Raw genomic sequence first — 67,674 nt, 5'->3', positions numbered from 1 at the left:
ATCTATTTTTTTTAAGATTATTTATTTATTTGACAGAGAGAGATCACAAGTTGGCAGAGAGGCAGGCAGAGAGAGAGGAGGAAGCAGGCTCTCCGCTGAGCAGAGAGCCTGATGCGGGGCTAGATCCCAGGACCCTGAGATCATGTCCTGAGCCAAAGGCAGAGGCTTAACCTACTGAGCCACCAGGCGCCCCAAGGAATCTATTTTAAGAAAAAAAGAAGAATATGCACCAGGACACAAACATGGCATGACATGGATTGCTTCACTTTGAAATGTTCTCATTTGATGTTTTCCAAAATTCAGACTGTTTAAATCAAATGATAGTTTCCTGGTTTAAAAAGACAAGGCTTGGGCGCCTGGGTGGCTCAGTGGGTTAAGCCGCTGCCTTCGGCTCAGGTCATGATCTCAGGGTCCTGGGATCGAGTCCCGCATCGGTCTCTCTGCTCAGCAGTGAGCCTGCTTCCCTCTCTCTCTCTCTCTGCCTGCCTGTCTGCTTGTGATCTCTCTCTGTCAAATAAATAAATAAAATCTTAAAAAAAAAAAAAAGACAAGGCTTATAGAAATTAAATGATATGCAGGGTCAGCATCTTGCTACAGAAGACCAATGAGGGCTTTTTGGCTCACATGACAATGCTTCCATCATCTCTAAATATATGAAGTTGGTAAACTCATTAGATTAGAACACCAAGGTATACCAAGGCCAAGGATGTTCCAATCCCATGAGATAATTACATAAATTATAATGAGGGGAAGAAAAATGACTCAGTGTCTGCTTAATCCCCAAAGCTAGGGACAATAGGCCAGAAGTATCTCCCTAGAAAGTTATACAAAGAACTCTTAAACTCAACAATAAGTTCACAAATAACCTGGATAAAAAATGGACCAGAGACCTTAGCAGGCAAGTCACCAAAGAAGATATACAGATGGCAAATAAACATAGGAAAAGCTGTTCCACATCATTTATCATCAAGCAGGTGCAAATTAAAACAACAATGAGATACCACTACGCACTTGTTAGAATGACCAAAATTCAAAATACTGACAACACCAAATGTTGGCAAGGATGTGGAGAAGCAGGAACTCTCATTCATTGTTGATGTGAATGCAGAATGATAAAACCACTTTGGAAGATACTTTGGTGGTTTGTTACAGAATTAAATATGTACTTACCTTATGATCCAGCAATCACAATGCTTGATATTTACCCAAAGGAGTTAAAAACTTATGTCCATACAAAAATACATAGGAGTACCTGGGTGACTCAGTCAATTAACTATCTGATTCTTCTTCTTTTTTTTTAAGATTTTATTTATTTATTTGACAGACAGAGATCACAAGTAGGCAGAGAGTCAGGCAGAGAGAGAGAGGGGGAAGCAGACTTCCTGCTGAGCAGGGAGCCTGATGTGGGGCTTGATCCCAAGACCCTGGGATCATGACCTGAGTTGAAGGCAGAGCCTTTAACCCACTGAGCCACCCAGCTGCCCTAACCATCTGATTCTTGATTTCAGCTCAGGTCATGATCTCAGGGTCATGAGATCAAGGCTGGGTATGGAGCTTGCTTAAGATTCTCTTTCCCCTCTGCCCCTCCGCCTCCTTCCCCTACTCATGAGTGCATGCATGGATGCTTACTCTTGTTGTTAAAAAGAAAAAAAAAAAAAGCATATGGATGTCTATAGTAGTTTTATTGGTAACTGTTAAAACCTGGAAGCAGGGGCGCCTGGGTGGCTCAGTGGGTTAAGCCTCTGCCTTCGGCTCGGGTCATGATCTCAGGGTCCTGGGATCGAGCCCCACGTCGGGCTCTCTGCTCGGCGGGGAGCCTGCTTCCCCCTCTCTCTCTGCTTGCCTCTCTGTCTGCTTGTGATCTCTCTATATATATCAAATAAATAAAATCTTTAAAAAAAAAAAAAAAAAAAAAAAAAAAAAAAAAAACCTGGAAGCAACCAAGATGTTGGCATCAGTAGGTGAATGGATAAATAAACTGTGGTATGTCTAGACAATAGAATATTATTCAGTGCTAAAAAGAAATGAACTATGAGCAGTGGGTATTATGTGCAACTAATGAATCTTTGAACACTATATCAAAAACTAATGATGTACTATATGTTGGCTAACTGAATATTAAAAAAGAAGAAGAAGAAGGGGCTCCTGGGTGGTTCAGTGGGTTAAGGCCTCTGCGTTTGGCTCAGGTCATGATCCCAGGGTCATGGGATCAAGCCCCACATGGGGCTCTCTTCTCAGCAGGGAGCCTGCTTCCCCCCCCCCCCGCCTGCCTCTCTGCCTACTTGTGATCTCTCTCCGTGTGTCAAATAAATAAATAAAATCTTTGAAAAAAAAAAGAAGAAGAAGAAAAGAAATTTGGAGAAAAGTGAGTCAGAAAAATCTTATGACCAAAAAAGATATCATATAACAGTGTATTACTACTTATTATATATAAAATTATGATACAAAAATGGTATTTGTTATTTCTATTGCACTTTTAAAAAGATTTTATTTATCTATTTATTTGACAAAGATACTGAGAGAGCAAAAGCAGGCAGAGCAGCAGAGGGAGAGGGAGAAGCAGGCTCCCCACTGAGCAGGGAGCCCAATGTGGGGCTTGATCCCAGGACCCTGGGATCATGACCCAAGCCAAAGGCAGTCGCTTAACCAACTGAGCCACCAGGCACCCCTTTGATTGCATTTTAAAACTAATAAATTAATCTTGAAAAAAACAAAACCAAAAAAGAAACTATCAAGCCATGAAAAGACAGGGAAGAAACTTAAATACATATTACAAAGTAAAAGAAGCCATTCTGAAAAGGCTATAAAAAAATATGATTCCAAGTATATGACACTCTGGAAAATGTTAAACTATTAAGACAGTAAAAAAGATGAGTAGTAGAAAGATGCCAGGGGTTAGGGAGAGATGAATATATAGAGCACAGAGGACTTTTAGGGCAGGGAAACTACTCTATATAACCATAATGGTGGGTATATATTGCTATACATTTGTCAAAACCCATAGAAGGTACCACACAGTGAGTGAACTGTGGCATCAACTATAGACTTTGGGTGATAACGTAGGTTTGTCAGTGGTAACAAAATGTACCACTCTAGTGGGGGATGTGACTATGGGGGAGGCTCTGTATGTGTGGGAGCAGGGAATGTATGGGAGATCTTTGTATTTTTCATTCAATTGTGCTGTTAACTTGAAATTGCTCTAAAAATAGTCTATTAAAATATATATTTCTAGAAATTCTGTGGGTCAAAGAAAGAAGACTTCCAGTTAATGATTTGTTGTGTAAAGATCTTGGAAGTCATCACTGCATCCTAAAAATAAGCAAAAAGCTGAACTGAAAATCACTAACTCTTCTTAGATCCATCAGAGAATTCAGGTGATGGCAAAACACTACCTCCAAAACTGGAAAGACAGGTGGATACAGAGAATCACGGCTTACTACAGCAGAAACCCATGAACAGAAAGCTCCTCAGGAACCAGCACTAGGGTAGGAAAACCTACACTGTAAATGATGAATTGCTGGAGGCTGAGAGTTAAAAACTCTATAGGGACCTAGGTTTAGGGGGTCACCCAGGCTTTTGTGGGTTTTGCTTTCTGGAGCTCAACCAAGTTCTCACACTGAAGATTAGAGAATAATTCCCTGATACTTCAGCAGGAGGAGAAGGAAAGAAACCATTTTGAAATATATCAGACCATTCTGATCTTCTTAATAAGACCTGTCATCAAGAGAAACCATTTAACCAAAGCCTAAACCTTTGGGGTTTTATCAGGGTCTAACCAATCTGGAGGAAGGGAAATACTAACTCCAACATTATAGATTCAATGGAATTCCAATTAAAATCCCAGCTATTTTGTGGATTTTGATAAACCTATTCTCAAGTTTATAAGAAGAGGCAAAAGGCCCAGAATAACTAAGACAGTATTGAATAAGCCAAACAAAATTGAACACTACCCTGTCAGGAGCTCAGCAGAGTTGGGAGAGAGCTGAACTACCAGGTGTTGGAACAGCCAATCAAACCAACAAGGAGCCAAAATGAAAGTAACAGTGAAGACTTTAATCACTTACTGTGATAGTATAAACAAAAGGCTAAAATCGAAGATGCCAACTCCCCCCTGCTTCATTTCCCCCACGAAATGGCATACAAATTGAGGGTCAGGTGGATCAGCAGAGATATGGGCATTGTCTCCTGTTGAGGAACCCTGAACAAAAGATTCTGGCTGCTTTATGAACCCTAGGGGGAGGGAGGCGAGGAAGGGCTAACAGTAGAAAATTACTGGGTAGTGAGTCTAAGTAAGGATAAATGTGATTAAGGTTTCCCATTTGTCCTGCCCCATAAGGAGATATTGGCAGAGTCAGCTGAAGATGACCTCTGCCCAAGACCTCAGATAAAGAGACCTAGGAATGAAGTTATAGGGGCTGGGAATATAAATATGCGAAGAACACGAACAGCCAGAGGACATCAGTCCTTCACAGAAACTCCCTTTAGAGACTGTAATACTTGACTGTATACCAAGTCTGATATGAGGGGATGGATGGCTTTTTCCCACAAGGCCTGTCAGGTAAGACCTTTGTAATTGCCTATGGTCAGGCCTGAAAAATTACACTTACATCATGTGATCCAACAAATCTGATAGTGCTGGAGATTTATCCATGGAAGATATATAGAGTTTGGGACAAGCTCCAATAGAAGAGTCATGGTGTAGATCCTTATATTCTATAACAAAGCTATGCACTTCACCATAAAAAACTACTCTGAAAAATATGTCCTAGTATGCCACTGGGTCTTACCAAATACCAAACATCTGACCATGGTACATTAAAGGACTATGCAGCCTGACCAGAGGATTATCAAAGCAACTAAGTCATAAAGCTGGGCAGAAGCATCAATGTCCCATTGTGTGTAGGAAGTGTTATATTCAGGCTCAAGCAAAGCCCAAGGGACTCAAGTAAACTATAAGAATAGGTGGTCTAGCCTTGGATGTTACTTACTCTGCTTTACCGATGACCTCATGGGGAGTTCCTTATGACCAACTAACACAGGCCGCATTCACATGTAGGCTGCTGGTACAATATATTGGAACTGGCTGTAAAAGTATAGCTGCCAGCCACATTACAGCACCATTCAGGAATGGCCCTCCATGACACTGGTGAGAGGATATCTCATTACACAAAGTTGTGAGACCTGTGTTTGATTTTTCACTTCATGTGATAGGAGAGGTAGCCTGAGCTATAGTTATATATTGAACATCTGAGCTGAGCCAAAATTCTTGTTTGGTTGGGGCCTTAAAAGGGCAGTAAAAGAGAAAGAAGTGCCTGGGTGACTCAATTGGTTGAGTGTCTGACTCTTGATTTCAGCTCAGGTCATGACCTTGGGTCATAAGTTGGAGCCCCGTGTCGGGCTCCACGCTCGGCAGGGAGTCTGCTTTTCTCCCTCTCCTTCTGCCCCCTCCCGTGTTTGTGCTCACTCTCTCTCATGCACACTCCCTCTCTAAAACAAATCTTTAAAAAGAGGGGGGAACCTTAAATGAGGGTGGAAAATGGGTGACATGGAGGTCTGGGTAGATAATATGTGTATGGACGCTGTAGGAGTGGGCACAACACATGCAGTTTTGTTGTGTCTCACATTAATGCTCAAAAAAGAACATGTACCACAGAGGAGAGTCTGGAAAATCAAGTACACAGAAAACCCAGTCCTATGGATTTTAGCCAGTTTCTCTGTGCACCACTCCAGTACTTGACATTGAACGCATGAAGGAAGTGATCATAGGAGCAAATATGAAAGCCAAGCAGACCCAACAACATGGGATTTCTCTCACCAAAGATGATCTTACTTACTGCCTTTGATGATTGCCCAACCAGCCAGAAGCAGAGACTGATGCTGAGTTCTAGATAATGGTACCAGCCAACCACCTGTTGGCAGATTGATTACACTCGACCCTTTGCCCCTTATTGGGGCCATCATATTGATTTACTAGAATTAATACAACGTCTGAAAATGTTCCGCCTTCCCTGACTGCAGTGTCTTCATAACACCATCCTAAGGTTATAGAATCCTTTGTTTTGAAATGGTATTCCTATGATATTGCCTTAGAAAATAGACCCACTCAATGTCAAAAGAAATGTGAAAATGGCCTCATGAACTTAAGAATCACTAATTTTACCAAGTACCTTATCAGCCAGGAGCAGCCATCCAGAACAAAATAAAACAAACAGCAAAACAGTGGAAATTTCAGCTTAGGTGTCAGCTAGAGGACAGTATCTTGTGAAATTGGAGCCCTTTCCTTCAGGATGCAGTATATACACTGATTCTCTGGCTAGTTTTTGTGCTGTGTCTCCCAGAACTAGAAAATTGAGGTATAAGAACCAAGATGTAGAAGTGGCTATTGCCTCTCTCATCATCATTATCAGTGACTCACTAATGGAATTTGTCTTTCCTATTCCTGAAACTGTTGACTCTGTTAGGTCAGAAGTCTTAATTCCAGGGATGGGAAAGATACAGGGTTCCACCCAATAGGAACTTGTGACTAATATTTTGGAGTCACTTTGGGTTCCTCATGCTATTGGACAAACAGGTAAAAAAAGAGAGTTGATGTACTTGCTGGGTAATGAATTCTGATAGCCAGGTGAAGCTGGAGTTGCTACAGCCTAATGAACGCAAGGAGGATTAGGTTCGGTGGAACATCTCTAACCACTTCCATGCCCAGTGTTAACTGTCAATTGGAAATTACAATCAACATAACCCAATAGAATCAAAACAACCCAACATGCAATCCACATGGGCCTCAGTAGCCCCAGGACCCAGGCCTACCCAATCAGTCTCATGGTTATTCTGGCTGTTATCATCACTTTAAATCTCAGATGAGGCAGCATGCCACAAAACCTAGAATCAGACTTTCCTAGCAACTGCTTTCCTACTTTCTCTAACTCACTTCTCTTTTCCTACACTGTCACTATTCTGGGATCTTACCTCCCAAAGAAAACATTAACAATTAAACTTTGCCTCCATCTCTCTTTGCTAGGGAATTCCAACAAAGAAAATCTTCTCTCTCAATTTCTATTCATTAGCTTACTTGATCATTCTAGGCTGTCCAATAAAAATTAGACTTCCAGAGCTATTCAATAGAAATATAATGCATGACTCATAAGTAATTTGACAATATCTAGTAACCACATTTTTAAAAAAGTAAAGAGGAGCACCTGGTTGGCTCAGTCAGGAGAGCATGTGACTCCTGATCTCAGGGCCATGACTTCCAGGCCCACATGGGGCATGGAGATTCCTTAAAAAAAAAAAAAAGGGTGGGGCACCTGGGTGGCTCAGTGGGTTGGGACCTCTGCCTTCAGCTCAGGTCATGATCTCGGGGTCCTGGGATTGAGCCCCGCATCAGGCTCTCTGCTAAGCGGGGAGCCTGCTTCCCCCTCTCTCTCTGCCTGCCTCTCTGCCTACTTGCGATCTCTCTGTCAAATAAATAAAATCTTTAAAAAAAAAAAAGTAAAAGGAAACAGGTGAAATAAATTTTAATACATTTTATCTAAGCCAATATATAAAAAATACTATCATTTTGACATATTCAATGTAATTATTGAGATATTTTACATTCTTTAATACAAGTTTCAAAATCTATTGTAAATTTTATACTTATAGCATATCTCAATTTGAATGGAACTTTGGATCTGTATTCAATATCATACATTTTACAGTGAAAAAGATTCACATACCCAATTTGTTCTGAAATATCAGGGCACAATTCCCCATGGATCTCATATTTTTGAACATATTGTGAGCAGAGGCCGTGGATACTTTTGTTCTGCACTATCTTGTAAAGGATATTTGTATTTCAAACAGCCTTGGAAGAAGAACACCCACCCATGTCTTAGTTTAGGTAGTCAGGCAGAGAGCAAACTCTCCCTTCCAATGCCTTTTTGTTCTATTTAGGTCCTCAGCAGATTAGAGGATGCTGAGTCACAACTGGGAGGACAATCTGATTTACTTAGCCTACCAATTCAAATGCTAATCTCTTCTGGAAGCATCTTCACAGACACACCCAGAAATGTATAACCACTTATCTGGGCATCTTGTGTCCTAGTCAAGTTAACACAAAAAATCAGCCATCACAATGTACAGTTCAGTGAGTTTGACAAATGTATATACTTGTGTAATCACTAACCCCATTAAGATATAGGACATTTAATCCTAGAGAGTTTCCTTGTGCTTCTTTCTAATCAAATTATCCCCATCCCAGGTAACCGCGTTTCTGATTTCTATCACCATAGTTTAATTTTGTCTCTTCTTGAATGTCCTGCAAATGGACTTGCGCACTATGTTTTTTTACCTCTCTTTTTCAGTATAATGTTCTTCACATTTATCCATGTCATTCATCCTTATTCTTGAAAGATCTTTTTCTTGGTATAGTATTCCAGGGTGATAGTTATTTTTCCTCAGTGCATTGAAGATAATATTCTACTATCTTCTGTTTCCAGGATTTATTAAGAAATCTTTCATTTTTGTTCTTGAGTTGATGTACTTATTGTTTCTTTGCAGGTAACCTACTTTATTTGCAGAAGAAGTGGCAGCTCTGTGTGGACCTCTGGACTACAACTGGGAGGCACACAGACTGTGTTGAGGCTTGTAGAAGTGGGTTCTGGTGTAAGACACTCCAGGACACAGGAAGCTGTATATAGGTCATACAGGAACATTGATTTCCATGTCAAGGGGGCTGCAAAAAGATAATCACCTGGCCAAGGCAGCAAAGTCTCATATAAATTGTGTTGTAGGCCTGTGGACATTTACTGAATGTCTTTAGACCCATATCGGGCAAACACCAGTCCACACCATGAACTGCTAGAGAACTTTTTCATTTTCCTACAATATTCCCCATTACCCTCTACTGAGAATGCTTAACATTATGCTCATAAGAAATGCTTAAAGGGGGCGCCTGGGTGGCTCAGTGGGTTAAAGCCTCTGCCTTCAGCTCAGGTCATGATCTCAGGGTCCTGGGATCGAATCCCGCATCGGGTTCTCTGCTCAGCGGGGAGCCTCCTTCCGTCTCTCTCTCTGCCTGCCTCTCTGCCTACTTGTGATCTTACTCTGTCAAATAAATAAATAAAATCTTTAAAAAAAAAAAATGCTTAAAGGACTTCAGGTGTTTCTCATAGAGGATACAGGGACACCTCAGAGATACTGTCGATTTGGTTCCAGACCACCACAATAAAATTAGTATTGCAATAAAGTGAATCAAATCAATTTTTTGGTTTCTCAGTGCATGTAAAAGTTATGTTTACACTATGCTGTATTCTATTAAGTTACGTCCAACAAGGCCATGCATGCGACACTGTTACGTCCAAAAAGGCCATGCATGTACCTAAATTTAAAAATACTAACCATTCGGTACCTGCGTGGTTCAGTGGGTTAAGCCTCTGCCTTCAGCTCAGGTCATGATCTCAGGGTCCTGGGATTAAGCCCTGCATGGGGCTCTCTGCTCAGCAGGGAGCCTGCTTCTCCCTCTCTCTCTCTTTCTGCCTGCCTCTCTGCCTATTTGTGATCTATGTCTGTAAAATAAATAAAATAATAATAATTATATATTATACATAATATATAATATAAGATATATATAATATAAAAATAATAAATAATAAAATCTTTAAAAAAATTTTTAAATACTAACCATTATCTGAACTTTTAGCAAGTCATTATCACTGATTGCAGATCACCATAATATAATAATGAAAAAAATTGAAATATTGTAAGAATTACCAAACTGCCCATACACAAAGATAAACTCACAGTGGATAAAACACCTCAATGTGAGTCAGGAATCTATCAAAATCCTAGAGGAGAACATAGGCAGTAACCTCTTTGACTGGGCCAGAGCAACTTCTTTCAAGACATATCTCCAAAGGCAAAGCAAACAAAAGCGAAAATGAACTTTGGGGACTTCATCAAGATCAAACCTTCTGGGCGCCTGGGTGGCTCAGTGGGTTAAAGCCTCTGCCTTCAGCTCAGGTCATGATCCCAGGATCCTGGGATCGAGCCCCGCATCGGGCTCTCCGCTCGGCGGGAAGCCTGGTTCCTCCTCTCTCTGCCTGTTTCTCTGTCTACTTGTGATCTCTGTCTGTCAAATAAATAAATAAAATCTTAAAAAAAAAAAAAAAAGATCAAACCTTCTGCACACCAAAGGAAACAGCCAACAATACAAAGAGGCAACCCAAGGAATGGGAGAAGATATTAGCAAATGACACTACAGACAAAGGGCTGATATCCAGGATCTATAAAGAACTCCTCAAACTCAACACACACAAAACAGATAATCATGTCAAAAAATGGGCAGAAGATATGAACTGACACTTCTCCAAAGAAGACATAAAAATGGCTAACAGACACATGGAAAAATGTTCATCATCACTAGCCATCAGGGAAATTCAAATCAAAACCACATTGAGATACCACCTTACACCAGTCAGAATGGCCAAAATTGACAAGACAGTGAATAAGTATTGGAGAGGATGTGGAGAAAGGGGAACCCTCTTACACTGTTGGTGGGAATGCAAGTTGGTGCAGCCACTTTGGAAAACAGTGTGGAGATCCCTTAAGAAATTAAAAATAGAGCTTCCCTATAACCCTGCAATTGCACTACTGGGTATTTACCCCAAAATACATATGTAGTGAAAAGAAGGGCCACCTGTACCCCAATGTTCATAGCAGCAATGTCCACAATCATCAAACTATGGAAAGAACCAAGATGCCCTTCAATGGACAAATGGATAAAGAAGATATGGTCCATATATACAATGGAGTATTATGCCTCCATCAGAAAGAATGAATACCCAACTTTTGTATCAACATGGACGGGACTGGAGGAGATTACGTGGAGTGAAATAAGTCAAGCAGAGAGAGTCAGTTATCATATGGTTTCACTTACTTGTGGAGCATAAGGAATAACACTGAAGACTTTGGGAGATGGAGAGGAGAAGTGAGTTGGGGGAAATTGGAGGGGGAGACGAACCATGAAAGACTGTGGACTCTGAGAAACAAACTAAACAAACTGAGGGTTTTGGAGGGGAGAAGGGTGGGGGTTGGGTGAGCCTGGTGGTGGGTATTAAGGAGGACACATATTGCATGGAGCACTGGGTGTGGTGCATAAACAATGAATCTTGGAACACTAAAAATAAATAAATAAATAAAAATTTAATTTAATTTAATTAAAAAAAAAAGAGGGGCACCTGGGTGGCTCAGTGGGTTAAAGCCTCTGCCTTCGGCTCAGGTCATGATACCAGGGTTCTGGAATCGAGCCCCGCATCGGGCTCTCTGCTCGGCAGGGAGCCTGCTTCCCCCCCAACCCACCTCTCTCTGCCTGCCTCTCTGCCTGCTTGTGATCTCTGTCTGTCAAATAAATAAATAAAATCTTGAAAAGAAAAAAAGAATTACCAAACTGTGACACAGAGATATAAAGTGAGTAAATGCTGTTGTTAGAAATAGAGCTGATGGGGGCGCCTGGGTGGCTCAGTGGGTTAAGCCTCTGCCTTCGGCTCAGGTCATGATCTCAGGGTCCTGGGATCGAGCCCCACATCGGTCTCTCTGCTCAGCAGGGAGCCTGCTTCCCCCGCTCTCTACTTGCCTCTCTATCTACTTGTGATCTCTCTCTATATATATCAAATAAATTAAATCTTAAAAAAAAAAAAAAAATAGAGCTGATGGACTGGCTCAATGCACAGTTGCCACAATTTCAATTTGTAAAAAATACCATATCTGTGAAGCAATGAAATGAGGTATGCTTGTATGTTGAAAAGTGCAGGGGCGCCTAGGTGGCTCAGTGGGTTAAAGCCTCTGCCTTCAGCTCAGGTCATGATCCCAGAGTCCTGGGATCGAGCCCCACATCGGAACCTCTGCTTCATGGGGAGCCTGCTTCCTCCTCTCTCTCAGCCTGCCTCTCTGCCTACTTGTGATCTCTGTCTGTCAAATAAGTAAATAAAATCTTCAAAATAAAATAAAATACATTTAGGAAAGAAATCACTTAAGTAATTCTTAACCTAGAAAGAAAGAAAACTATCAATAAAGGGGAGCATTCTCTTATTTTTTAAGTTGCATTATTTTATACTGTCTTCCACAGTAGCTGTTCCAGATTGCATTCCCACCATCAGTGCACAGGGTTCCCTTTTCTGCACATCCTTGCCAACAACTGTTCTTTGTTTTTTATTTTAGCCATTCTGACAGGTGTGAGGTGATATCTAGTTGTAGTGTTGCTTTTCATTTTCTTGATGATTAGTGATGTTGAGCATCTTTTCATATGTCTGTTGGAGATATACATATATATATATATCATATATAGTCTGTTAATGTGTTGTCTGTTAATGTGTAACATGTCTGTTAATGTGTTCTGCTCATTTTTATTTTTATTTTTTTAAAAGATTTTATTTATTTGACAGAGATCACAAGTAGACAGAGAGGCAGGCAGAGAGAGAAGAGGAAGCAGACTCCCCACTGAGCAGAGAGCCCAATGTGGGGATTGATCCCAGGACCCTGAGATCATGACCTGAGCCAAAGGCAGAGGCCCAACCCACTGAGCCACCCAGGCGCCCCTGTTATGCTCATTTTTAAATTCAGTTATTTACTTTCTGGTGTTGGGTTGTATCAGCTCTTTATATATTTTGGGTACTAACCCTTTATCAGATATGTAATTTGCAAATGTCTTCTCCCATTCAGTAAGCTGTCTTTTAGTTTTGATTGTTTCCTCCACTATGTAGATGGTTTTTATTTTATTTTATTTTATTAATTTGATAGAGAGCAGGGGGAGGGACAGAGACAGAGGGGAGAGAGAGAGAGAGAGAATCCCAAGCAGAACTCTGCTGAGTGCAGAGCCCGAAGTCAGGCTCCATACCATGACTCATGAGATCATGACCTGAAGTGAAACCAAGAGTTGGTCACTTAACTGACTGAGCCACCCAGGGGTCCCAGAAGCTTTTAATTTTGATGTAGTTTCCACTAGTCTATTTTTGCTTTTGTTTACCTTGCCACCAGAGACATATCTAGAAAAATGCTGCTATGGCCCATATCAGAGAAATTACTGCCTGTGCTCTCTTCTAGAATTTTTATGGTTTCTGGTCTCACATTTAGCTCCTTAATCCATTTTGAGGTTGATTTTTTTACTGAAATCATTTATCAGTTCTAGTAGTTTTTTGGTGGAGTTTTTAGGGTTTTCTATATATAGTATGTCATTTACAAATAGTGAAAGTTTTACTTCTTCTTTTCCTATTAAGATGCCTTGTATTCCTTTTTCTTGTCTGGCTATTATGGCTAGGACTTACAGCACTATGTTAAATAAAAGTGGACATCCTTATCTTTTTTTTTTTTTTAAGATTTTTATTTACTTATTTGACAGAGAGATCACAAATAGGCAGAGAGGCAGGCAGAGAGAGGAGGAAGCAGGCTCCCTGCTGAGCAGAGAGCCCGATGCGGGACTCGATCCCAGGACCCTGAGATCATGACCTAAGCTGAAGGCAGGGGCTTAACCCACTGAGCCACCCAGGCACCCCTGGACATCCTTATCTTGTTCAGTATCTTAGTCAAAAAGCTTTGTTTTTCATTACTGAGGATGTTGTTAGCTGTGGGTTTTTCACATATGGTCTTTATTATGTTGAAGTATGATCCCTTTAAACCTTCTTTGTTGAGGGTTTTTAGCATGAATGGATGTTGTACTTTGTCAAATGCTTTTTTTTTCATCCATTGAAACGATATTGTTTTTATCCTTTTTTTAATTGATGTAATATATCATTGATTGATTTGCAAATATTGAATCATACTTGCAGACCAGGATTAAATCCCAGTTGATTGTGGTGAATGATTTTTTAAAATGTATTATTGGTGGTTTGCTAATATTTTATTGATGATTTTTCATCTATGTTTATCAGAGATATTGGCCTATGGTTCTGTTTTATTGTAGTGTCTTCCTCTGGCTTTGGTATCAGGGTAATAATGGTGGCCTCATAGAATGAATTTGGGTGCTTTCTTTCCTCTTTACTTTTTGGAATAGTCTGAGAAAAATTGATATTAACTATTTGTAAAGTGTTTGGTAGAATTTCCCTGTGAAGCCACTTGGTCCTGTACTTTTAATTGTTAGAAGTTTTTGTTTTTGTTTTGGTTTTTAAGATTTTATTTATTTATTTGACAGACAGAGATCACAAGTAGGCAGAGAGATAGGAGGAAGCAGGCTCCCTGCTGAGCAGTAAGCCCGATGCCATGCCGGGCTCTATCTCAGGACCCTGAGATCATGACCTGAGCAGAAGGCAGAGGCTTTAACCCACTGAGCCACCCAGGTGCCCCAATTGTTAGAAGTTTTTTTATTACTGGCTCAATTTCATTGCTGGTAATTGGTCTGTTCAAATTTTCTATTTCTTCCTGCTTCAGTTTTGGTAGTTATGTTTCTAGGAATTTATCCAATTCTTCTAGATTGTCCAATTTGTTTGCATATAATTTTTCATAATATTCTCTCATAATCCTTTGTATTTCACTCTCTTCTGGCCTGTGAAATTCTGCTGTAAAATCCACTGGTAGTCTTATTTGGTTTTCCTTGTATGTAACTATTTTCTTTTCTCTTGCTGATTTTAAAATTCTCTCAAAAAAATAAAATAAAATAAAATTCTCTATCATTACTTTTTGCCATTTATTTACTATGTATCTTGATGTGAACCTCCTTGGGTTGATTTTATCTGGGGCTCTCTGTCACTCCTGGATCTGGATTCTTCTTTCCTTCCCCAGATTCAGGAAGTTTTCAGCTGTTATTTCTTCAAATAAGATTTCTTCCCCCTTCTCTTCTTCTTCTGGAATCCCTATAACATGAATGTACTAGATTTAAGGATATTGCAAAGTTCCCTAACTCTATTTATTTATTTTTTTCCCTCTTATGTTCAGCTTGATTGTTTTCCATTATACTTTCCTTCAGGTCATTAGTCCATTCTTCTTCCTCCTCTAGTCTACTATTTATTCCATCTAATGTATTTTGAATTTCATTTATTGAGCTCTTCATCACTGGTTCATTTTTTTTTAATGTTTTCTATCTCTTTGTTAAGGGTTTCCCTTAGGTCCTTCACTCTTATCTCAAGGCTAGTGAGTATCTTTATTACCATTACTATATATTATCCATCAGGCCTATTACTTATCTCCATTTCACTTAGGGTTTTGCTGTGATTTTGTCCTGTTCTTTCATTTGGGATGTACTCCTCTGTCTTCTCATTTTGTCTGTGTCTGTTTCTATGTATTAGGAAAGTCAGTTATGTCTCCTGCTCGTGACAGTAATCGCCTTATGAACAATAGGTTCTATAGTGCCCTGCAGTGCAATATCCTATTTACCAGAACCTGGCACTTCAGGGGTGTCTCCTGTGTGTGTTGCATGCACCCAGCTGTTGTGATTGAGTTGTTTTGCCTTCAGTCCAGTTATCAGCAATGGCTCCCCTTGCTTGTTTTGGGCAGGGTTTGGTCTTTATGTTGTTGGTGGGCCAGTCTGGGGCTGCCTTGGGCTTGAGTCAGATCAGGCATTTGCCAGAGATGCAGTACTTCCGATGAGGGAAGGGTTCTACAGTGGAGATAAGTTAGGTAGTGAGTGTTGACAAGATGCTGGTTCCTGCAGGTGAACTGTGTGTTTATGGAGGGAGGATGAGGGTGGGAAATGGTGCCTCCAGCTCCTTTGTTCCTGAAGAATTCTCAGAGGTCCCTGCCCCTCCAGCACATGCTCTGAGATTAGTAAACAAATCTCCCTCCTGTGTACCCCAAACATTTTTCAAGCTGCTTCTATGTTATATATCTGTGAGACTGTTTATTGTGCTATCTCTTGAAGGATTGGGACTGTTTCCTCCTGCTCTCCCAGCTTTCACACTGGCCTGCTAATTTTTTTTAAGTTCTAAGTTTTAAGTTTCACTGATTCTAAGGACTTGTGAAATTTGACCCTTAGGTTTTCAAGGCTGAATTGTATGGGGATTCATCTTCCCAGTGTGGGTCCTCCATGCCTGGGGGGCCTGCTGTGGGGTCTGCTCTTCTCCCCTTTCTGTGCCTGTGGCATCCCTCTCTCCTGCAGACAGTTCTGTGGGTCCATTTAGCTCCCAATTTGGTCTCCACCCTTCCTATCCTCTTTGATGGGCCACCTTTCCACATTTAGCTGTGGAGCTTTGTTCTGCCAGTCTTAAGGTCATTTTCTTGGTTATTTATACTGATGTGGTGGTTATCTAATTGTATCCATGGTAGAAGATGTGCTTAGTTTCCTACTATTCTGCCATCTTCCTCAGAAGTCAATATTGAACTCTCCTGAATTCTTTCACTTACTGTGTCTTTTAAGGTCCATCCACATTGTATCATGCATCAGTAGTACATTCCTTTTTATGGCAAAATAATATGCCATAATATGAATATATGACAATTTGTTCATTCATCCATTTTTTCCACCTTTGGCTATTGTGAATAAGGCTGCTATCAACATTCATATACAAACATTTGTTTGAATTTTTGTTTTCAATTATTTGGAGTATGTATCTAGGAATGGAATTGCTGGGTCATGTGGTAATTCTGTGTTTAACTTTTTAAGGGACTGTCAACCTGGTTTCCATAGAAGCTGCATCATCTTACATTTCCACCAGCAATGTAAAATGGCTCTAATTTCTCCAAATCCTCACTTATTTTCCATTAAAAAAATTATAGACACCCTAGTGGATACAAAGTGGTATCTTATTGTGGTTTTGACTTGCATTTCTCTAATAACTAATGGTGTTGAGCATCTTTTTCATACGTTTGCTGGCCATTTGTAGATCTTTTTCAGAGAAATATTAAAATCTTTTGCCCATTTTTAAGTTGGGTCACTTGTCTTTTTGCTGAGTTTTAAAGATCCTTAATATATTCTGCAAACTAGACCTTTGTCAGATATGGGATTTGGAAATATTTTCTCCCACCCTGTAGGTTGTCTTTTCACTTTGGCACGGTCTTTGGACATACAGAAGTTTATAATTTGGTTAAGTCCAACTTATTTTCTCTTTCATTGCTTTTTTTTTTTTGTATCATTTCTAAGAACTTATTGCCAAATCTAGAGTCATAAAATTTATGCCTCCTAAGAGTTTTATGGCTGTAGATCTCACATTTAGGATTTTGATTCATTTTGAGTTAATTTTTGCATGAAATCCTTTTTTTTTTTTGGATATGAATATCCAGTTGTCTTAGAACTAATTGTTGAGACTGTTCTTTCCACATTGAAAGGTCTTAGCACCCTTGTTGAAAATCAATTGACAGCAGATGTGTATGGTTTTATTTTTGTATTCCCGGTTCTATTTCATTGGTCTATATCTTTTATCTGTATGCTAGGACCATACTCTCACTGTAACTTTGCAGTAAACTTTGAAACAGGAAGTATGAGTCCTCAAACTTTGTTCTTTTTCAAGATTGTTTGGCTCTTTGTGCTGTTTTACAATTCTCTATGAATTTTAAAATCTTCCATTTCTGCAAAAAGTCATTAGGATTTTGATAGGAATTGCACTGAAGATGTAGTTTGCTTTGAGGATCCTTGTAATCTTCACAATAATAAATCTAATCCACAAACACAGGAAGTCTTTCCATTTACTTAGAATTTTTTTTTTCAGAAATGCTTTGTAGTTTTCAGTGTGTAAGTCAGTCTTACACCTCCTTGGTTAAATGTATTCCTATTTTATTCTTTTTGATGTTATTGTAAATGGAATTTTAAATTACATTCTCAGATTGTTCATTGCTGGTTATAGAACTACAACCAATTGTTTTTTGTGATATTTGTACCCTGCAATGATGAATTCAATTTTCAGCTCTAATAAGTTCTTAAATTGATATTTAGGATTTTCTGTGTCATCTGTGAATATAGTTTTACTTCTTTCTTCCCAATTTTTAATGATCTGGTATTTTTAGTATCTGAAATTTTTGCAGGTCACATGGCTCCCACTCATGGTGCTATGTTCCTTTGTATATATATTTTTTTCTGATATGTAACTGTAAGCTATAACCCTGCAGAGTGTTTGCTTCTGCCAGTACTTGGCTGCTCTCACTTGGAACTAAAGTAAGTTTTCTTTTTAAAAAATTACATCTTTTCCTTGCTTTTTCTGGGATTGCCTATGTAGTAAGATTCAGGGCTGCAAATCTTCACAAAGACCAAACTATTTATACAGATTCTGAGAAAATATTCTCCTGCCACAGAGCACCAAGTTCCAGAATATGCAGACTCCTCACTGTATGCATTAAGGAGGGTATTCTCTCACTTGACACCACTCTTTGGGTGCATTCTGGGCTTTGCCAGGGTCACAAATACAGTTCACTTGGTTTTTCAACAGTTTTTGAGGTGAAAGTTGGGTTTCTGGCTATATTCTTTCTTTTGGGGCTCCTGGCTTCAATTTGTTTTTGGCTTGTGAGTACTCTTTTCTTGATTATAGACATAATTAAAAAAAAAAAGTTTTTTCCCAGTATCTGTAGTTCTTTTACAGGAGAGTGGGTCAAGATAATCATCCATACTAATGGAAACTGAACTGTTCGTCTACTGTGAAGCTGTTTTTCTTACAGTAGCCAGAGTATGTAAGTGTCCATTTCATCAGTCTCCCTTATCTGTGAAGGATATGTTCAAAGACCTCCACCGGATGCCTCAAACTGCTGAAAGTATTGAACCCTCTATATACTATTTGTTTTCCCATACATACATACCTACTATAAAGTTTAATTTACAAATTAGGTACAGTAACGAAAGTAAACTAACAATTTTAACAATATACTGTCCTAACAGCTTATTTTAAAAGTTACATGAATGTGGTTTCTCTGAAAATTATCTTATTGTACTGTGCTCACCCTTCTTGTGACATGAGAATAAAATGCCTGCAGGATGGGATCAAATAAATGTGATGTACTTAGGCTACTACTGACCTCCTGACTGGATGGTGAACTGCTTCTGGACCACAGGGTGAGTTATTAAGACTGTGTGTAAGGGAGAACTACTATATTTTTTTTCTATAGTGTATTTTTTTTTTTACCCTGGAGTTAAAGATATAGAAAGGAGTATTTTTGGTGAAGTCTACTATTTAGTTCATAATCATCTATTAAATATTTGGCCACCTAACAACGTGCCAGGCAGTCATCTAGTCACTGACGAATACAGCAGAACAAAACACAAAATCCCTGTTCTAACGGCTTACATTCTGGGATGGGGCTGACGAAGAAACAAATACTACATGCAAAGTGGATAATATTGAATATGCCATGGCACACTCTAAAATGGCAGGGCTGTTGGCGTTTTATGTAAAATAGTTAAGAAACACCACTCTGAAGTTTGACATTTGAACACTTACAAGAAGAGAGCCAAATGACATCTGAGATAATTCTAGGCAAAGGAAATCAGTCTCAAGGGCAGACATCTTAAGGTGAAAAAAGTTCCGCATGTTCAAATCTTACCAGAGGTCTGAAGGAACTGGGAAGTGGTAGAGTATACTAGAGAAGCAGAGGTGGTAGGAAGTCATTACAGATTGTAGTTCACCTTAGTATTTCAGCTTTTACTCTAGTGAGATGGGAAATGTTTAGGTTTGCAGTGATGACGTGAAGTGATGAGGTTTAAAAGGATTGATTATCTGGGGTGTTACATGTGGGACAAACTGCTGCAAAGTAAAAACCAGGGAGGACCACTGAGGAGGCTACTGGAATAACCCAAGAGGTGATGAAGCCTTATACCATGGTGGCAGCAGTAAATACAGGAAATAGGTAGATTGAATAAAAATTAAAAGTGGACCTGAAAGGACTGCTGTTTAATTTGGAAGTGGAAGTGTGAGAAATCATGGCGGATGCCTAGGTTTTGGGCCAGTGCAACTCAGAGTATTTACTGAGGCCAAAAAGAGGTAGTGGTGTGTACATCTGTGTAGAAATCAAGTAGGTTTTGACACTTTGAAGGTATCTTTCAGTTAGCCAGGTGGATTATAAGGAACTATGCAGTTTAGGAAAGAGAGGTGGGAGGTCAGCAAATGACAACAGTTAACTACATTCTCTTAAGCAACAAGAAACTCGAGTTTGGTCTTACTTGACACTATTCAAATTTAATGTAACAAGGTACTGAGTTATTTAAGAGGCTCACACAATATAGTATGCACAATGAAAATGAATTATTTCATAAAACCATTTTCACTACAGGAAAACTTTGAGGGCTCTTCAAATTTAAAAAATTTCATCCAGAAAGTGAACAATTTGGCTAGACAATGGGATCTTAACTAAAATTCCATGTAAAAGAGCAATTACCAGAAAGTGTGCCAGAGTTAAAAATCATAAATTCTTCAAAATGAGGCAAAAAAGGATCAGACAGTTTTAAGGTAGCAGGAAAGAATGCAAAATTTTAATTACTGGAGAACTAAAGAAAATCTTCCTAGCCTTTCTAGAAAACCATAGTTCTGATATTTTACAGTTCTTCCATTAACTCTTTTTGGGGGTTGGGTTCAGAGGCGGTCATGCTTTAAAAATCCCATTTTCAAATACCTTTACAATTTATATTACATTGGGACTGTTGAAACTTTTAATAGCTACTTTCGAGTATGTTTAACACATGCTAAATCCAGTGAACACTAAAAACACCCTAAACATCAGATTTTACCTTTCCACTCACCTCCCCCAAGGGGGGAAAAATAAACAACCCCAAATAAAAAAATAAGCAATGTGAAGGCCACAGAATGAGACCAGTGTTCAAATCTTTGCTTCCATTTTCAACCAACACTTAGCCAACTTTTGTACCTGGCTACTCTTTAAATACTTCTTGGCCATTGGTTGAGTTATATATATACACTGTTTTATCTTTTGTCATAAATTTGAAAGTCGCTAGGTTAGACTAACTGTAAGATATTAATATATTAAGTAAATGTAGAACAATCTACATTATTTGTAATTCAAAGTGCTATAAACTTGTCAGATGTAAGTAAGATGGAAATGTATTTGGGCATCCAAGAGAAGTTCTCTTATCCCTATAAAACAGCAAGACGTGTCAAGTAACTACTGATAAGGCTCAAAGACTGCTGCTATGGGCTGTCAGACCTAGAAGCAGACTTCAGAATAACCTGGATGGCTTTTTAAACCACTGGGTTTTTCGGTTTCTCAATCTGTAGACCTGGAGTGTGGTCTGATAATTTCCATTCTAAAGAACTTCCCAAATGATACTGATTACTAGGTCTTGGAACCACACTTTGAGAACCAGTCTTAATTCTTTATAAACCAGTTTTGTAACTGCTATTTTAAGAGGTTCAAAATAGACACAGTATTAAAGTGTGGATTTCACGTTAGCTGGAATTACTGAGACCGAAGTGTCTTTAAACACAGACTTTAATGGTAACAATTCCTTTAAGCTCAATTAACCTTAGCTATTACAAGTGTTATGCAGATGTCACTATTAAAGACAATATTTAGTGACTTGTACTGGTTTCCTCATAAAATAGAAGACAAATTCACTTAAAAGTGTAATCAACAATCATTTAACAGTTTTGTTATGCCAACACAAAACACGGCTAATTTGAGTCACCTCCAAAATCACTAACACAGCATGATCAGTAACTGAAGCATATTTTAACTAAGCCATTAAAAAAAAAAAGTGAGTGTTTCACTACCCCTGAGACCACTAGATAACTGTGGTTCATACTTTAAAAAATTGTGAGTACACCCACACAAAAAAGGCAAACTAACAAGCTTTTTAAAAAATCTGGTATCACATTGCAAACTTGCCCAGGAAAAATGAGTCACTTAAAATATAATTACCATTAACAGATCAGCTGGACTGTAATTCTCATAGATTGAGAAACTATTAAAAATTTGACTTTATGCATGAAAAAGACCTAGGAAATACAAGAACCAAAATCAATTTTTAATATTCTAATATGCATCCAGTCCTACACATGGCACTATTAATATATATGGGGAAAGGACAAATTCTTGGATTCTTTTGAAGGTTTCATTGGAGATGATCTCAAGTTCAGTATCCATACATTCAGAATTGTTGGTTTTCCAGGTACTTTACTGTTCTCTTAAACCTGGAGAAGCCTTTATGGCTTATTCCCTTAGAAGTGACATAAGAAATGTCATAGAAAGCATCAAATCAAAGATACAGAGAACTGGACACATCTAGTAATTATTATGACAATCAATGGTTTAAGTTCTATGTATACTTAAAGGTTGTCTATGGCTAAAAAGAAAGATCAACTTGAAAAGGGATTCAGAAGCTCTGACAAACTGTTTATTCACAGCTGGCTTTCAGTGATATGCTTACTAAAGCTATTATTTTGAGTATAGAATCAGAAGTAATTATTTTGAAAATAGAGCAAAAGAACAGTATTTCTTACCTTACGGAGCAGTAGGCTACTAATTTTGCATTTGTAATTTTGAGTCCAAAATAGCTTTAACAGTATGACATCTACCTTTAAGGAGTAATTTTTAAGTAAAAGATGAAATGAAAAAAAATTCACTCATTGGAAAATTGATTAGCTGGGTTATTTCTCAATGAAATGCTTAAATTACAGAATTAACAAAGCCAGAACATCTTCGGAAGGCATGCATTTCACTTGCAGTTTAGAGAAAAACCTTAAGTCAATAAACCATGTCCAAACTATGTATTAAAATGTTTATAAAAAAATCAAGCTTTAACATTTATTTTATCTAGCTTTCCACATCTGTTTGCAGACAAGGAGTAAGAATGCACATAAATGTAAGCAGTGCAAAAATGTGGAAGTGAAGAATAGTCACAGATGTGCTAGAAATAAATACAAGATTTTAAGAAAGCAATGGGACAAATCAAAGTAACTAGGAAAAAAGTAAAACTACAGGGTCAGGATTAGGAAGGGTGAAGAATGATAATGCCCTTGTTACTACAGAAGTTAAATTAGTGGCACAGATAGCACTTGTCAAACAAAAAAATAATCCAATAGCATTGACTTTTATTCATTCATGTTAAGTCACCTGAAATGATATCTGTTGCATTTAAATGCTCATTAATGTAAATGGCTGAACAAATCCATTTCAATGGATATTCAATATCCCACATAGTTAAGTCACTTCAACACAGCCTCATGACAACTCCCACACCAAAACAGTACTTTATTTTGTAAATTTTGACCCATTATTACTCCCATGTTATGGTTTTTTCAGCTGTCAAGTGTACAAGGTGAAGAAAAAAATTTAGTTAGATAGGGGTTGCACCTGGAAAATAAAATTTCTCAAACTCCATATACATGTTTCAAAACTGCTGGGTCCCAAGTCCATCTATGAACTCCAGGGCTGCCAGTATCATGTGCAGCATACTAAAGCTACACTATCCGAATAGCTTATTAATTCTGCATAAATCAGGTCAATCAATGTGTCAACCTGTAACAGACTGTGCACTTTTAACTGAACATGGCAAAATATTCACTCTTTTGAACTTTACATCATCATTTGATGTCAAACAATGAAGCAAATCCCAACAGTATATACAAAAACAGCTTTGCATTTACAAAAAAGATTGTTTCCCATACTGATTAATTCAGGCAGCTAACTCATTGGTTTATGCAACTTTATTGAAGAAAAATAAATCAATTACTAGCAGAGCTATTAGTTGATCACTCATCCATTGACAACTTGCATCATTTATTCAGTGCTATATTAAACAGTGTATTGGAAGATAGATTAACTAATAGCTCCAAGCCTCCTAACAATTTAAATGAGAATTACAAAATGTTTGAGACCCTATTTTGGAATACAAAGGGTGTTTGACTTCCAATTTCCATTCTCTGTAGAACAAGAACAGGTCATTCCTTTATTGACATGCATAAAATACATCACATTTTCTGTTCTGCTGATGCTATAAATTCAATACCAATTCTCCAGCCACATCAGTTATGAGCATAAAGTATATCATGTAACCTCAAATCTCTAACAGTGGAAGGCTTAAAAAAAGACTGGATGCTAGAATAATGCTGCTTCCTTTGATGTGACAACTGAGCATCCATCTCCCTCCCCCTCAGATGATTTCTTCAGCATGTTAGAGCAGTGAGGAATGGTTTTAGTCTCATAACCAAGTTAGAGTGAAGACATTGGCCACATAATACACATGCTCCATTTTTAAAAAAATTCTGAATCTTGGGCAACTGTTCTCTTGTAACTACTTTACAGTTTCTAAAAGCAGTTATTGTCCAAAGCTGGAAGAACTTAAGTCTTCTCAGATGAGCATGTGAATGAATGGAGGGAGGTAAACAAAAAATAAAATTAAAAAAGATGAGGTCTGATAGGGGAGCAGCCGGATAAGAAAAATCAAAAAAGGAACAGTAATTTAAAGTTTATTCCAGCTATAATGCAGGTTATTCTGACTTTAAGGTAGCATCACATGGCATACTTCTGAGTCCATTCCCGAGATATTCTGTTGTACCTGTAAATAAAGAAGATGTTACTTGAAAAGTTAAAGAATTCTTAGTACTTAAAAGGAAAGATTTCTGTTTTACCTCCAGACTCATCATGGAGTCATCTCTCATGGTTATGATTAGAATTAAGCCAAGTAGGAAAAAATAGCAATGTGGGAAATGGAAGTCTTATGCTTCTAATACAATGTTCCAATACACTGAAAGTATTTTAATAGACACAATAAGGTGGCACTGAGATTGGGGAGGCTAACAAAAATCAAAGACCAATTTTCTCTCCCCTACCACTGAGTTAAATGTTCTATTAGCTGTAATTAGTATCCATTCCAACAAATTTTAACATTAAAAAAATATTTTACAGTTTATCACGGACTTATGTCAGAGCGCAATAGAGATTCTGAACATCTATAAAAATTTCCATCAAAAGCAAACTTTCCAAAGCAAAATTTCCATCAAAAGCAAACAATTTTATCTGAATTCTAGACCTTGAGAAATTACTAGAGCTTAAGTAATATCAGAAAATACCTTTGAGAGTTAAGCACAGGTAGAAGATTAGACACTGGGGAGGGTGGAAAAAAAGCAATTTTCAAGAGGGATGTGGGTGGGACTGGTATGTATGTGTTAATTAGAACACTTACGTGTTACTTTTAGAAAGGGTGGTGACTGGAGCTAACAAGCCCACTTAAGACCAGATAAATGGGAATTTCCACTAGGGGTATAATTTGGGGGCATCTGTTTAAAAGATCAACAGATAATTCACACACGAGCAAGGTTATTTATTACTGAGGAACATCACTAGTATTGACAAATGCTATCAATTTCTCCCTGTATTACATCCATGCCACAGGCTACTTACCAAAAATTATAGTGAGAACTTTAAGAAATAAATATACATCAAAGGGCACAAGAGAACTTTTAGATTTGTATTTCTGGTTTACACTTTGTAAAATATTAATTAGCTTCATTTCAAACCAAGAACTAAACATAGTTCAACCATTTTTCTAAACTTTGGCATACAAAAGTTCTTTCTACCATTCATGGTTACCTCATTTAAAGACACCCTCTTAAAAAACCAGCACTTTGAAACAAAGGTTTCATTTAGCATACACGGAGCCACACAAAGTATAGCTGATATTAATGCATGCTTGTCAGTAATGAACATTTAGTTTAGATGCTTAAAGGCTTTATTAAAAAAGTGTTTTCCCCTTATATTATTATTTCTGGGCCAAATTTGAACTAAATCACCACATTCCATATAGTACTGGTATAAAGGTTAAAATATACCAATTTAGAATGTAAACACCATGGTAGTTTGAAAAAGATACTATTTAAACTTTAATTTCTTACTACTGCTACATATAACTGCTTTGCCATGCAAAAATTTTCTCAAGCAATAATGACTACTGGGTATACTTTCACACTAAACAGAGATCAAGCAGTTAACTGTACAGTTTTCAAAAAACTGTCATGTTACCTTTTGTTAGTTAATACAGTGCCTTAAAACATGCAGCACTCAAGTGCTGGCAGTACCATGAATAAGCGCACCATAGAGTGCAGATCCTCTTACCCTACAACATAGCGTATTTCTCTGTCCACTCTCTTGCTAACCTATTGTACCTAATTGAACAAGTATACTTAGTGTTAATTACAACATACAATAAAGTTATAATGGTGGAGTTGTACACAAAGATAATTCAAATATTTGAAAAATTCAGATCAAATTTTTATGACAGTACCAGTATTTGTTTCAAAAATGTAACTGGGGTAAGGAAAACTTTTGCTTTCTTCCCAGAAACTTAGTGACAAAGCAATGACCATGGCAGAAAAATAGAATATTTTAGACAGGCTATTCACTGTCACATAAATGAAAAACTATTTTAAAAAAATCCCATTTTCAAAAACTACCTTTCTGTACACTTTAACTATTATCTTATCAGAAATAAATCATCAAATCTTCTTGGCACTGCCACAACTTACAACAGAGTATAAGCCTAGCTCATTAAATCACTCTTTGTATTATTTCCTTAAACTACTATATACTTACTTATCTCTGTCTGTTTTATAGATCCGAGCAATCTCTGGCACTAGGGGGTCATCTGGGTTTGGATCACATAGCAGTGAACAAATGGATAAAAGAACTGCAAATTAAAAAAAAAAAAAAAAAGTCTGTTACCCAGCATTGGGAATTTGGATAAATAAAAATATATTTAAAATCATATTATTAAAAAACCTCAATCCTCTGAAGATTTTTTAGCCTGTATCTTAATGTCAATGAAACAAGTCTGTACAGAGATTTTGCTTCATAGGAGACAAACTCCTAGTAGATAAGGAATGCTAAAAACAGAGCTTTGTTGGGATCAAATTTAGTACTGACTAGTTGTAAAAAAATTCTGCCCAACTCAGGAGTTCTCAGATATTCAAATGATGCTATATCAGTTTATTAATAATCATTTTTTAAAGTGGCATTAAAATTTAAGTAACTGGAGTTTCTTGGTACGATGAAGGAATTATAGCAAAGCATATGCAGGAACACCTGTGCAGTATTATTCTCAGCACATGTGCCAACATGATGAAAAAAATCCATTCTCTGGGAGCCAGCTGGCTCAGCCAGGAGTGTGTGTGATTCTTCATCTTGGGGGTTGTGGGTTCAAGTCCCATGTTGAGAGTAGCAATTACTTAAATATTTAAAAAGAAAAAAGAAAAATCCATTCTCTGCCCTACACTCAGGGGAGTTTCACAAAAACTCCAACTGCTCCACTGTTTTGTCTCCTTGAATTTATAAACAGTACTGATTAAATGAATGTGGAGATCTAGCTCTATTAACTAAGTGAGACTTCTCAACTCTAGTTCTTACCTTGACCTACTCAATATATGAACTTGAAAAGGTATCAAGCACCACATAGGATGTGATGTATCTAATTCAATCGGTATGCCTGTTATGTGCCAGACACTGCAAAATGTTATAAAATTTTAACATATAAAAGCTCAGAGTGGTTATAAAAATCTTCAAAGTTAACATTACCATGAATGTGATGTATTACAGCAAATATAATTTTAAACCCAAAAGGCAGGAGAGCACATAAGAAGAAACATAGTGTTGAGTTTTATTCCCAAAAGTGATAAACCTGGAACCTAGTATTAAGATACTCTTAATACTGTATCTATATAGTATCTGTACTGTACTATGGTGTTAAGAGAGCTTGATTTGCAAGGGAACTGGAATGTATCCCAAAATGGTTAAAAACATCTAAAACTATGTCACACTCGAAATTATAGCAGCATTCAGCAAAACTGATTTTTTTCTTCTCCAAGAGTGATTTCAAATTCATTGTACAAACATATCCTAAACACTGTCTTAATTAGCAACAGTAAAAAACCCCCATTTTTTGTACTAAGGAATGCTACATCAACACCAAAACACAAAATTTACTGGAAGGCAAACTTCCCATTATGCAGTTTGTTGTAGGTCATTTGGGTGGGTGTGTGAGGGAGGGGTGGTGACAAAAGCCACCAGAGTCGTTCAAAACAGAGAAGACGCAAGGGCACTCAATCTCTTATCTGGGATATTCATGTGGAGACTGGATAACTACTTGAGATGACACCTAATGGACCCTTATTAAAAGTAGAAGACCAGAATTACTCTAGAGACATTTCCAAGACTCCAATAATTTTAGCTTATTACTAGGTAGGAACAATCTATTAAACACATCACCTAAGTTGCTTTAAAAGCCTTTTTACTTAAAAAATACTGTGAAACACAAGAATGCAAAACCAGAATCATCTTAAGATGGAAACCAGATTTAAAAGCTCTATTAAACTTCAGATCTATCATTTTATAAAATGCAGAAGCGGGAGTTGAGATGTGAGCGGCCTGGGATTGAAAAATACTACAGAAATCTATTAAAGAAACCTAACTATTATTTGCAAATAATGCCTATATCCTAATTTGAATTTTAACTTTTTTCCACAAAATCTTTAATCAATACTGCTAAAAGCACAAATAGATGTAACATTTTTTTCCCTTCCCCACCTCTTACCAAAATACTGGCATAAAATGGAAGTAGGCCCCAAAATGAAACTTTTTTTTTTTATTTTAAAAGATTTTATTCATTTATTTGACTGAACCTGTGAGTGAGGAGCATGAGCACACAAGCAGGGGGACAAAGAGGAGGAGGCTCCCCACTAAGCAAGAAGCCCGACGTGGGGCTTGATCCCAGGACCCCAACTCTAGCCCAAGGCAGATGCACAACTGACTGACCCACCCATTCGCCCCAATGAAACTCCTTTAATTTGAAAATCAGAGGAGCTCAGGACTCTTTCTCTAAAAATACTTTACCTTTAGAAATAGTTAAAGCAGGAGACCACTGTGATCTTAGAATATCGAGACAAATGCTGCCATTACTGTTAATATTTGGATGATAAATTCTTGTTGTAAATGCAACCTAAAATAAATAAAAATGTTATTTTTCCCAAGTAAAAATAAGCATCCTAATCTGAAACAGAAGACTTTTAAGCAAGGCTTACAATACTGTGTCTCACACACACAGACACACTCTCTCAAATGGCTAAAACCTACTTATATGTATAAAAACACTAAAAATTACGGAAACTGGTTTGTATATTCTGATCAAAATCTTCCAGAGCCTCCTTCTATTTACTTAAAATGAAAAATATAACTTTGGGGCAAAAATTTTATTATTTAATGATATGATGGCATATTTTGAAGGTTAACTTTGGCTCTACCATGTCAGGAGTATCAAAAGAACATAGTGAACGGTAATCAATAGTCATGAAAAAATAAAGGAACTTCAGAATGTAAACCAAATTTACAAACCAACTCATTTAGACATATCAAGTTACAGAAGTATGTGTTTTAGCCTGCATTTCCACTGTACACAAAATACAAATCTGAATGATCACGAAAGGCTTTCACCTGAAGTAACTATTACATTGCACCTATAAAGGGGTGGTGAAGATTGCTGAAGTGCCAATGTTTTATTATTTCTGTTGTTAAATTCATATAAGTTTGCTTTCCATTAACTGTTCTGAAAGTCAAGACCTTATGCTTTTAATAACTGTTGACCAGTCACCTCAGTGCATCAAGCAACTATAAGTTTTGGTATTTATTGTCATATTATACAAATGCAACCCCCTGACAGACCATGTGAACCCTAACAAAAACAGCACAGGCTTCAACAATATAGGCAAATGCACAGGAAGCTAATATTTGAAGCCTACTACTACAAAGGTTAATAATACAGATCTCTATGAGCATAATAAACAGTGGAAAAACCTTCCACATAATGTATCAGAGTCCTGCAACATTAAGGATAAGTCAGTTCTTATCTCCATTTACAAAGTTCAAATTTACGAAGTTCAAATCCAGGTCTAACTGCTCTCTTAACTAAAGGTTAAGTCAGCATTCTGTATTAGTGACTCAATATATATTTAGCCTTAATTATTCCTATTCACTACATGTACATACCCCAATTTAGCCTTACTTATGTAGAACCTTGATTTCTAAGAACATTCTACTCCTCTGAAATATTGCACAGATCTTATTTACTAATGGATTTTGGGGGTAAATACTTGCCTTAGGTGGTTTGAAGGGGTAGTCTGTAGGAAAATGAATTGTCAAAAAGAATACACCGCCTTGATATGGGCTGTCATTCTGGTGAAAAGAAAAATTTGTTTAACTCTGATACTTAAAATACTAATGCTAAATAATGCATGTAACATTTCTATTTTCTAAGCATTTCTTTAACATGAAACAAGATTACCTGTTTATGCTGCAAGAGAGAATACAAATCATTCCACAGTTCAGTTCACATTACTAAAACACCACAATCAAAATTTCTTATAGAACAATGAACCCTTATTTACGTAGATCCCATTTTATTTAAGTCACCAAAGAACTGAAAAATTAACCAGAAACCAAATGTTCTAGATCCTTTTCACAAAGGGAAAGTATATTTAGCAATAAGGTCTACATACAGTATTATATATCAAAACTGAATTTGAAAAAAAGTCATATTTATTTCTGATAATGACAGCCATATACATATATATGGCTTTGCACCTCAAGACACCACTCTGGTCATTTTGGCAAACCAAAATGTTGGCTATTGCAAGTTAACCTATAACTACGTTTAACAGGAGAAGCAAAACAGAAACAGAATAGTTTTGTTTGTTTTTGTTTATTTATTTGACAGAGACACAGCAAGAGAGGGAACACAAGCAGAGGGCAGTGGGAGAGGGAGAAGCAGGCTTCCCACCAAGCAGGGAGCCTGATGTCAGACTTGATTCCAGGACCCCAGGATCATGACCTGAGCCGAAGGCAGACGCTTAACGACTAAGCTACCCAGGCGCCCCAAATAGGTTTTTAACAAGTTTAATTCCCAACTGGCTCCTCAAAATCTTCATTTTTAAAAACAATTTATTTAAATTACCTCTACACCCAACATGGGGCTCAAACTCATGACCCTGAGATCGAGAGTCACATGTTCTTCCATCCGATTCAACCAGACATCCCTCAAAATTCTCATTTAAAAGCACAATTTTTTTTGAAGTTTTGAGAGAGAGAGAGAGAGAGAGAGAGAGAGAGAGAGAGAGTGTGTGTATGCGCATGCAAGCGCAGGAAGGAGGGAAGAGTCTTAAGCAGACTGCTGAGCATGAAGCCTGACTTAGTTAGGACTTGATCCCAGGACCCTGAGATCACTACCTGAGCTGAAAACAACAGCTGGATGTTCAAGCTATTGTCACCCAGGCATCCCCAAAACAATGGAAGATTTTTTTCAAAACCATACCGAATTCTCCACAATAAATCAATAAACAGGATTACAAATTTGGAAAACAATGTGGAACTGCTCTCCCACTTCCAACAGAGAACAGAAATTTTCAAGCTAAAGCATCACTCTTCCTCCTTTGTTTTGCTTATTATATAATCTGAGTATGAAGAACTCTCTTAATAAATATTATACAAGGTTAGTACTTAAGTAACTTGCTAGAATTTTACATTTAATTTAACCAATACCAGGAAAAAGATAACATTGTATTCCCATTTTACAGCTAGATACAAATGGGACTTGAATAATTTGTGGTGTAAGAACCAAGACTGGAACCCAGGTCTTATGAAGATCACTGGTCAATATGGATCAGTGAATGATGACAAAAGACAGTGACCTCATTAAAACCTTCAGGGTAAAACATAGTAACTGCATAACTGCTTTTGGATATGCAAAAAAGCCACCTGGTGATGTCTTTAAAAATTTACAGTAACTCAGTTATTTATTTTATTTTATTTTATTTATTTGACAGAGAGAGATCACAAGTAGGCAGAGAGGCAGGCAGACAGAGTGAGAGGGAAGCAGGCTCCCTGCTGAGCAGAGAGCCTGATGCGGGACTCGATCCCAGGACCCTGAGATCATGTCCTGAGCCGAAGGCAGCGGCTTAACCCACTGAGCCACCCAGGCGCCCCTACTGTAACTCAATTACCAACATCCACTCCATTACAGACAGTATGTACATAGTGCTAATTTTAAGCCTTTTTTTATGCCCATTCTGGATGTCAGGAAAGTAAAAACTTTTTCAGATCTGACACTTTAATACAGCTCATTTAATTCCCAGCCCTCTGTAAAATAGTTAAACAATAACTGAATTAATCTAACTCAGTTTTTAGGACGCCTGGGTGGCTCAGTCTGTTAAGTGTCTTTTTGGCTCAGGTCATGATCCTTGAGTGCTGGAATGGAGCCTCGAGAGTCCCACGTCAGGTTCCCTGCTCATCAGAGAGCCTCTTCTCCCTCTGCTCCTCACCCTGCTCCTGCTTGCTCGTTCTAACAGATAAATTAAATCTTAAAAAATAAAACCTTAACTGTTCTACAGATCAGATATGTATAAGGGACACAGAGAACAATTTCGTATATTGATGGGCACATGTTCTGGTGAAGAGACATGCAATAAAACGTTGCAAACATTATGAAAAAATGAATAGGGCATACCAGCAACTTGAAGGAAAATGTCAATTTACTGATTAAGAATGAAGTTCAAAGAAACATATAACTAGTATAATCAAAGAACTACAACTTGGGGCGCCTGGGTGGCTCAGTTAAAGCCTCTGCCTTCAACTCAGGTCATGATCCCAGAGTCCTGGGATCTAGCCCCATGTTGGGCTCTCTGCTCAGCAGGGAGCCTACTTCCTCTTCTATCTCTGCCTACTTGTGATTTCTGTCAAATAAAAAAATAAAATCTTAAAAAAACCCCAAAACTACAACTTGAGTCCTTCCTACTCCAAAGTCTTCTCATACTGCCTACAAAATTTAAATTAAAAAAACTAAGACTGCAAAGCACCATATAAAAAGTATAGAAAAAATAAAGCACAGAATATGATCTGAATTAAGTAACTTTCCTTTGTTAACAGCCACATTAACTGGGAATAGATGCTTCAAAAGGCATAGTTTTACAAAACAGACTAATACGGATAATGTTTACACAGTGTATAATGAACCATTTAGGGTACTCCTAAACAGTAAAAGTTTTTATAAAACCAAATTACCAAAGTTTTGAGTTTTCATTCCAAGTTTCATACAATCAGAAGGACTGTATCTGACTGCTTCTGAATAAAGCAATCTGATGGTAAGATTTAGGGAAAGCCAAATTTCATTTCACTTATTAAAAAAAAAAAAACAAAACCTCAGGGATGAAAATATTTCAGTGTTACAATTTAACACTACAATTTCATCAACTCAAAGAGGAAAAACTGGTAAAACCACTAGATTCAGAGGTAACCAAACCAAAGTATGCTATCTAAAAAACTGAAGCTCTATTATCAAATTTAGTATAAACTAAAAACAAACAAAACAACAAAAGAAAAACAAAGAATACTTTAATCTGTAACCTCACTCAAGTCTTAGAAATCCAGAATTTATACCGGATCTCTTTAGACACCTTCTACTGGTTTTAACTCCAATCAGTCCAAAGTCATTCCTTTTCAGTGTCAGTATTCCTTCCCCAGGGCAATCATAAAGTCTTGGTATTCCCCCAGACCCATCTTTTGCTTTTATCTCCTGACTCATACTTATTTTGGTTAAATCTTGAATTTTTCTCTAGTTATTAATTTAATTCTCTAGTTATTTTCTCTAGTTATTAATTCCAGGACATATATATACAAATGTCTATAAATATTTATCCTTAGTTGTCTCCTGTGTCCAAAACTCAAACCACAAACCAGTAATTCATCACTGATCAAAGTAGTTATTAATCTTAAAGATCCTTAAAATCTCTTAAACTAGCTTCCTCTTTTATGCCCACTGCCTGCTACTACCTCCCTTCCTTCAAGATCTTCCGATCTTTTGTTTATATTATAGCAACGGCTTACTTTTGATATTACTGCCTTCACTCTGGTTTTTTTCTTCTAATTTATCCCTTACCCTAATGCTGAAGTTGTCCTAAACACAAGTTACATTCCTGCTTGAAATCTAGCACAGCTTTCAAGATAAAGTGCAAACTCCTAAGCACAAAAGGTGCTTTATGGTCTCCTTCCCACCAATATAGTTGGTCTCATCTTCACCTCTTCTCCTGAATATGCTCTCCCTACTGGACTTAAAATATTTCACACATCTCCTTTTTCTCCCACTTGAAATATTCTTATCTGTATCCTTATCTTCTTCATCTCTAGGACCGTACCTACACCATACCATCCATCTCAAGTTTAAATATCCTTAAAAAGATAATACAGCCTTCTCTTTTAGTTCAATATGCTTGTTGCCCTTCTTTTATACCTTTCTACACAAGTTATTAGTACCCAACATACTTTTATATTTTCCTCTTCCTCTAGACTACAAAGTTCCTTAAAAAGATACTGAAAGGGGAAGTTTCCACGCATCATTAGCCTCTGTAGGAATTGACATAATACACTTAAAATAAGTTGAAAAATAACCCTTACGGACCAGTAAGACAATACCTATGAACCAATTATTTGACCAGATGGTTTTTACAAGTGATTCTCCTCAGGTTGGTTACGTTATATTACCCAAAAATGGTACCTTCTTCCACCACTGTATCAAAGATTAGGTGGAAGTCAGGGTGGTTCTCCACGTAACTTCAAATTATCTTTCTGCCAGTTTCATTTCCAATTAAAGAAACATCAAGTGTATAAACTATCAGATAAGGAGTTAATTTCTCCTAACTGCATCAATTGTTAATGGGAACTGCCCTTAATACAAAAAAACAAACTCTTAAAAACTACCAGTTTAAAAACCCCACAGCCAGCAGGGCTCTGTTAATTCCTTCGAAGGTTTAATTTTTATTAATATTTGTGCTTCCAAAGTACCCTACCTTCAGAAAGAATAAGCCAGTTCAAACAGTTATTAGAAAGAAGCATGCTGCCTCATAAATTTAATGATCGAGAACATTTCGAGACTACAAATTGCTAAAATCCAATAGTTGACTCTGTACTAAAACTTAAATTAGATGTTCCAGTCCTTAAGTCAGGAACCTTCAGCTTTGTGGCACTGCCAATCACTTTTGCTGACCTAAGTACTCCAAAGCAAAAGTACTTTTGTCACCATTTATTCTTTCAGCAAATCTGCAAATATATGGATTGTTATATGACCAAAGGCCCTATGTTTTAGCTCATGTCACATACTAACAAAATAAAGCAGTTAGTGATCTAATCAAACTGTAATGTTTTATCACAAAATGCAATCAAAAGCCAAACTAAGAATGATTTATTTCACTGATGACTCTACAAGGATAACTATTAACTATTTGCAAATTGGCATCTAACGTGCTTAAATATAGTTTTTGCTTTTGTTAATCAGGGAATATTTATTTTAAGATTTGTATTTATTTAATTCTCAAACAGAGCACACATAAGCAGGGGGAACAGCAGGCAGAGGGAAAAGCAGGCTCCCTGAGGAACAAGGAGCTAATGTGGGACTTATTACCAGGACCCTGGGATCAAGACCTGAGCCGAAAGCAGACAGACACTTTAGTGCTTTATTAATACTTACAACTAATTTTAATAATGAGGTCATTTTAAAGCACCACCTGGATCAAAGATGAGCTTTTATTTGGTGCAAATTTTAGGATATTTTATTACGTATGCTTTGAAAATGGGTTATCTATAATGAGAAAATTCTAGAGATTACAAATACAAGTGCCTAAAAGGTAGGCAAAATGAGTGGATAGAAATAGTGTGAGACACAAGCTCCGTATACAAAAGGGAGGTAGCTGCTACTCCATACCAAGCCATTACTGCTGTGGAATGAAGGTCTAGTCTGGCTTTTTATGTGAAGTTAGCCAACTTTTAAAATGTTCTGGACCAAATTGGTTAAAAGTCACACTGAGTTAACTATATGTATTTAAAATAAATCACAATTTTGTTACCAAATAAAAGGAAGCATTTTTAAAGCAAAATAAGATTTTCAACAGTAAAAACAGGCCTTGAAACAATTGGAAATGAACAATTCTGACTTTGAGTAGTTTCTTAAATTAGAATATAGGAAGAGTGCAAATTAAGAAGCTAAACATCTCCCTGATATGAGGACATGGAGAAGCAACATGGGGGGGTAGGGGGATAGGAGAAGAGTAAATGAAACAAGATGGGATTGGGAGGGAGACAAACCATAAATGACTCTTAATCTCACAAAACCAACTGGGGGTTGCTGGGGGGAGGTGGGATTGGGAGAGGGGGAGCGGGCTATGGACATTGGGGAGGGGAGGCGAACCATAAGAGACTATGTACTCTGAAAAACAACCTGAGGGTTTTGAAGGGTCAGGGGTGGGAGCTTGGGGGAACAGGTGGTGGGTAATGGGGAGGGCACGTTTTGCATGGAGCACTGGGTGTTGTGCAAAAAGAATGAATACTGTTACACTGAAAAAAAAAAAAAAAAAAAAAAAAAAATAGATCAGTTAAAAAAAAAAAAAAAGAAGCTAAACATCCCCCATTCCCACTACGCCAAGTTTAACTATGATTCACAATCTCCTTACCTTTAAGTCCTGACATCATAATTACTCTAACTCAATCACTCCTGCTATGGATTTCCCATAAAATTTCTCCCACTAAGCACTTCATTTATGTATCACTTACTTCCCACGTTATCACACCTGTTTCAACTGCCTGTCTCTCCCAGTAGGGTAAGTTCTCTAAAGAATGAGAGGGACCATGTGTATCCTTAATGGCTGGCACACAGTGAGGGATCACAATGAAGATGACAGTTATCAAACTCAGAACTACGGAATACTACGGAATAAAAACTTACTAACTTTTCCTAGAGCATTTCTCCTTTAAGAATGACAGACATCCATCTACAGACCACTAACTCACCAAGTGCATTATTGACATTTATGCTGAGATTAAGCCACCAAAGGGAGGGGTGCAGATTAAGACATACATATACCTTAGAATAGAAATCCTAAAGTGCCTTCCAAGTAAAAAAAAATATTAAGTATTGTGCAAGATACAGTCTTACCCCAGGTTCTTTTACTGCGCTCTAATTCTGTGAAATTCTTAGTGGCATCCATAATTCTGAATATTCAATTATCCAGCATATACAGTTTCTTATCTACCCAGGATAGAAAGGAATTTTGCTGTATTCAAAATACCACGTTCTACCTAAAAATACTCAAATTTTGAAAAAAAAAAAAAAACCCTCAAATTTTGTAAAAAAAAACTGAGGAAGAATCAAGATCAAAATAATACAATAAAAACTTAGATTTTCAGCAGCAACAGGAATAAGATCTTTGAGTAACACCATGGTAGAGCCAGTTAAATTGGCTCTATAAGTAAAAGGAAGCTCTATGACAACACTTTACATTCCTATGAAAGAAAACTAGGATAAAGTGAAAAAAATATCTGATAGGCCAGGTACTCTAGAACCTGAGTACACGGACAGACATATAGCACACGTAACACATTACTATTGTTATGCCTTTCAAAAACAGTACAACTATGGCAATTCCAGAAAAGTACTACAATGTAATAAAATAAACATAAGACTAAGTTAAAGATAACTCAGTCAATGCTGAACCTTTAATTAAAAGCAGAATGTTTTAATTCTTAATACTTACAGGTCCCATAATTGTGGCTTGCCAATGAAACACTAGGGAAATACAAAACAAAACTGTTGTTATCTAAACACATACAAGTTTTTTTGAAATTAGCAATTAATATCAACTTGAGAGTTACTTACTATCATCCCCAACTGGACCTGCAGAACATTGTGCTGGAGGGTCACGGGCCAAATCACTAAGTTCCTACACCAAAACAGAAAATGATCGGTCATGTAACCATAATAAAAAACATAAGCAAGCAAACAAAGTCAACTGTTTATTTTCACCCCATTCTTTAATGAACATACAATCAGTTCACATGAATACATTCTAGTAAAATAGAGAAAGCGTAAGTAGTCAGTCCAGATCCTGGGACATAGCAGACATAAATATGAAAATTTTTGTTACACCAACAAAAGCTGTGCAAACCAAAAAAGTTCTATCAGATACTTTCATGGCTTAAGAACTTAGACAAGGGGCACCTGGGTGGCTCAGTGGGTTAAAGCCTCTGCCTTTGGCTCAGGTCATGATCCCAGGGTCTTGGGATCAAGCCCCGCATCAGGCTCTCTGCTCAGCGGGGAGCCTGCTTCCTCCTCTCTCTCTCTCTCTGCCTGCCTCTCTGCCTACTTGTGATCTCTGTCAAATAAATAAAATCTTAAAAAAAAAAAAAAAAAAACTTAGACAAAGCAGTTCTCAATATTCTCAATACTCATGTTGTCTGATGAACTTCCTTGACATCTCAGAGTTTCTACTATCTCAAATCCTGCTATTCCAGACCACACTACCCACAGACCTCATTTTCCACTTGAAAAATCTCTCCTGGGGCTGGGTAGGTATTCTTTTTTGTTTAATCTTATTCCTGCGGCTCAACCATGTCTTTTAGACAATGTTGAGTAAAATTACAACTCTGGAAGAACCTGAAATTTGCTCATAGTAAAAACATGCAGTTTCCAAAAGTCCACCTCACCTTGTATTTACAAATATATACTTAGCTCTTCCATGACTTGTATGTAACACATATGGATAATGCAGTAAGAAAAGAGTTGTTTCTTCACTGTTTTTTTAAAATTTAAGATGATATAACTTTATCTGTACATATACACCTATATATACATCTTTATAGGGATTTACAGACAGATCCATGAGGTAATAGTGGGCTTCTAAAAAAAAAAAGGTAATACACAATGCTTCAGGAAGATAACTAGAGCAAGTATCTGCCTCTGTTACATGGTCAAAATGTGCTTTAGGAAATGGCCAATTGTTCGGGAGTGATCAATCTAGATTCACTCTATTAAAAAAACAATCAATGAAAAATCAATGCAGAACAATTGTCCTTGTGGTAATCATTTCACGAAATATCAGAACATTATGTTGTATATCTAAAACTAAAAACATTACAAGTCAATTATATTTCAATAAAACTGGGGTGGGGAAGTTGTTCTGATATACTCTATCTTGCTTCTGAAAACTCATACCACATTTGCTTTTAAGATTATCAAAACAGCCAGATAATCGCACTTGTGCTGTTTTTGTTTAGTTTGTGAACAAAGACTTAGACAAAGTGCAAAAAATAAATCCTCTTTTGCAACCCAGAACTCATGGCTCAGTATGAGTTTCGATACAGATAAGAAGGAACAAGATCCTGGGCGCCTGGGTGGCTCAGTGGGTTAAAAAGCCTCTGCCTTCCGCTCAGGTCATGATCTCATGGTTCTGGGATCAAGCCCTGCATCAGGCTCTCTGATCAGCAGGGAGCCTGCTTTCCCCTTTCTCTCTCCCTGCCTGTCTGCCTCCTTGTGATCTGTCAAATAAATAAAATAAAAAATCTTCAGGAAGGAAAAAAAAAAAAAACAACAGCCAGATATCCCAAGATTCACAATCTCAGGATAATGGAAGATCAGATAATTTCTGCTTGCCTTTGTAAATATACCTTCATGTGTTCAGCATATGTGAAAATGGAGAAAATTCATTTTGATCACTTTTGATCCTGATAATAGATGAATTACAGAAACTCTTGACTAGAAGTTAAACAAATGGTTAAAAGAAACTATGTATGGTTTTGGCTTAAAAATAAAAACAAACATCCTTAGAAAGTATCAAATGATTCTGAACCACATTAAGTTTTTGGAAAACTATTCCTTTATTGAATAAAAATAGAAATGTACTTACAACTTGAACTGACTATCCATTATGAAGCAAATTACTTTTTCATAGGCCAGATTAGTTTTCATATGGTATTTACTTACATCCCATAATCAGCCACTTTTATTATAATGGGAATCTAACACCATTTCAAGGCATAAAAATTTTAACGTATATAAGAATTAAATAGTCTAGGGGCGCCTGAGTGGTTCAGTGGGTTAAAGCCTCTGCCTTCGGCTCAGGTCATGAACTCAAGGTCCTGGGATTGAGCCCAGCATTGGGCTCTCTGCTTGGCGGGGAGCCTGCTTCCCCCCCCCCCCCCCCCCCCCGCCTACTTGTGATCTCTGTCTCTGTCAAATAAATAAATAAAATCTTAAAAAAAAAAAAAAAGAATTAAATAGTCTAGTTTAAATGGTATGGACAATCCTCCCATATTCCGGAGCTTATATAACAAGTTCTTTTGTTTAACTGGCCCATCAAAAAAAAAAGATACCAAAAGTTATTTTATGGAGTCAAATTCCCTCTTTCCTTCAGAACATAAGGGTTCAAAACAAACAATCCCTCCAAAAAACCCCCACAACTTACCTGTTCCAAGCTACCCCCCCTTTTTTCCACAAAGATTTACCTCCTAGTTTCTTACAGTGATCTATCCCAAATTATGTACTTGTTTAAACCTGAAAAGAAATCTGTTATTTTAAAATAAAAACCAATCTAATGTTGGTTGATCTAACAAAATACCCAAGTGACCTTGGGTATTCTAAATACAACTGCAGGAATCTATAAAGTTGATCTAGAATACATCAACATTGATTTGAAAATTACATTTTTATTATGAAGAATTTAAGAAAATATTTCTTATAGAAGAAACAAGTTTTTAGGCACAGTATTTATAAATCATTAAGCCTGTATACATATGCTGGCATTATTACTCTACAGTGAAGGTATAATTTCAGCATCTTATTCTCAAATAATTTCGAAGCGCCTTATTTTTCAAGTTATCCATGACCAAGACACCTCTGAAGTAATAATCAGAGATCTAAAATTAGGCCAATTACTTTATGTACTATAAAATCTACTTTAAATGCAACACTGAAAAAATGACCTAACTTATTTTAAGGGTCAAAACAGGTCTTTTAGGGACACCTGGGGGGCTGGGGTTAAAGCCTCTGCCTTCGGCTCAGGTCATGATCCCAAATCCTGGGATCCAGCCCTGCACTGGGCTCTCTGCTCAGCAGGGAGCCTGCTTCTCCCCTCTCTCTCTGCGCCTGCTTCTCCCCTCTCTCTCTGCGGCTGCCTCTCTGCCTACTTGTGATTTCTCTGTCAAATAAATAAAATCTTAAAAAACAAACAGGTCTTTTAAATCATGTACCAGCCCTCATCTCTAAGATAACAAGTAATTCTCATGACATTATTATGCCTATAGCATAAGCAAATGAGATTACAGAGTAATACCTTAGCAAGGAAAAAATGAGAGAAAGCATAGTAACAAGTCATTTTAGACATTCATATATATATATATGTGTGTGTGTGTGTGTGTATATATACACATAACATTTTATCTACGCAATAAATATTTTACCCCGCTTTCATGAAAATGTTTTTCCTTCCAAATTTGTGATTGTAGTGTTCGGTTAATGGTAGCTGACAATCACCTGTTACTCAGACAGGGCTAATCACAGAATTTTGTTCCTTAGGCCTGTGATTAGCTCCAAAGGCTGCAAAGCAACCCAAGCCAGGACGTGACCTAATCAAGTTCATTCATCTCTACCTGGTTTTTCAAACTGAAGCTGGAACACTTTTTCCTTCTCTAAATCAGAAGCTGTATGGTTGTGACATACAGCTGTTGGCAGCCATGTGCCCTGAAATTACATGGTGAATCCAAAGAAAAAGAGATCACATTGAGCAGTGGAGATAATAAGAGCTGATGTGGCATACACATGCAATTTTAATCCCTGAGGTTGTAGCTTGTTCTGGGTTCCTATAGCTATTTCCTTTGATTTTTAACCACTCCAGTTTTCCTTCTAATAAATCCAAAGGGTTTGGAAAAACCCCAAGAGTGAGGAGACCCATTCTAAGCAGAGAGCTACTGGGACTCACATAGACTTTACCCACTAAAGCACAATGTAATGCTCAAGTCTTGTTTTCTTGAAAAACATGTAAGAGAGAAATCTAAGTGAAACAGTCTTAAAAATTAAGCTGGAGGGAGCAGTCATGTGTCCTGTCTAGCAACTTTTAATCTAATCACATAACCTAGAGGTTAATTTAAATCCATTTCTAAAATGAAAAGTGCAATATCTGCTATTAAAGTTTCACTATCAAAACATTTATTCACTTATAGGAACACTGCATTTTTGGTATCCAGCAGGTGAGGTATGAATAATACCAAGATAAAACATGAATGACTTTCCCAACAGACTGAGGTAATATAAAGTAGGCACAATGCAAAAACAAAAAACTACATTTCAACAACTTAAGTGCTTAAAATAAAGGCATTCAAATACTTTGTGAATCTTAAAAAGGTAACCACTAAACTTGCTTGGGTTTAAAAACAGTGACAACTGACCTGGGTCTTTCTTGATGGAGAGGGATAAGCATTCCAAACAGAGAAACTTATTCAAAGTTGAGGGTGTGAAAGAACACAAAGCTGTAAAAATTTGATTATAGTCTTACATACTAGAAACACAACAGGGTATAGGTAAGAAAGTAATGCATGTGGCCAGAAAGGTTAACCAGGGCTAGGATCTTCCATGAGTTTGAATATGTCAGATTATCCCAAAGGCAATGGGAAACGGACAAATCTTTTGTTTTAAAGATTTACTTACTTGTTTGAGAGCGAGAGAGAGCAAGCACAGTGGGGGGCCACACAGAGGGCACCCTAAATGGGGCTCAATCTCACCAACTCATGAGATCATGACCCAAGCTGAAACCAAGAGTCAGATGCTCAACTGAGCCACCCAGGCGCCCTGAACCATGCATAGTTTTTAAGCAAGAATAAGACAAATCAAATTTGGTTTTTACTATTTTACTACTTCTTCCATATTTAAAAAAAGAAAATTTTGCAGATATAATTGACGATCTATCACATACTCCTCAAAAATTCCATTTCCTTTCTCCCACAGGAGGTAAGATTATCCCAAATTTGGCTTCCACTATTTCTCCACATTTTTACACTCTACTAGGTATGTATCTTTTCACACATAGCATTGTTTTGCAGGTTTTCAAATTTTAAGAGATAAAAAACTATGAATCTATACAAAAACTTATATCTACATATCTCTATATATGTATACTATTCAGGACACTGGCTCTTAACACTATTTATAATAAGGACTTCTAAGACTGATTAACTACTGCCCTTCTATCCCCCCAAATACACACATACTTGCACAAAATTTTAATTTGTGGGGTATCAAAGACCCATCCCCATTTTGTAAGAATCCCTAATACAAAGGACAGAGAAGTAGATAACTACATTAGGAAGCTATAGCAGTAATTCAGGTGAGAGAAGAACACGAGAACTAAGTCACCAAGGACGATAAAAAATGTTAAATAACACGCATTTTATTTTTAAAACAGTCTTATGGAAATAGGCTTTATTTCTTCTATTTTACATCAGAACCCCTTACTAGAGGAAAAAATGCATTAAAGGTGAGGGACATCCTATGCTTTGGTGTATCTACTAGACACTTGAAAATTAGAGGTCTAAGGATGGATTTCCAAATACTGCTTTTTCAAAAGGGTGTCCCTACATCAAAAATGTAGTTTAAAAATTTGATACGGCAATTGGAAAACTGAAAAAAAAAATTTCAACTGTACCAACTCAAGTCTCTATTCTACTCAAGGTATATTTACTGGACTTAAGATAAATTTTCAATGAAGCACCTACTCAGAGATTATTCAAAAGTAATTTTGTCTTCGGTTTTAACTTTATGAAATGACTTTAAACCCTAAATTTTCATAGGCTTTAGAGACAAAAACAGTTTGTAAAATTGTATGAAGAACCGAAACCATTAGCTCTTTGCTTCCTAGCAGGGAGGGACAGTGGCAAGGACCAAAGAGAACAGCTCACCTACAGTACCTATAAAGTGTTCACACTGTTGACCATCCCTTTTCCCCAGAACAGCATTACTAAGGTGGCCTCTTGGCCAACTATTAAGACCACTAAAATAGCAAAGAGGCTGGCAGGGAGACTGGTACACACTAGGAGTTGCTAACAGCTCTACTCACAGTGAAGCGACACTAAAACTGACCAAGGGCATACAAGGACATAAAGAAAAATAAAACCTCACCAAAGTTAGACATCTCTTTGCCATGGTGTGTTCTTCTGGAGGGTATTTTCCTTTTGGATCATCTTCCTATGAACTGCTTCTCCTAAAACCTTCCTGCACAACACCTGGCTAGCATGAGAATCCAGGCCTCTTCTCACTTAGAAATACGCTTCTCCCTCCCATTTAAAAGCCTAAACAGACTCATAAGGAGTCAAGAAAATCTCTCTGTAAAGAAACCAAAAGGTACAGCTTAAGCCACTGAGTGTTCTCATCTGGAGGTATGTAATTAAACAGTAAAGAGTCTGACCATTCCTTTTCTGGGACTCATAAGAGAAAGCCTACAGTTTATCTTAAGAAAGATCTTTGCTTTGATCATTATAGCACACAGGATCTCTTTGACAGTTGACAGAAGTAAATCATGAAAAGGCTGAGACACTGGCTTAGAAGTCTAAACAAACTGCTAAGTATCTGCTTCTTGCTTCTCTCATTACATGTTACTCATTTCAAAGAAGTGAAAAGATGAACCATAGACTATGAAGAACAGCAAACCAAGGTATTAAACACAAAGGTATACAGAAATGATAGAGACATATAAAAAATAGTCTCTGCCTTTAAAGAACTTATAATTGGAAATGTAAGAACTGTTTATGAATGATGAAGCTATACAGTAGCCATGTCAGATCAGTGTCCAGTAAGTTAATACCTCTAGGAATAACTGTTTAAGCATTCTGCTAATTGTTCTTCCAGTGACAGCCTCTACTTATGTTAGATTAACATAACCAAAGTCAGCATTTATGAAAACAAAGATGATTGCTATGGTAACACCAAGTTCACAGGTTCCATCCTTGAGTAATTAGCACCACCATGTTCACAACCATTTGTTATCCCATACTCCAACATTCATCTTGCACATTATCACACAAAGGTCACGATGATAGTAGTATCATAAACACAATTCCCATCATCACTTTTGGAAAAACTTAGAAGTTCATGCCATTACCGAAAGGTAATTTCTTATATTAAAGAGCCCATTTCTTTAAAAACTTCTGACTTAAAGACAAGATGTGTGTAACTATGTGAATCAGTGTCATACAGACAGTCCTTGCCTCTTAAAACCTATACTGAGCAACAGAAACTACTACCTTGGGGGCTGGATGAGATGAGGCCATGAGGTGGAAGGCAGAAGAGAGCCTTTACAAGAAATTTTGAGGAGCCTTTACAACCTAGCAAAATATAAAGGTCCATATTCAGACCAATGTCAGGACGAAATACAGTACCATTAATTGCCTCATTAGGCAGATGAGAACTGCTCTAATTGTTCTTATAAAGATCAGATTTACCATGAAGTAAAAATTTGTATTAGATTTAATGCTCTGAAATTTTTACATACCATGTGTAGACACAAATGGTAAGGAAGGAAACAGCATACGTTTCAGAGATAAATGTATCCTTATCCTTAAATAAGTTATTTAAGAAGGAAGCTTAGCAAAATATTTTGGGATCTGAACAATTTCATGGAGCTATAGACTCAAAATAAGAAGGAATAGTCACTTTAAAATCATTATAGCTTGGAATTTAGAATTTGAGAAATCCTTAAAATTTCTTTTACCTTAAGGATTAACAGGTAGGTAGGTGCTACAAACCATGTCTCACTGTATTACTGACACTACATTAATTTCCTGTTTAGTTTTAATTACAGGTTAGACAGTGTGCTAGTTTGCCTAATTAGACAAGATATAAAGAATGGGTTGAATAATACTACAATTTTCTTTCTTTAAATCACCACTTAAGTCACTTAAAATTATTCAAAGCTATTCTTCTGTAAGCACTATCTAAATGAGCAAAAACAGCCAAATTTAGGTTCTCAGCTTTGATCTATAAAAGCATACAAGACATTTCATAGACATAAAAAACAAAATTAACAGCAGTCCGGTGGTGGAACACATCCAATTATAAATTAGCTTTGAAATGATAACAAGGATAAGACGAATGTGAAGTACTCCATTCTAAAAATGAACCAGTAACCAAGTACTGATTCACAACTGAAACCTACAAGGCCAAATATGACAAATCTAGCAATGAAAAGTTGAAGGCCTGAATGAAACAAGATTACGTTGAAGGTATCGTTAGAGATAAAAATCAGATGTTAAGGGAAAGTATAAAACACTTCATTGAATTTTTCCCTTCTCCAAAGGCAGAGGGTAGTTTTGAGACTCTTACATACCAAGGTTAACTTCGCTAATAAGTTATTCAGTAAATTCATCTGTTCTTAATTACACCATTCAATTTTCAAATAAGATCATTGCTATTGTAGCAAAACCAAAAAGAATACAAAATTTTCCAGTTAAAGAATGAAAATCCTTTAACTTTGCTAATTTCAAAATATTGACACTGAGAATTAACTACAGTTAGAAAAATCACCCTGAGATGACAAAACACTGTATAGGTAAAATATTTAGATAAACTATCTTTAATAATAATGGGTAAATCTGACATCTGAATAAAGATTTCCCTTTCTTTTCAACAGGTGTTTCTCATACTTGATTTATGTTCTTAAAAGGTAAGTTGCACAAGATAACAAACACCTATTCGTGTGTTTATATGCTTGTTTCTTCCACTCAAAGCAGAGACTCTCATGGGTAATGACAAGGCTTCCTCATTTTTTTTATCTCCTGGGACTAAACTACTGTGCCAGAGTAAAACCTCAGTAAGTATTGATTAAATGATTATCGCTAAGTCTGTGGATCTTAATCAGAGGGAGGCCTCAGAATCATCTGAGTAGTTTCAAAATTATGCCTGATCCCAGAGAAAATGATTCCATAAATATGCTTAGTTCCCATATACCATATTCTTTAAGATCTCTGCTCAATATCCTGATACATAAATGCAACTCATGTCAAAACCCACAAACTGTATCATATTCTATAGAAGGCAAAACCCAATCTAAGACTTGAGATTTCAATCTGAAAACTTTCACGCCAGTGGTAGGAACTAGTTATCTTCTTTACTAGAAAGGGATCATTATAGTCCAAAGGATTTGGAATCTTCAAGAACTGACTGTACCTTAAGACTAACAAGGGGCACTGAATCCTTGAGTTAGGTAACATATAACCTAACAACACATACCTTGTAAGTAGTTTTCCTCTAGTGCTAGTAAGAGTATTCAACTTTGTATTCGTAGGAGTAACGACAACTAGAATACTGCAGATAAGCAGGATGATGAAAGCAATGTCAAAGTCACTCACTCTTAATAAAATTAAACACCAAGGTCACCATGATCAGCATCCATGAGTCACACAACCATCCCACAAATTTGTCTGGCTACAGAAGCGCCTTAGGGCTCTTAAAGAAACACCTGCAAAACCATGTATCTGGCCTATAGGCTCTTTGGGAACAAGTGTATTTTAAGATACCCCTAACAATTAGTTGCCACATTGTAGTTCCCAAAGTCCTTGAAGAGACTAATCAAAAAGGAACTCACTCCTGCTTTCAAAACTTAGGTTAGTGAACAGCTTAGTTCACCAATTAGCTATAACCTGGGTGTAAGAGTAAAGTCAAATCCCAATTATTTAAATGTGACCCGGGAGGAGAACAACAGATTATAGGTAGCAAGACCAAGTAACATTCACTGGATAAAACAGAAATTGAAATGGTGTGAAATAGCAGAACAGCATCAAGTTTAAGAGCTTAAGCTCCCAAGGCAGACTATCTGATCTGAATCTCAGTCTCTTACTGTGCAACTGGATAAGAAACTTAACCTCTCTGTGCCTGTTTCTTTACGCATCACTGAGTGATAAAGTGCTTCAATCACAAGACAATTTTGAGGATTAAATGAACTGATTCTTATAAAGGGCTTATGAACAGTGTTGGGTATATAGTAAATGCTAAGTTCTAGCTACTATTAGCAGCACAATAATGCAAAAGAAAACCTTTTTGATTACCGAAAACCTAAAGGATGATGTAACAGTTAAGACACATTGTGGAACCACACTGTCCAGGTTCTAACCCCAGTTCTGCCTTTCTGTGCCTCAGGTTTCCAATCTCAAAATGGGGATAACAATTTAATTGTAACTACTTCCTGGAATTGTTGTAATATTAAATGAGTTAATGAAGGTGTCTCAAATAGTTCCGACACACTGCACTCAAAACACGTTATTCTAAGCTCCGCTCACATATTTTATGTAGTTCTTTCTAAACGTCCCCAAAACACAAGCACTGTAGTTATTTTAATAGGAGTAGTAAAATTGTCTGTGGTCCTCAACCACTAATTAACTTGGGAGTTCCCATTTTTTATTCTTGTTGTTTAATAAACAGCCCTGTAAAACCATACTACAGCTTACTGAATAAATACAGGAAAAAACCAAGTTAAGATTATAAGATTATATGATGACACTCTTAGTGCCTGGTCTAAGAAATACTTAAAATATTGAAATGCAGCTTTAGAAAAAAACAAATCCAAAGGCTTGATCAAATAAACTACTAATGGATAAAAATAACCCAACGCTACCAATTTCAATGAAGTATCAACAAGGAATACAGATATCTTAATATTTGGAATTTGGGGTCTTCAGACAGTAAATTTGAAACAAACAGGTAGGGGCACCTGGGTGGCTCAGTGGGTTAAGCCTCTGCCTTCGGCTCGGGTCTAATCTAAGGGTCCTAGGATAGAGCCCCACATCGGGCTCTCTGCTCCGCGCAGAGCCTGCTTCCCCCTCTCTGCCTACTTGTGATCTCTGTCAAATAAGTAAGTAAAATCTTAAAAAAAAAAAAGAAAAAAACAAAAACAGAAACAGGTACATGACACAAGAAATACCACACTAACATCTATGCCTACTTGACATTGTATTTTCAGAACACAGGACCTAAAAGAGCCATCTCCCATGAACTATCTCCTCACTGAAATTCTGTTTGGATCTTGGATTTTTTTCCCCCAAGTTTCATCATGTGATTTTGATATTAACAACTAAGCACCAAACCATATGCCTTCAAAAACTCTGTATAGGTTGAATGCACCGTCCAACATAAACAGTTTCTTCCAATTTGTAAAGTGTTATGTCCAGTTCCTGCATTACACATACCTTCAAAATATTTCCAACAGAAGTCAATCTGGTACTAATGAAAACAACTAAACCAGGAAAGTTCTTTAAGTTTCTGAAGATTGAAAATAGTGATATAAAACAGCAGTAATTATCTGAGTGCTATGTGCCATGGGCCTGTTCAAAGCCACTCGTTAACCTCTTTAATCCTAAAATAAACAAAATCTAGAAACCTAAACCGGTTTTTGCTCACTGCTGCATCCCTACTATCTAGAACATACTAGGCACTCAACTATTGTTCATACATAACAAGTATTTGTTTCATAGAAGCATACAAATAATCTGCCCACTCCTAGAACTCTATGTGGAGCATTTCTACCCCAAAGTTCACATTCTTAACTATTATATTGCCTCTCTAGAGCTTTTAAATCATTAAGTGGTGTCACAGCAGCTGGGTATCACCTATAAAAGAAAAAAAAATCAATGAGACCTTCCTTTGAAGTGTGCTGCTCCACACGCATAAAAAGCTATGGATCTGAGATTACTCCACATCCTAGCATCCTGAACTAATTCTCATACATAAAAGATTTTGATCTGTACTAAATGTTATATTCTTTATATTAACTATGCTGTAAAATAGGACTATGCTTCTCCAATTTTATTGCTGGCCTTAGAAGTGGTCAGAGATACTTAATCCTTCTGATTTAAAATCTTAACTCCTAAAAATTTGTACCTCTCCTTTTCCATTCTCTCAAAAACAAAGATTTTTTATATTTCACATAAACGCACAATGACAAAGCAATGATGAACTAAATCAAAATTCAAGATTTCAGCCTCAATACATTGCCTGAAGATCTGCAGTCAAATGCTCTACCTGTGAGCTATACCCCCCATTGCCTGAAGATCTGAACCATCATCTTTCATAATACCAGTCTGGTCAAATACACTCCAAAGTTACAGGTATTAAATAAAATTAGGCAGCATCAGGTCTACTTAGTAAAGCCAAGTCTTTGCCATTCCTTCCACGTAGAACCCCATTTTAAAAAGTAAGCCATCCAAACCGAAGTTTCTAACCCACAACCTCCTCTGACTCCTAGTTTTAGTAAGGCCGAATTTATTCCACGACATTTTTTTCAAGTTAGCTGTAAATACTCCACCCTCCTCGATTGTGCAAGAACCAAACACACCACACATACACAAGTTACAAAAAAGGGAAATACAGCCTCAGAGTTTGAATATAAAGTCTCCAGCATGACGTCTTAAGAGCTGTATACAATCTGATGTCAAAGTTAACGTTTAACAAAGAACTTTATTTCATATTATTACGAAAGGAGATGCCGGAAAAAGCCTGAACCAGTTAAAGCAGCCGCCATCTTAAAATGCGGGATAGAAGTTAGAGCAAGAAAATGAGACTAAACCACCGGAGGTGGAGGTTCCGCTCACCCCCCTCCTACTTCGAGCCTCGAAAAATCCAATTTTTCAACTTCTATCGATAGTTCAGTATCAAACCACGTTTTAAGTAGCGAAACAATCTTCTCCGAGTGTAATTAAATGAGATGAGGCAAAAATAGGCACACTGAACCTCCCCTTACTGCCATCACACCCCTAGTCCTCCCTCCCCCCAAAAGAAGGGAGCTTCCAGAAGCCTTTTACATCAGTTCCCAGGGTCCCTCCGATAAATACTTTCTGGTGAGAAGTCTCAACTACAAAACATAGGAAGTGGTAACATAGTGTCAGCCCATCTCCTCCCAACCCCACTTTTTCTTGTGTAACCTGCCCAGAGTCGATGAAGTTTGATTAGGCTTACTGACTACTCTTCAGCCGCCAAGAGACTTCTACACCGACCTCCAATTAAGTTCTGGACCCGACAAATTTCAATGATCTTCTCCCCTATGAGTTTCCCATGGTTCTCCCCCCTAGAAAACCCAAGAGCCCTGCTCTTACAACTGAAGTTTTTTAAGCACCGAGAATAGGGAGCGCCATGACATTTGCTGGAGCGTTCTCGACAAATATGACCCTCAAACAAGACTAAACCTTCTTTCAGAAGCAGAACCAAACCTCCTGAAATCACCCCCCCCCCAATTTGAACCGATTCCAGTGAAACACACTCAAGATAACATCTCACTTGCCACAAGTGTTCTACTGCTAGCTTTAGGCATCATTTCTTTAAAGCACATCTGCGTTTCCCATCCCCCAACAGAAGTGACCCAAAGAAAGACGTTTTCATAATTATACTTCCTCCCCACCCCCACGCTTTCCTCGGAAACTGAGCCTTGCATTCCTCCCACGACCCCATTCCCTTCAGCCCCACGGGTTACCTTATTAATCCGTTTCAGCGCCATAGTCTGTGCTTTTCGTCTGGCTCCTCACTCTCTCGGTGTGTGCTCAAAGGTCCGGCCAAAACTCTTGATTATCCGGGCGGCAGGGAAGGATTGTCTCTTCGTCTCACACCGGCTCTGCCAGACACAGGCGCCTTTTGCAAAAACGGAGCAGATCAGCACTCGCACGGGCCCCGGAGAGACCCTGATGAATCCAGGTCCCTTAAAACGGTCGCGATCCGGGGTGGGTGGGGTGGCGTGGCAAAGCCACCAACAGCCTCTATGCCGTGCTTCGGCCCGAAGAGGCGAGGGTGACGGGAAGAGCGGAGGGGCGGCTACAAGTTTGACTTCCCGGCCTCTCGGAAGGAAGAGACCCGGGTGGGAGAGGAAGAGGCGTAGGAGAAAGGGGTGGGTGCGGGGCAGGGTCCGGAGCCCAGCAGAGGAGGAGCCGGGGCCTAGTCGGCGCTATGCCGGCGTCACTAGGGCAAAGAAAGGCTGGGGAGGGGGGAGGGGGAAACAGGAGACTCCGGACTGACGCCGGGCTTCTTTCGGTTTCTGCTCAAAGATGCGGCCAGGAAGGGGAAGAAAATAATAGAGAAGAGACTTGATGTATGTTGCTGTCCCCGCAACTAGAGCTATTCTGTGTCTGTCCCTGACGCCACCGTACACTCCGCCTTCCAGCGCGCTCCCGCACGCGCCCGCCCAGCCACCGCCACCACGCGCCCGTGCTGCCCCTGAGGCTCCGGCTTAGGCGCGAGGACGCGCCCATTCCCCCACCCCCTCAAACAGGAGAGGCCCTGGCTTCCCCAGCCTTCCCACCCCACCCCACCCAACAGGCTGGTCACTCAAGCCACCCCAGGCCTGTATTTCCCCTCTTACCCGGCCGGCCAGTGGGCCGGCCCCCCTTCCCTTCCCCTAGCCGTCCACACCCACGCGTACAGAGGGGCCGGGGCCTCCCTCAAGCTGCGGCCTCGGCCTCCTCCCCGCGCGGCAGCTGGTGCCTCCCCGGCCCTACGGGGCTCACGCGCACGACACAGCCACAAGATGTCCGCTCTGACGGAACTACTGCCAGCTGCCACGCTCCGCCCCTCCCCCCTCCTCCTGCCTCTTCACCGCCGCGTATCAGTCCGCCAACGCCGCCGTCGCGAGCACAGGACGAATCTAAGGGTGAAGGGGGACGGTTTACTTCCTACGTCCAGGGCTGAGGTTATCTGGGCTACCCCTTTTTCGGAACAGCACCTTCTTACTAAACAGATCGGAGATTGGACTGGGAGGGCGGGGGCCGGAGGCGGGTCATGGGCTTGGGGGGGGGGGAGGGTGGACGAGCGGCGGAAACCCTCAGCCTCAGAGAAGCATCGAGAACCGGAAGGAGACCATGGGAGGAAGGTAATGGAAGCGGCAGCTGCGCGGTCGAGACCCACGCCCCTCCCAGCAGCGTCCCCCCAATTTCCTCACTTGGTATTGAGGCGGCGGATCTCGCGAGAACCTCGTGGCTGGCTAACAGGAGCTGTAACTCTGCAATGACTTAAGGGCAGTTTTGTGCGCTCTTCCGGTTGGGGGCCCGCCTCTAAACCCATAAATTCTCGCGAGATGCAGTAGGAACCGGCTCGAATTGGGGCGGGCCGCGTCTTGGAAGCACCGCCCCTGAATTGTCACGCTGGTGGGAGGGAGAGGAAATGGAATTCCCCCGACTCGTTAGAGCGCGCGCCGACACATCGGTCTTTCACGCGCCCAATCAGGAATGTGCGGTGGGAGGTACCACGGTCTAATTACTAGATACCTTTAGTCCTGCTTGATCCGGGCTTTTGAAGTTTTCGGTGAAGCAGGTGAGTGGTATTTACTCGCTTGCCCGTGTGGGCTGGTTAACCAGTAGGAGGAGGCACCTCTCGAAATGGTAACAGTCATTTTAAGTAGAACCTGGTGGACCGCTGATTAGCGCGCTCACGTGCTGAAATGTGGCGCGTTTCTGACCTAGAAGGTCAGTACTGAAAAGAGTGGGCCCATGTAGCCCTTCCCAGAATTACAGCAGGCTGGAAATCAAATGCAACGATGAATTAACATGAAGGATGGGGAGATGGGGGCAGGGTATTTATTTGCCTCTCACGGCCCGCCAAGATTGAGGTACGGGAGTAAACTAAATATCTTTTTCTTCTTTTTGCTCTGTTTCATTTTCTAGATCCATAAAATTGGCAAAACTCAAGAGATCAGAGTTTGGGGTCTCAACTGAAAAAAGGGGGGGCAGAAATAGAAAGATATAATTGGTCTGTTTTAATCTTCCCGGTGTAAAATAAGGAGATGATGGTTTTGCTCTGTAGTGTATCCTTCAGGCAAAGGGTAGTACGACATTCAGGAATAAAGAACGACAATAAATAAATGAATAAATGGGATAAAGGTAAGTGCTGACTTGTTTAAAGTTTTCTAACATTCCTTTCTAACTTAACGAAGTGGATATTTAAAAGAATTAAATAGAAATACAAGCTTATTTTAAAAATATACATTAAAAGAAAAGAAAAGCAGCAAGTTCTTTCTTGTTAAAATAAAGTATTACCTAATAACTGAAATAGGCCTGTGATGAATGGGCTAATGTATACTGTTTAAGTGACCAGAATGAGTGTCATAGAGCAATTAGTGAAACAGTGCTGCTCAAACTAGTATGTATGTGAATCACCTAAGAATTTTGTTCAGAATGCAGATTTTGATTTAGTAAGCCTTGGTGGAGCATGAGATTGCACAGTTTTAACAAACTCCCAAATTCTGCAGATTATTCTGGTCAGAGGACAGTCCTGTGAGTAGCAGAGCACTAAAGTGCTCATCACATAGCTTATTTCCCGTCTTCCAAAATAATCTTTTTTCTCTGTTTTAACCAGTCTAATATAGTAGAAACACAGAATTAGGCAGTTGGGGTGGAGAGTGAAATCCAGGTTTGAGTTCTTGCTCTATTCCCATTTGTGTGATATTTTGTGGTTACTTACTATCCTAGTTTCTTCCAACAGTTGAATTATACATAATAATAGCTGTCATTTTTCACAGGGTTAGGTATGGTTCAGATGTCATAAAATAATTGAAAGGGTACTGTAGACTACAGTGGTGTATAAACCTAAGTTATTAACGTAATCAGTCAGCCATTAACTGTGATACCTATGTAAGAATAATCATAAATATAGGTAATGTTTATGCAACACCTGTCATTTGTCAGGTACTGTGCTTATTAATCTCCTTTTACAAATAAAGAAACTGATGCACAGGGAGATTAAGTTACTAATCCCAGGATCACATAGCTAATAAGTGGCAGAAGTAGAATTTGAACCCATGCAGTTAACTTCAGGGTATTTAACGAGTGGAGTTTCATATTGTCTTTTAATTTAGAAAGTAGGAGAGTAGGATGTTTTATATTTCTACTTTCAGTGTCCTCTGAATCTAGTTTTGTTTGACTTATTTCTCCCTCTGTTTTGTTATTTCAGAAGCCAGGGTTACAAGAGTGGTAGGAAACATTCCTACCTACCCAAAGGCAACTCACAATATCCAGGAGTTCCATAAAGAAAAGTCCCAGATAAGCCAATTTGTATTATCCTAATCTAAACAATCTTCAGTATGAAAGTATAATGGAACATGTTAATGCTCTTAATTAACAAAGCACAGCAGACTGGGACAAATTTGAGGTCAGAGTTCTAACTTTTGGGCGACAGACCACGCTGGTAGTCTGGTGAAGCCATGGACTCTTCTAAGAATAATGTTTCTAAATGTATAAAATAAAATTCATAGCAATGGTAATAATATGATATAAAGTATCTCATTCCTAGTGGTGATACAGACATAGGTATAGCTGTTTGTCGCTTATATTAAAAATTGAAGGAAATGCTAAATTTCATTTAGAAATTAGTAAAAATAAAGATGTATTTCCTCCCCCACCCCCCATCAAAGTTCACATACTCCCTGTATTCTATCCATGAACTTCATGATAAAAAATTTTTGGTAAAGTCTAATGGGCTTACTCTTCTTGGTAAGCCTTGAGGGGATTGTGAAATTTTAACATGCAGTTATAATTTATATTCATAACAGTAGTGATTAATTAAAAAAAGTTTAATTACTACCAGTATACTCATTAAGAATGCATGGAAGTACATACTAGTTTTAGGAAATAGTTTTATTTCATTTGTTGATTTTTTTTAACTATACCTATAAATATATCCTATAGAAGACTTTCCTGTCCAGATGACTTATTCCCCAAGCATTCTGGTAACTTAGGTTTTACTGTGTCATTCTTACTTATCACATACCTTTGCAAATACGATGTGGTAGAAGAAGTGAAATGAAAATAATAGCCAAAGATGAAATTAAAATACTGTTAGTCATTATTTTTTGAAGTACTATGAATAGAGTCTTTTAATTCATTATATTATCAAATCTCTTTTATATAGATGAAACACTCAGGGTCTTAAAATTATTAACTAATTGTCAGGATTTAAACCTAGGCAGTCCGACCTCAAAGCTCACACTCAACCAGTAAGCTGTTTGATTATTTTTTAGTCCTTTGATTATTAGCCAATATTAATTTGCCCAATAGTGCAACAAGTACATATTTGCTGTCTCAAATTCTTATGCATTTCTTAGTATTCCAAGTAAAAATCCACCCAGTGACTGAAAGGAATTTTCTAAAGTTTTCCTTTGCAGCAGTATTGCTTATGGTATCCAACACCACCTTTAAGTAAGTGGGTGACCATTTGGGGCTGGAAAATTACAAACAGTATAATCCAGATTAGATTTTAATATGATAATAACCTTTGCTATCAATTAGTTTTTAATTTGGGGTATTTTCACCAATCTTAATGAATAAAACAGTGATTAAAATTAATTTTAAGTAGTATTGTATTTCCTTGAAAATAGAAGTTCATAATTATGGCCAGAAATAGGAGAATATATCCAATTACAAATTGTCTAAATAGATTAAAAAAAAAAAAAAACTTTTAAAATTTCAGATGAAATCAAGTTAGGTTGAAAATCATGGATAAATCATCTAGATAAAATGATTTTGAGGGTTAGGTAGTGTCAAATGAGAAAACCAATTTAGTAACAAGTTCGATGTCCTTCATTGGGGTGGATGGGGGTGGTGAGCCTGGTGGTAGGTATTGTGGAGGGGAGGTATTGCATGGAGCAGTGGGTGTGGTGCTCAAACAATGGATTTTGGAACTTAACAAAATAAAATTAAAAAAAAAGTTTGATGTCCCTTATTGAATGGAAACAATCTGTGGATTGGGGGAGCAGACTACCTAACAAACAGTCGAACACTCAGGGGATTTTGGACAGGAGCCAGTTGTACAGAGCATGAGAAGCGGTAAGATGGTAGCAGCATGATTGGCTAGGAGGCCAGGGATTTCCTTGTAAGGCTAACAGGTCCTGTTTTCTAGGGTAAGGTATGCTAGCTAAAGTGGAGTTGAAGGACTGTGGTTGGTGTGTGCTGTTTCCCTGGCAGGTGTTTTCTGTAAGCTCCAGCAAATATTCATTTAGATTTGTGATCTTGTGGGCCAGGTCGTTGAGGTGGCCTCCATTTTGTGGATCTCAGTATACAAATTAACTTTATCAGTACTTAAGTAAAAAATAAGTATACTTTGAATTAGGATTATTTCCCAACAATAAATATAATCTGTTGCTTCAATAATCATACAGAAAAATCCAAAGGAAACAAATACTGTGATTTAGGCCAGAAATGGATCATTGTTTTATCAATACTGGATTTGATTATTTAAATATATCTATGTGATGGGGCGCCTGGGTGGCTTAGTGGGTTGGGGCCTCTGCCTCTGCTCAGGTCATGATCCTGGGGTCCTGGGATCAAGCCCTCCATTGGGCTCTCTGCTCAGCGGAAAGCCTGCTTCCTCCACTCTCTCTCTGCCTGTCTCTCTGCCTACTCGTGATCTCTGTCAAATAAATAAGTTCTTTAAAAATATATATATGTGAAAATTCTTTAGTAAGTTAATAAATTATTTGTTAAAGAATTGTAAAGAGTGATGGGAATGCTGTACATAGTGGTTCTGAAGGATCTGATCTATATAGTATCTAAGTAACATAATGGAGGCACTATGTGAGACTTTAGTTTTTTAAAAATATTTATTAGAGGGGCGCCTGGGTGGCTCAGTGGGTTAAGCCGCTGCCTTCGGCTCAGGTCATGATCTCAGGGTCCTGGGATCGAGTCCCACATCGGGCTCTCTGCTCCGCAGGGAGCCTGCTTCTCTCTCTCTCTCTGCCTGCCTCTCTGCCTACTTGTGATCTCTCTCTCTCGCTGTCAAATAAATAAATAAATAATCTTTAAAAAAAAAATGTTAAAAATATTTATTAGAGCGTGCACGCATGCAGGGGAAGGGGCAGAGGGGGAAGGTTTTAAGCAGACTCCATGCTGATTGCAGAGACCATGTGGGGCTTGACCTCAGGACCTTGAGATCATGATCTGAGCCAAAACCAAGAGTCAGATGCCTAACTCCGCCAATTTTTAATACACACTATTTGGTACCTGTTGACTTTTTTCATTGCACAAAAGTAGCGATTTTAGGGGTACCTGGGTGGCTCAGTGGGTTAAAGCCTCTGCCTTCGGCTCAGGTCATGGCTCAGGGTCCTGGGATCGAGCCCCACTCGGGCTCTCTGCTCTGCAGGGAGCCTGATTCCTCCTCTCTCTCTCTGCCTGCCTCTCTGCCTAGTTGTGATTTCTCTCTGTCAAATTAAAAAAAAAAAAAGCGATTTTAACACATGGCACTAAAAGAATGAAACAAAGGTTTCACTATGTCTAAAAAACCTTAACAAATTTCACTTATTTGGTGTTGAACAAGTGTGACAGTTTCAGAGATACCCCATCATCAAAGCATATTGAATTCCAAAAGTTAATGATTGGTCTTTACCATATATATATATTTGGTAAGAGAACAGTATGATACAGGTTCTCCATCTTACAAAAAGACCCAAACAAAAATGGAGAGTCTTGGGTGTTACAATACTTGAAATTCAACTCCCAGAGAATACTTTCCACAAATTCTCCTGAGATTTAAGATACTAGATAGTTACAGGTTTTTGTGAATTTAGCTTTTCCTTATTTTCCTTCTTTCTATCCTGCAGTAATGGAGAGAAGGGGATTACTCTGGAGCATTTTAGGGATAAAGCTAAATGCCTGCTCCTGGCTTGGATAGGGACATAATTAGGGACAAAAGGTAAGGACATTGGAGACTACAAGGAGAGGTGTGCAGAAAGAAGTGGGAAGAAAAATGTCAAAGGCAAAACTATTCTCAAGGAAATGAGGAATGAAGAGGAATTTTTTCTTCCCCCTCTTTGCTCAAGCACCAGAAGATCTACACTTGAGCATAGAGTTTGGGCTACCATAATTACGGTGGTTCAGTTTTACACAACTTGGTTATCATTTCTGTACTTGGTAACTTGAAATTTAGTCAGTATAACAACATTGTTCACAAATGATACTGCTTTCTGCCTTCCAAAGACCTTATTTATGGCTTTTAAAAACATCCATTTACAATATGGGGCTGCTTTTGATGTAGGTTGAGGCAAAACCAAGAGACTCATACGGTTGGTCAGTCAGCGATATTTGGGTCTAACTAGAGCAATTGGAAGTTTGTCCCTAAGTGAAGGTTTAGGCTGAAGAATGTTAATGTAATAAAAACCTATTGATACAATTATTCCCATCTTCCTAAAAAACAATGAATGCCTGCTATATGCAAGGCATTGAGCTAGATGCTGAAGATACATAAATGAAAGACCCAGATGTCACCTTTAAGAAAGTCTTAATTAGGAGACCATTAAGGATCAGACGATCACCATAATATGATGACATAGATACATGGAGAATAATATTTTTAAAAAAGATTTTATTTATTTATTTGACAGAGATCATAAGTAGGCAGAGAGGCAGACGGGGGCAGGGGGGAGCAGGCTCTCCGCCGAGCAGAGTGCTGGATGCGGGCCTCCATCCCAGGACCGGGCATCATGACCTGAGCCGAAGGCAAAGACTTTTATTTTTTCTTTTTTTTAGGATTTTATTTATTTGAAAGAGAAAGATCACAAGTAGGCAGAGAAGCAGGCAGAGAGAGATGAGATGGGGGAGAAGCAGGCAGAGAGCCCGATGTGGGACTCGAACCCAGGACCCCGAAAGGGTGAGCGGAAGGTGAGGCTTAACCCATTGAGCCACCCAGGTGCCCTTGCATAGGGTAATATTAAGTACTTAATTTAACTGGGGGTGTCCAGGGCAAGTTTCTATATGGAAGAGAGTTGTCTTTAAAGAAATGAAAGAAAGGCATAGCTGACCCCGGGGGGGGGGGGGGGGGGGGGGGGGGGGAGGCCAGGGGAGAAGGAGGAAGCTTCCTAGGCAGAGGGAACAACACAAAGAAATCTCAGAGAATTTGACCTGGTAGGTTTTGGAGACTATAGGTTTGGCAAGCACTTTGGCTGGAGGCAGTTGGGGAGTGGGGGAGGGCAAGGAAAGAATGAATGAGAAGAGACAAAACAGTTGAAAGACAAAGCTAGATATATTGAGAACCTTAACATGCCATGGTAATGGGTTCAGATTTTCTTCTGAAGGGTATGGGATGGGAGAATTGAATTTTAACATAGAGTCTTGATCAGATTTTAATCACTAGCAGATAACTATGATAGCGGTCTGGAAGATATAATTGAAGTGTGTGTTAGGCTGGAGACTAGAGACCAATTGGGATGCTATTAAAATAATCTAGATGAGATGTGATTGTAAGACCTAAAATAGTTGCAATACTTGCACTAAGGATCCATAGTACATTTAGTGTATTTACTGGGTAGAGTTTACATTAAAATTTTTTTGAGTCTCCTCCAGTTATTTTTATTAGAATATTATAATAAAATTACATATAAAAAACAATAAGCTATAACATTGTAATAAAAATAGGTTAAGACCTAATACTTGACATGAACTGTTTATGCTCTTATCTCTTAAAGAAACTTGAAACTAAAGTTTATAAATAAGACAAATATAAACTAATAAAATTAATATCTCTGTAATCTATGTGCTACTTAAGTTTTTTTTTACTTTTCACAAATTGCCTCTTGAAATGTATATACAAAACTAATGGCCGCAATTTAGGTTCTTCTAAATTTGGCATGTCTGTACTAACTGTTGTGTTCCATATATGACGGCCAGTTTTCCCTATTGTAAACCTTTAAGAGACGTTTGTTCATTCCTTCACTGATGTCATTTGGCTTTCATATGGCCAGAAAGAAGTGTTTATTACATATTTCTGTTCTCATTTGCCTAAGACAGAGTGCTATTACACAGTACCAACAAGATCAAGACGCTAAAGACAGGCTCTGGAATCACATGGCAGTATTTAGTTATAAGTGGCAATTATCGTGATTTGGACTATGATTGTATCCTTAGATTGTATCACTAATGAAAAAATCACAAAAGGGGAAAAAAAATCTGGCAAAGAATTGAAAGATTCTAGTTTGGGAAACATTGATGTAGAGGTTATAAAAATCCTTTTGTCACATACCCAGAGTCATATTTGTTGAGTAGAGTCAAGAAATGCTAGGCATAGAACCATGAGAGACTATGGACTCTGAGAAACAAACTGAAGGTTTTAGAGGGGAGGTGGGTGGAGGGATGGATTAGTCCGGTGATGGGTATCAAGGAGGGCACGTATTTTATGAAACACTGGGTGTTACACACAAACAGTGAATCATGGAACACTACATTAAAAACTAATAATGTACTGTATGGTGACTAACATAACATAAAAAAAGAAGAAAGAAATGCTAGGCAGGTAGGACAGATAAGTAACTTGATCCTAAAGTGAAAGTAAAGGGGGGGAAAGGGCTTAGGTGCATTTTAAGGTTCATTCCTGTTCTGGAGCTAACATAATATCTAATAGGAAAGTCATTTTGTCTTCAGGTCAGCCCACGAAGGGGCTATTCTCTAAATCCAACCTCTGTATGTTTCATGTTACTATGAGAAAATACTCCTTAGAGTTTCCAGTTGATAGAGCAGGAATGATATCTGCCCATCAGAATGAGGCATCCTGCCTTTCTGTTTTGTTAGCTAGAAATTCTCCTACCTTCAGGTAACACAGGTATTTATTCTTGTAACTTAGGGCAAGAACTCAAGCAGAGCAGGAATGATTGGACTGAGGTCAGACGAAAGCTTTAGAAAGTTGGAGATTGGTGGCCAACGAATCTGTATATTTAACTTTAGGTGTCACTCTATGGTTTAGGTTGTCTCTGGGACCCCCTTTTCTTTTTTAGTGCTAGATTGGTTCACCCACGTTCCTCTCCCCAGCCATTATCAGTCGCTCCCAACCCAAGGCAACAAGCTTTCTTTTCTATCTGGCTAACTAGGCAAGAATACAATCTCACAGAATACAAAAGAAGAATACAATTCTTTTTTCCTTATACTTTTGTTCGTAAAGCAAGTATGTATCTGTTAAGTTTTCATTAGGGTTTTAATTTCTGATAGTAGGATGTTAGTATTTATATCTGATTATAAGCAAGCTGCTGATAGTATGAAGGTCAGCAAGAAAATAGTTGCTGTGATACAGTTAATAGAACTCTCATTTGATCCTGGTTTCCTTCTTATCATTTCCAAGCCTCCACTCAACAGATCAGACTCAATAGGAAAAAAAATCACCAGATTCAACTGTACTTTAAAGGAAAATTAGAAATGGCTATTGTAATACTCTTGATGTAACAAATTAGTATAAATTCAGTGGCTTAAAACAACAGTTATCTTAGGGGCGCCTGGGTGGCTCAGTGGGTTAAAGCCTCTGCCTTCAGCTCAGGTCATGATCCCAGGGTCCTAGGATCAAGCCCCACATCGGGCTCTCTGCTCCGCGGGGAGCCTGCTTCCTCCTCTCTCTCTGCCTGCCTAGTTGTGATTTCTCTCTGTCAGATAAAATATTAAAAAAAAGAAAAAAAAAGTTATCTTAGATAACTAAGATACCTAGAGGTTGGATAACTAAGATATTGGAGGTTGGAAGTCTGAAATGGGTTCTACTTGTCTAAAAATCAAGGTATAAGATTTGTTCCTTTCTGGTGGTCCTGGGGCAGAATCTCTTTTCTTGCCCTTTCCAGTTTTTTTGGCTGCTAACACCATGGCTTATGATCCCCTTCCATCTTGAAAGCCAGAAATGTCCAATTGAGTCTTTCTCCCATCACATCACTCTGACACACTTGCCTGCCTCCTTTCCTATAAGGATCTTTGTGATAATCCAGGAAAATCTACCCATGTGAAGGCCAGATGATTAGCGGCCTTAATTCCATCCACAACCTTAATTCCCCCTTGCTATGTAATGTAACATATTCACAGGTTCCAGGAACTGGGATGTAGACATCTTCCGTGGGGGTTGAAGATCAGGGGGAGACATTATTCTGAGTACTACAGCTATTTGTTATTCCTTGGGTACTCTTGAGTTTGAGAGCAACTTTTTCCCTTCCCTCCATCAATTCTCATTTATTCATTCAAAATATATTTGACTACCTACTCAAAATATCAAGTGTGAAATGGTATAGAAAGTTAAATATACTAAAGATTAGAAACTTGTCAACTAAATTTTGTCCCTGATGACTCAGAATTTTATTGAGGTAGTGTTAACAGAATTAAAAAAAGTTTTTTTAAAGATTTTATTTATTTGTCAGAAAGAGAGAGAGAGCACAAGTAGGCAGTGTGGCAGGCAGAGGCAGAGAGAGAAGCAGGCTCCCCCACGAGCAAAGAGCCTGATGCGGGACTCGATCCCAGGACTCCGGGACCATGACCCAAGCCAAAGGCAGCAACCCAACTGACTGAGCCACCCAGGAATCCCAACAGAATTTAAATTTAAGCATGTTAGGGAGTGAATGGAAAGTGAAAAAATGCAGAGCTTGGTCATGATAGTTAGAAGATAGGGAATTATCTTAGAGTAACCAGGGTCAAAGGAGGGTATTTTTTTTTTTTTTAAAGATTTTATTTATTTGACAGGCAGAGATCACAAGTAGGCAGAGAGGCAGGCAGAGGGGGAGGGGGAAGCAGGCCCCCTGCTGAGCAGGGAGCCCAGTGCGAGGCTTGATTCCAGGACCCTGAGATGACCTGAGCTGAAGGCAGAGGCTTAACCCACTGAGCCACCCAGGCACCCCTCCTAATTCTTTTTTGATGCAGTTCTCAGTGGGATTGTTTTTTAAATTTCTCTTTCTTGTACTTTGTTCTTAGTGTATAGAAATGAAACAGATTTCTGTATATTGGTTCTGTGTTTAGCAAATTTACTGAATCCATTCATTAGTTCTAATAGTTTTTTGGTGTAGTCTTTAGGGTTTCCCATATATGGTATCATGTCACCTGCAAATAGTGAAAGTTTTACTTCTTCCTTATCACTTGGGATGCCCGTTCTTTTTCTTGTCTGATGGCTGTGGCTAAGACTTCTAACTATTGTGTTGAATAAATGTGGCGAGAGTAGTCATCCTTGTCTTGTTCCTGATTTTAGAGGAATGCTTTCAGCTTTTCACTACTGAGTATGATGTTAGCTATGGATTTGTCCTATATGGCCTTTATTATGTTGGACTACATTCTTTCTAAACCCACTTTGCAGAGAGGTTTTATAAGGAACAGATGTTGAGTTTTGTCCAGGGCTTTTTCTGCACTTTTGGAGGTGATCATATGATTTTTATCCTTCATTTTGTTAATGTGGTATATCATGTTGGTTTATTTGAAGGTGTTGAATGATCCTTTTAACATATTGTTAAATTTGGTTTGCTGAATTTTGTTGAGGATTTTTGCATCTATGTTCATCAAGGATATTGATCTGTAATTTTTTCTTTGTAGTATCTTTGGTTTTGATATCAGGATAATCCTTCCTGGCTTCACAGAATAAATTTGGAAGCATCCCTTCCTCATTTTGTTTGGAATAGTTTGAAAGGATAGGTATCAGTTCTCTAAACGTTCGGTAGAATTCACCTATGAAGGTGTCTGGTCCTGTACTTTTTGTTTGTTGGGAGTTTTTTGATTACAGATTCCATTTTGTTACTAGTAATCAGTCTGTTCAGATCTAATTCTTAGTCTCCAGAGATTGTATGTTTCTAGGAATTTATCTGTTTGTTCTAGGTTGTCCAGTTTGTTGGCATATAATTTTTCACAGTAGTCTCATAATCCTTTGTATTTCTGTGTTGTCACTTGTAACATCTCCTCCTTTGTTTCTGATATTATGTTTTTAGAGGAAAAGGGAGAGAGAGAATCTTAAGCAGGCTCCACACACAGCACAGAGCCTGATGTGGAGCTCCATCTCATAACACTGAGATTGTGACCTGGGCCAAAATCAAGAGTTGGACACTTAACCAACTGAGTCATCCAAGCTCTGTTTTTTGTCTTCTTTTCTTGATGAGTCTGGGCTAAAGGTTTATCAATTTTTTTTTTTTTAAATAACCAGTTCTTTCTTTATAAGTGATTGATCTACTACCATTACTATGTGTTTGGTTTTACAAGTGGAATTTTTTCCTTTATACTTTTCTTCTAGTTATGGCCTTTCCATTTTTGCTTATGGAATTCCCTTTAATATTTCTTGTAAGGCTAGTTTAGTGGTGCTTAACTTTAACTTTTGTTTATCTGGGAAACTAACTTGCCTTCAATTCTGAATGATAACCTTGTCCACTATTCTTGGTTATAGATTTTTTATAGATTTTTTCCTTTGAGCACTTATCATACATATATCATGTCAGGCAGAAAGAGGGAAGCAGGCTCTCCTCAGAGCAGAGAGCCTGATGCAGGGCTCAGTCCCAGGACCCTGGGATCATGACCTGAGCCGAAGGCAGAGGCTTTAACCCACTGAGCCAACCAGGTGCCCCTCTCTTGCAGCTTTAAAGATTCTATCTTTATCCGTAATTTAGGACATTTCAATTATTATATTCTTGGTGTGGACTGCCTTGGGCTCCCTTATGTGGGGTTCTCTGTGTAGCCTAGACCAGGATGTCTGTTTTCATCCTCTTAAACTTATAGAGGTTTTCAGCTATTTTCCCAAATAAGTTTTCTGCTCTTTTCTCTTCTCCTTCTGGGACTCATATACTATGAATGTTAGTATGCTTGATGTCCCAGAAGTCCCTTGACCTATCTTTATTAATTTTTTAAAATTTGTTTTTATAAATGGCTTGGCTGCTTTCCATTACTCTGTCTTCCAGATCACTGCTCCGTTCTTCTGCATTCTCTAATCTGCTGTTGATTTTCTCTAGTGTATTTCTCATTTCAGGTATTGTACTTTTTTTTTTTTAAAGATTTTATTTATTTGACAGAGAGAGACACAGTGAGGGACAAAACACAAGTAGGGGGAGTGGGAGAGGAAGAAGCAGGCTTCCTGCGGAGCAGGGAGCCTGATGTGGTGCTTGATCCCAGGATCCTGGAATCAAGACCCCAGCCAAAGACAGGAGCTTAACCACTGAGCCACCCAGGCATCCCTTAGCTATTGTATTCTTCAGCTCCAATTCTTGTATTTTCTGTCTCTTTAAGTTCTCACTGAGTTTGTATGCTTCTCTCAAATCTGATTAACATCTTAATGACTGTTACCTTGTACTCTTTATCAGATAGATTCCTTATCTCTTTCATAGTTTTCTTTCTGAGGTTTTGTCTTGTTCATTTGTTTGGAATATATTTTTCTGTCTCCTGACTCCGTGTTGTTTCTCTATATTAAGTAGGTCAGCTATGTCTCCTGATGTTGAAAGTAATGGCCTTATGTAGAAGTGTCCCTTGGGGCCAAGTCACACAGTCCTCTGTGTCACCAGAACCAAGTACTCCCAACGATATCCCCTGCCTGCATGCACCTTCCTGTTGTGGGCAGATCTGGCCTCCAGCATAGCTGGCTGTAGTGATTAGCCATGACTACTGTGGGCATACTGGTGGACAGGGCTGGACCCCTGTGCAGCTAGCTAAGAGACCTGCCTGTTGTGGGTGTACTGCTGGTTGGGGTTAGCTCCCAGTGTAGCTGGCTGAGACTGCTATGGGCATGCTGGTGGGTGAGGCTAGCACACCCGCTTCCTGGGGCAAGAGTTGCTCTGGAGGTATACTGGCCTGGGCTGGGGCTGCTCACCATGTGTGGTGGAATGAAAGTTGCTTTGGGGAAACACTGTTCAAAACTGAGGCTGCTGGGGTGCCTGGCTGGCTCAGTCAGTGGAGCATATGAGTTTTGATCTAGAGTGTAGAGAGTACCCCAATAAAATCTTCAGAACAAAATGGAACAGAACAAAACAAAACAGTGTTTGCCAGGTGTGGTGCCGATTGCGCCCGGCAGGTCTGCAGGGGAACGCTGGCATAGAGAAAGTGGTGGTATCAGGACAGATGGAGAGTGTCAGAATTGGCTCCCACAAGCATCTGGCCAGCTAAGCTAAAAGAAGGCAGGAAAAATGGTGTCCACCAGCATTTCCCTGACCCTTTAGCATACACCCTAATATCAATAAATTTCCTTCACATATAAACCCATGTATAACCATTTGCTTTTCAAACGGCTTGCCTCTATGTTGGATCTCAGACCAAGTGATACAGTGCTCTGACCCTCTGAGTAGAGTCTTGGTTTCTTATAGCCTTCTGGCTCTCTTGGCGTTAAGATAAGCCCTGCTAATTTTCAGAGGCAGATTTTATGGGGGTTTATTTTCTTTGTGCAGGTCCCCGGATCCAGAGGTACCGATGTAGGGCTTGATTCACCTCCCTCCTTGGAGAGGACCTCCATTCCTGTGGTTCTATCCTGCTTGTGGGTTGCTGTGCCAGGGTTTTGATTCCTGAGTCTCTGCCCCTTCTACCCTTCTGAATGTGGCTTTTTCTTTATATCTCTAGCTGTGGAAAAGCTGTTCTGCTAGTCTTCAGGTTGTTTTCAGAGTGATTTGCATTAAAAGTAATTGGAGCCTTGGTGTGTCCCTTGGGGGAGGTGAGCTCAGGATCCTTCTACTCTTCATCTTCCTTGCAATTGTTACCTTTTGTAGTATAAAATCAACAGCTTCTTCTCAAAAATTAATACTCCCATCTCAAGAAACTCAAATGGCAGAATAAAAGTTTATGTGCCAAGTGAGAGTACAGAAAGAAGTGGCATTTTAAATTTAATCAAAATCCATTCAGATATTTATTGAGCAACTACTATGTATTAGCCTGAGTGTGGCTTGTGGAAAACTTAGATGATTTTCACACTTCTTTCCCAAGAGTCCTTAAGTCTACAAAACAAGCTGCCTGAGTTGGAGGCCGAAGCCTTGCCCATTCAGAATCTTTATCACTTTCCGTCTATCTCCAATCCCATACCCACTCAGGATACCGCAGATGGTTCTGTCAGTATCCCTAGTGTTCACTGAACAGAGTCTGAAAAACCAGTGGTCGAATATTAATACCAAAGCCTCATTATAATAGTCACGTGAGGAACAAATAACATGAAATATATTATGCACATGCACTCTCTCAAATAAATCTTTATTTGACAGAGAGAGACCCGGCGAGAGAGGGAACAGAGAAGCAGGGGGAGTGGGAGAGGGAGAA

General features: G+C 38.4%; 1 protein-coding gene, 1 long non-coding RNA gene and 1 other non-coding gene across 6 annotated transcripts; 2 read left to right on the top strand and 1 right to left on the bottom strand.

The window, feature by feature from the left end:
* Positions 1-22,892: 22,892 nt before the first annotated feature.
* Positions 22,893-52,772, bottom strand: UBE2D3 (ubiquitin conjugating enzyme E2 D3). 4 transcript variants are annotated; one of them, XM_045997189.1, is made up of 8 exons: positions 52,647-52,772; positions 51,192-51,346; positions 37,571-37,634; positions 37,449-37,480; positions 29,974-30,051; positions 28,717-28,822; positions 26,425-26,518; positions 22,893-24,391 (listed from the first exon to the last, which is right to left on the bottom strand). In XM_045997189.1, the coding sequence occupies exons 2-8, from the start codon at positions 51,213-51,215 to the stop codon at positions 24,346-24,348; spliced, it is 444 nt and encodes a 147-aa protein (XP_045853145.1). In that variant the 5' UTR covers positions 51,216-51,346; positions 52,647-52,772; the 3' UTR covers positions 22,893-24,345. The 4 variants fall into 4 exon arrangements, with proteins under 4 accessions (XP_045853145.1, XP_045853146.1, XP_045853143.1 ...); XM_045997190.1 differs by lacking the exon at positions 52,647-52,772 and adding an exon at positions 52,431-52,563; XM_045997187.1 differs by lacking the exon at positions 52,647-52,772 and adding an exon at positions 52,131-52,287.
* LOC123937842 lies at positions 38,944-39,069 on the top strand. The gene has a single exon (XR_006817624.1). It is a non-coding gene; the product is annotated as a small nucleolar RNA SNORA40 (small nucleolar RNA).
* Positions 52,773-52,879: 107 nt separating the features above from the next.
* On the top strand, positions 52,880-55,922 carry LOC123936691. The gene is made up of 3 exons (XR_006817377.1): positions 52,880-53,017; positions 53,368-53,583; positions 54,653-55,922. It is a non-coding gene; the product is annotated as an uncharacterized LOC123936691 (long non-coding RNA).
* The last annotated feature ends 11,752 nt before the right edge of the window (positions 55,923-67,674 follow it).

This window comes from Meles meles, chromosome 2 (assembly GCF_922984935.1).
Source record: "Meles meles chromosome 2, mMelMel3.1 paternal haplotype, whole genome shotgun sequence".
NCBI lineage: Eukaryota > Metazoa > Chordata > Mammalia > Carnivora > Mustelidae > Meles > Meles meles.
The sequence above is the reverse complement of the archived record's forward strand: the minus strand, read 5'-3'. Positions and strand labels throughout refer to the sequence as shown.

Bases quoted from the DNA above. Each gene is read 5' to 3' on its own strand.
- UBE2D3 (XM_045997189.1), bottom strand. From the start codon at position 51,215: ATGGCGCTGAAACGGATTAATAAG. The intron at 37,635-51,191 runs GTAACCCGTGGG...GTTTTGGTGTAG, and splicing joins CGCTGAAACGGATTAATAAG to GAACTTAGTGATTTGGCCCG. The intron at 24,392-26,424 runs GTAAGTATATAG...CTTTATTTACAG, and splicing joins TATAAAACAGACAGAGATAA to GTACAACAGAATATCTCGGG.